A 72,089-nucleotide genomic window follows, 5' to 3' on the forward strand; every position below is an offset into this window, starting at 1 on the left:
CGCACAATTGCCGACCGCTATTAGTGACTCATGCATGCGCATATTGTTGCATATGCATGTGCAAACGTGCAATTATCGCCCATAGTGTGCGAACGCATCCTAGCAAACAGATCTGAATCAGGCCCCAGGTGCCTTCTCTGTAGGGAGTGATTGAATGACACTGAGAATCTCTTGTTCAGAACACAAGACATTAAGAGGGGTATTCAATATGAAAGGTTAACTTCCCTGGCGAAGTTAACGTTTCATATTGGAGTTTTTTTCTGCGTAAAGGTATGGTGCGCGCTCCCGCTTATCCCCGTATTCAATATCAAATTAACGAAAACGGGAAACTCCGAAGTTGGATTTGCGTAAAGTTACGAATTTTTCCTTAAAATAATTGTAAGACCCCCCTAAAGTTGTAAAAACATGGGGGATCACTATGGGTACCCCCGTTTTAGCCTTTAATTGAAAGTCGGGGATTTAAATAGCCGCAGCAGGTGTTTTTTTCCCGACATTGAAGAAGTGTTGCAGAAGAGCACTTAGGTTATTTTTTTTGTTTTTTTAAGTGGTCCCATCAAATTTGGGGTACATGAAAATGGGTACTAGCATATTTTGGTGTCCCTAAAGTAATTTTTTTAAAATTCTGCATTTGTGCACCTGCCGCTATAATTCTATTCTAGAAAACATCTGCCGCATACTTGCAGAATAGCCCTGAACCTATTTCCCTATTGTTTAACAATTTTTTACCATTTTTTTTTTTGCACCCCAATTTTTAAATTACTTTTTTGGGGTGTCCCTATTTTTTTAAAACTTTTTTTTGACAGTTCTTTTTTAAATGTCAATCTCAGGGGTGCAGGCTATTTTTTTTAAGCCTGCACCCCTAAACCCCAATTCTGCACTTTTTTTCGACACCTATTCAATGGTGAAAAGTTATCACCGTTTTTTATCAAAGACTTTTCAAAACTGCGATAAGTCTTTGAAATTGAATCCGGTGTAAAACTAAAACCAGTGATATTAACGCAAAAAACGATGTTATCGCACCCATATTGAATACCCCTATAAGGGTGGACAGAGCATCAGCCTCTAACTTATACCTCTTTTACAGCAGAGCTAAAACCTGGGTTATTGCAGGGTTAACCCAGGTTGCTTCTGGGTGTAAAAGGGGACAGGGTTGGATTCCCGGGTCGAGTGACCCAGCATTCCAACCCAGGAAACTTGCAGGGTTTAACACGGGAATGACCCGTGAAACCCTGCTGTCTCAACGGCACGGTGCTGCTTGCTTGCCGATTGACCAGCTTCAGTGGCGCATGGAGATGACGTCATCTCCACACGTCCACTTCAATGCTGGTAGGGCCGGGTTACTGCAGACCTGGCTCTGGTGTGAACGGCGCCGACAGAAATATGCTTTGTCGGCGCTGGGAAAGTTTCGGGTTTGATCCGGATTGGAACACTGGGCCCAATTCAGACCCGTTCACAAAGCTATGTTTTGCCGTGCGATCACGGTATGAAATTAGACGCCCACAAGCATGACACAAGACGCCCACTTGCCCTTAGCAACATACGTCATCTCCAGGAAGTGTATTAAACAATCTGTAAAATCGTCTGATATCGGTCCCATACGCAGCACTTGCGAACACTGCTGTGTTTTTTTCAGCCGTGTGACGTGTATGCTGATGCGTCTTAATTATGCACGCCCCTGAAATGGCGTTTTGACGCTCAGACAAGCCTGCGTTCACAGCACCAAAACCCGTTACCATCGACCACCCCGTCACCACCCAAAAACGGCACGACCTGTCACTCATGCTCATGAAGCATCTGTCTGCTGCTTCCCGATCGCACTGGCTGGTTCGCGCACTGAGTCTTAAACGCTGGCTATGTGCGAACACAGCCTTGCTAACGGGTCTGAATTAGGCCTCCTGTTCCAACCTCCGGGTCAGACCCGGAACTTAGGTATAAAAGAAGTATTAGGGAGCTGAAGGGCTTCTGGATACGAGGATATAGAACTATCCTTTAGCTGAGGGGTATTAGTGTCTTTGCAGAAATTAGAGAGTCTCTCATAATAAGGAGCAAATGCATCAGGAATGGCCGACAGGTTGTTCAATTTCATCCCGTCTGGTGTCATAATAAATTTAATTCTATTCCTGGTCTGACGCAACTAGCGAGCCAAGAAATTACCAGTATTAGGGCCGTATCGAATTAGCGGCAATAATATCGCCTGATTATCGCTTATTGTTTTGCGATATTATCGCACCCACAGTAATCGGATAGTGTGAAATTGGCGAAAAGTTTTCACCATCTCAGACCAGGTGAAAAAAAATGTGGGAATTTCCTACAGAACCCTTTGGACAGCAACCTTAATGATAAATGACCCAAAAAGTTGGGTTGCAATTTGCCCAAAAATGACCTGTCAATTGATATTATAGGCAAAAATATCTATACGGCCCTTACTGTCCAGATTGCAAAACTTCTGTTGAAGCATAGGCGTCTTTATAATGGGTGCAAGGTGTGCAGTGCACACGGGCCCCTGGGTCCAACGGGGCCCACACTGCACATCCTGCATCCATAGGTAGTTACACTTACCTCTCCGCCGATTCCCGAAGTGCTGCTCTGCAGCGCGGGATCGGTGCCGCAGAGCAGCAAACACTCACTGCGCATGGGCGCCATTTTCCCAGAGACCCACGCATTCGCTGTAGATTCTGGCATGAAGCCAGAATCTACAGCGCTCAGTGCCACTGAGCCGCCGACAGAGAAGAGAGGGCCCAAACGGAGGCTGCACACAGGCCTTCTCCTCACTTAAAACGCCCCTGTGTTGAAGATTTGTCAGGGCACTCTTAATGCGGGTAATATTCAGAATTATGGTATAACATACCTTTGATAATTCCTTTTCTTCGAGGTCCATGGGGTCCACAGGATCTACCATAGGATATGTAGTTGGATCGCATCCAATGCACCAAACAGCAAAGCTTTGGAGCTCCCAGAATGCACTGGTCCTCCTCACTATATACCCCGCCCCCAGTCACAGGCATTCAGTTTGTAACCAAGCCTTGCGGCAAGAGACGGAGAGTGAAGGAGGAAGATAAATTGCACGAGAAACGCTCAACATACGAAAAGGGAATATGTGACAAAAAGACTTAAAAGATCAGATCCCAACTGAGGCCAGGCGCGTCAGGGTGGGTGCCCTATGGACCTCGAAGAAAAGGAATTATCAAACATATGTTATACCATAATTCTGCATTTCTTCTTCAGGTTCCATAGGGTCCAAAGGATCTACCTTGGGGACGTCCTAAAGCAGTTCCCTTATGGGTGGGGACGCTCCTGCGCAGAGAGGAGAATCCACCGCCCAAAGGAAGCTTCCTGGGAGGCAAACGTATCAAATGAATAGAATTTGATAAACGTATTTACGGAAGACCATGTGGCTGCCTTGCAAAGAAGTTCAGCCGAGGCGCCATGTATTACCGCCCATGATGGTCAAACAGACCGTGTGGAATGTGCTGTCACCTTGTTAGGAACAGGGAGAGCAGCCTGTGTATAGATGTAGGAAGTTGGTTGGTTAGGATGCGCTTCGTGGTGGAGTGGGATAAGGGGATGTGTGGTTGGGAACATCCTGGGTGGGGGGTGGAAGGATGGGGGCTGGTTCTGCAACGTGCGAGTAGGGGTATCTGGTCCTACTGTAGGTTGGCTATATATGGAAAGGTTGACGTGCGCTCCTGGGTATTGTGTAGGTGGGGGGAGGAGGGGATGGGCAGAGAGAAAATGGTAGGGGGAGGGTTGGGCGGTCAGTGTGTATTGCGGTGGATGTTTTGTGGTGGGGTGCAAATGACAACAGAATACTGGGTGAGTGAGTCTAGTTGATATATTTATTCAATTTGTGTTTTATTGTGTAGACACAACTTCTTTCCTTTGTCTGGAGGCACAGTGCTCCTCGGGAATTCGTTGTCTCTGGATAGTTCGTGGGGGCGTGTGCTGCCCGATGGTGGTGATCTGGTGCAATCCACAGTATGGAGGGTGGGTGGATCCTTTCATGTACCCCTGCTGGACCTATGGTCTACAGTCTTGGGAACTGGGATGCTCTATTATTGGTGGTTGGGGGGGTGTCTCCAGTGGCGGTGTCCCGCACTGTTAAGGAGGGGTTGTTGGTACCTACCGATAGGTGCTCGACTTCTTTGGCAGGAAGCGGCTTCCTCAAAGTCCAGTTGGTAGACGGAGACCAGAAAGATATGACAGCGGCGCTAAGACAGTCTGTGAATACCGGAGATTGTATCAGGCTTGTGATCAGCTATTAGTTTTATACTTAAATGTACGTTTTTAGATGCTTTTAACAAAAGTTTCTTGGTAAAGATGAAGAGCCTGATTCTGTGGTGAGAGTAAAGAATATAAGCACCAGTAACTGTGCACCTTTCCAAAACCATGCTGCACTGCAGGTGGGGCAGCTTTATAATGTGCAGAGAGATTTATGAGTCCAAACTGAAATAGTGCGAAAATAAAGCTGTCCAGCTGGGCTACATGCAAAAGCTGCCTGTATTTACCCTATATACAAAACATTAAAAACATGCATTTGCCCCATTTCCATTGCAGCATGGTTTGTCCAGGTGCACAGTTACCTGCTCTTTGGTGCTTTATACCCAACTCAATATCAGGTCCTAAGTCAGAAATAAAGCAATCATACCCATTTTATATTTCCATATAGAGTAGGCACAGGTTGTGATGACAGAGACACATACCTGTGTTAGGCTGTGTGTTCCAACACCTGGAGCAGTCATCGGAGAGGGTTAGATAGGAACACTAGCCTGCAAGACATGAACAGTCTAATTATATAGGTTTCACTATATTACACGTAACTGGCACAGCCTGTGTTAGCGCCTACATATTACACAGCACTGTACAATGCTCCCAATATCCTTGGCATATGGGAGCAGCCAGAAGAAACGCATGCAAACACGGGGAACATACAAACTCCACACACTCATACGGTCCCAAGTGTCAAACCTACGGCCCCAGTACTGTGTGGTAGCAATGCTGACTGCAGTGTTCAATGCTGATCATGTTGGATAGTAACAGATGTAAAATATATTACAGGTTGGTCATCAGATTGGCACAAGCCCTAGGTCCATGACATCATGATGTCACGTATAGGGGATGGGGCCGCCAGCACCAGGAGGACGCTCCGATTGGCTGCACAGATGGCAGAGTGCATGCCCGGAGCGTCCAAAGGACTCTCTGGAAGGCACTGCCGAAGTAATACTGACTGCTGGTAACCGTTCCAGGCACCCTGCTAGCCATAAGCAAGGACCGTGGGGCAGCGACAGTGCCGCCCACAGAGCTCTAAAATGTCCAAATGACCATCTCTTCTTTGAAGTGGTGCGTCCTTTATATATCCAATATGCCGGCATATTGTTTCGGAGTCCCCGCCGGCATATTGGATACATTTCATTACCGCTTGAGGACGGAGATCAGAAAGACATAACAGCGGCACTAAGCGAGTCTGTGGATACCGGAGATTGTATCAGGCTTGTGATCAGCTATTAGTTTTATACTTAAATGTACGTTTTTAGATGCTTTTAACAAAAAAAAGTTATACATTTCCTTGTGCGCTCCTTATTTATATCTCCTTCAAAATATGTGTGTGATATATATATGTGTATATATATATATATATATATATATATATATACACACATATACAATATATTACTACCAGATCCACAAAGGTAAAACATTACAACCTTTCATTGGCTCCAACATGACAACACTACCCCCCCACGCACACATGTTTTATATATATATATATATATATATATATTTATATATATAAATATATATATATATATATATATATTACTGTATATACTGTGCACACCAGATTAATTCAATGTTTCCCAATAGCCCACCTCACCCCCCGGGAAAAAAAATATTAGTATACAAAACCCCCATAATACGTTACTACACTCCCCAACCCACCTCACCCCCTTCCTCCAGGTAATATAAGAATTATACCACCCACCCCCCATAGCATGAATACAGAACTATACTTAGGTACTGTAGTTACCTGTGTGTGCAGCATAGTATGAGGCTCTGTCAGTGTCAGTGTCTTCCCTCACATGCTGCCTGCAGGGCAGAGCCGGATTTAGACCTCATGGGGCCCTAGGCAAGGTACCGGTTTGGGGCCCCCTCCCTCAAACAATCCTGTGCATACATTACAGTAGGTGTCTCTGGACCCCACTTGGAATGTCACAGGCGAAAACGGGAAAGAAGGAAATGGGAGGAAAGGGTGAAAAATAGGGTGAGACAGGAAGAAAGCTCATCAGGGTCCCTACCTGCCTGGCCTTGTTGGGTGCAGCACTGCTGCTGCTGATGATTGCTACTGGTGGGCGGCGGCGGGGCTAGCCAGATGGATGATGGATCACCAGCAGGGAGGGACAGGGGCGGATCTAGACTCTTACTTTTGGGTGGGCGGTGTGTGTATATGCCGTGGTGGCAAGGATGTGCTTGCCACCACATCGGCGATCCATCCATCATCATAGATCCCAATGGGGGCCCAGGGAGTGAGGTACGTGTCGCCTGGGTCCTCAGACTCCTCATTAATCCGGTTTTATTCACCTGTAGGAGGGGGACCTTGTGTGTCATATCAGGGCCGCGCTAGACCAAGTAGAGCCCAGGACAAAAAAATCAAAACTGTACTGTATTTGTGTGTACTAAATAAAAACTCACCTTACCTATATGGTGGTTTCTCGGCAATGGGGAACCTCTAAAGAAATTGATCCTCCGTGGGCAGACAGTGTCCCCAATCAGTAGTCACTATTCACGTTGAAGATCACATGGTCTGGAAGATGCCTGTTTGTGTAGGAATATAACCAATGTCATCATCGTACAACAGAAGTTGAACCTGAAATGTGCCCCGTGTCCGCTCCAGCCTCCTGCCCCGTGTTCCCCCCAGCTTCCACCTATCTATGTCCCCTCCAGTCCCCTGGCATTCCAGCCTCCAGTCCTCTGTGTACCCTCCAGCCCCCCATCACTCCAGCCTCCAACCACCTGTCATTCCAGCCTTCAGCCCTGTTTCCCCTCCAGCCACCTGTCCTCTCCAGCCCCTCATCATTCCAGCCTTCAGCCCTCTGTGTCCCTTCCAGCCACCTGTCATTCCAGCCTCCTGTCCCCTCATCATTCCAGCCTTCAGTCCTCTGTGTCCCCTCCAGCCCCCTGTCATTCCAGCCTCCTGTCCCCTCATCATTCCAGCCTTCAGTCCTCTGTGTCCCCTCCAGCCCCCTGTCATTCAGCTTTCAGCCCTCTGTGTCCCCTCCAGCCCCTCATCCTTCCAGCCTTCAGCCCTCTGTGTCCCCTCCAGCCACCTGTCATTCCAGCCTCCTGTTCCCTCATCATTCCAGCCTTCAGTCCTCTGTGTCCCCTCAAGCCCCGTCATTCAGCTTTCAGCCCTCGGTTGATGCTAGATCCAGTAGCGGTTCTAGGTCCAGGCAAGCCGGGCCGTCACCCGGAGCGCCATGGTGTCCGGCGGGCGCTGGAAACGCCCACCCTCCCTCCCGGCGCTAAAGTGTTTATGAAGCTTCAGGGGGAGGGAGCGGAGGAGGGAAGGGGCGGCCACACAGGACGGCGCTGGGCGCAGCAAAGCCTAGCGCCGGCCTTGGCTAGATGTGGCTAAAGGACCTCTCTGACGTATCAACCACGTGACCACTGCAGGAGGCTGGACTGCTCCTGCGTTACCATCCAGGAGGGCACAGAGGGGGCATAAATATCTGTGGTGAGCGTAGCGAGCCACCGTGCCCGAAGCGTGGCGAGCGGACACTGTTGGTCCCCCGTTAGCATCCCTGCCCCTCCCCCTTTCATGCCGGGTCACGTGGGTGTGACGTCACAGGTCCCCTGCAGCCCTCTATTCTAGTCATAACCTTCAGCCCTCTGTCCCCTCCAGCCACCTGTCATTCCAGTCTCTAGCCCCGTGTCCCTTAAAGCCCCACAACATTCCGGCCTCCTGTCTCCCCTCCAGTCCCGTCATCCTGTCTCCCCTCGAAGACCCCTGTCACTCCAGCCTCCAGTCCCGAGTAACCTCAACAACCAACCAGCTCCCCGGCCAACCCTCCAACTTACCTTCATTTCGGCAGCTGGACTGCTCCTTTTTCTTTGAGTTTGGGGTCCTGCTGCTCCAACCACGGCAGCCAGTGTAGTAGTGTGTGCTGCTACTTGCTCCTCAGGCTCTGACTCTTCCTGACTGAGCACTGAGTTGTCTCTGCAGAGAGCCGTCTGGATCGAGGGGGCGTGGCCTAATCACGGGTCCGTGGCCACGCCCCCTTATGGAGAAAAAAACTTTGTTTTCCCCTTTTGTGTTACGGGGGCCCTGGATCCGCCACAGGAGGGACACAGCGGCGGGCCGTGGATCCGGTGAGTCACTGTGTGCCTTGTGCACACACGCAGACCCTTCCCTCTTGCGCAGGCAGGCTGCCTCGTGCACACAGTCTCTCTTTCCCAGAGAGCACCATGCAGACAGCCGTGCGGGACTCTCTGGGTGAGGAGGCAGGACCGCGTGACGTCATGGCGTCACGCGGTACTCGCGAAGTGCTCCTCTGGGAGTCCTGTGACAGGTGATTTCTAAGGGCAAATGGGCCCGTCCACGGGCCCCTTGGGTCCCGCCGGGCCCTAGGCGAGTGCCTAGGATGCCTAGCGGGAAATCCGGCCCTGCTGCAGGGTAGAGAGGCAGTCTGGGCAGTGCAGGAAGGGGCGGGGACTCAGGGAAGGGGCGGGGTCTCGGGATAGGGACTGAAAGGGTGCAGGGAGGCGGGGCTTCACACTCATCTTGCTGGGAGGACGGGCAAAGCAGGAAGGGGCGGGGACTCAGGGATTGGGTGGGGAGAGGGGATTTATCTGTCTCATGATCATCCCCTGCAGAGGAGAAGTATGGACACGTCATGCAGAGACACTATCAAGCTGGGATGATGTCGGCACGACATGTCACTTACGAACAAATCAGAATTAAATATTCGTACAAACAAAAAAACGCACTCCCATGGTCGCATGCGATATCGTCTGGTCGGCCATGCTACTCGGTCAACCAGATGATATTGTTTGCGGCGCCATTGCAGGTAATCAGGGGCATTTCTAGAGAGGAGGGGCCCCCTCCTCTCCGCCCGGCAGCGCACTGAGTTGTGCGTGGCCAGCGCCAGAGTGATAGACTCTGGGCACTAGAGTATGCCGAAGGTCCATAGTGTCTGAACAGGTCACCGGGAAAATGGCTGTGGTGGCCATTTTCCAGTTGTTTTACAGCGCCGGACCCACGCGCCGACGTGGGACTTCGGAGAGGTAAGTAAGATTATGGGTGCAGGGTGTGCAATGCGTGACCCCTGGACCCAGGGGCCCTTGTTCCCCGCACGCCCTGCACCCATTATAGATACGCCCCTGTAGGTAATGTACAACGGAGCAAGGGATCATTCTGTTGTTCATTACATTGCTCTAATGTGCACCCGCGGTACTATATCTCGACCTGTTTAGCCAACCTATTGTCCAGGTACACATCGTCCAGTGTGTAACCACCTTAAATTGTGCAGTCTTGCAGCCTCTGCTTTGCTCTCCTATGAGAAGGGGCACACATCTGCCGCTAGTCAGTAGTCACAGTGACTGACACTGATAGGGGGGCCCACAGCGTACCGCTGATCCTAGCTGCAAACTACTTTGTCCTCACAAGCAGACATGTGCCTGTGACTAATGCTAGGTACACACACTAGACGATATGTTCCCGCAGATCGGAGCTACATATCGGGTACATTGTCTAGTGTGTACCCATGATATGTGCGCTCCCGCAGGTTGTTAGCGACATCGCCCGTCGAGGATGTTGTTAGGTCCCATTGCACTAGGTATACATCGTCTAATTTGTACCCAGCATAACAAGCCGTTCACAGGCTGTATCATCTGCTCTCTGCGGGTCCCCCTCTGAGTCCGGGCCCAACACAGTAGTACCAGCAGTACCCCCCTGATGCTGGCCCTGGGACTAAATGTAATAATGAGTATAACAAGGAAAGCCAATATCGCCTCAATTCTTCAATTCCAGGATTCGGGATTGAAAAAAATCTCAATCCCGGTAATCCCGGGATTGAGTTTATCAATGACAATAGGCCGCCACCCCCACAGAAAAAAAAAATTATTTCATGGCCTCCAAGTCCCAGCCATCCCCATCATGGCCCCCATATACAGAACAGTCACAGGAAGCCAGCCAGCCCAGCCCTCACCCCACACTGAGAAGAAATTGTGAGTGTCTGTGTGTATGTTACTGCCACACATTGACTCACCCTCCTCAAGAAGAACAATTACAGGCACAGCATAGTACAGGACCAGGCAAGCAGGGTGTCACCGTGGTTCTTTCAGTCACTGCAGTCCTCAGGCTCAGACAGAGAGAGTCAACCTCCACTTGGAGGCGTACGTCTGCGCAGCGTGACCCCTATGACGTCACATAGCTTGCTGTAGGAGGCCCAGGGGCAGCGTCTGAGACCTCTGGACTGGCGCTGCCCAGTGTGAAAAAAGCCGCACAGCTTGCGCTGGAGTCTTCCGCAGTGGCCACTGAGTTAATCCCGAAAATCCTATGAGTCGAGGCACCAATCCCGGAATTTAAATCCCAGACTTTGTAACGTAAATCCCAGGGTTCCCGCTGATACCAGGATTGGCTTCTCTAAGTATAACTGATCTCTATGTGGGCTTGAAGGGCATAGACAATACCGGTGAAAATGGAGGCAATTTTATGGGCCTGATTCAGATATGTATGCGAACCTGATCGTTTGCGCACATCTCCAAAGGCAGGGAAACTGCGCATGTGCAGAATGGTCCCTGTGTCCTTGCACGCAGAGATTGACAGGCTGCAGCCATTTTGGGGGATGTGATGGTCACGATGCTGATCTGATCCTGCAGGTGTCGGATCTGAGATGTCGACAGGAGGAGTCTTTTCCTTCCTCCGGCAGACATTAGACTATTTTTGCACAGCAGCTGCGTCCAAAGTCGCAGCTACTGTACAAAATCGTCCATCTCTGAATCAGTCCCTATGATCCCTTTTTTAAATATGACCTGTGTGTAAAGCCCACATTTATTAACCTAGGATTTGTTATCTGCCTGCTGCTACCATAACCCAACCAAAGTCAAACCCACCAGTGTTGAAGAGGGTTGGCACCAGGGAGTGAAAGTTTGGGTACACACTAGGCGACCTGCCTACACGATGCCTGATCGTCCAATGGAACGATACATCTACGCGATCCGGTGAACGACTGTCCGATATATCATTAACCTGCACCATACACCTCCCTGGCGTCAGCAGCTGGGTCGCTCCATCAGTTGTGCATGCACGAATGATGGAACGACCCCGATGTCGGAGTGTGGGAGCACACCTAGGGCCTGATTCAGCAAGCATCGCACCTGCGATTATGCACCCAATGGGCTGATTGTTGCGTACTGCACATGCGTATGCATCACAATGCACGAACACTCCACTGCGATCGGGACTGCCATTGCAGTTGTCGAAGCCGGATGATTGGCTGAGACAGAGGGCCTGATTCAGACCCGCTCGCAAGCGCTATGCGCTAGCGAACAGGTCGATGTTTGGCCACTGCACATGCGCACGCCGGAGCTGGCTCCAACATGCGCAAGACCCGGCTAGCGACGGGTGCTCCGTCGCTCCGGGTCTCGCACCAAAGGGGGCGACCTGTTGATGGTGATTGACAGCTTGCCTCATTTGGGAGGCGGGCAGGGGGGGTGGCTGGCCAAATGGAGGCATTCCAGAAGGAACGCCTGCCGTTTGGGGGCGGCCCCACTGACATCACAAGTGATGTCAGTGGTGAGCTTCCGGCTCTATTTAGAGCCAGAAGCTCACTGGGGCTTGCGGGAACGAGACCCTACCGCAAGAGTCTCGTCGCAAGCCCCGATGGTTGGGATGGTCGAGACCATCTTGACCATCACCTGACCTCTCGCATTAGCTGTGGGTGGTCACCCACAGCTATGCGAGCGGCCAGGAGGCCACACGAAAATAAAAAAAACGCCCTGATTCAGAGTGAGCGCTCTATCAGAGCGTCCGGCTCTGAATCAGGCCCAGAATCTGTTAAAATTAAAGTCTGCCTGATGCCATTTTGCAAATAGATGCACAGCGCCATTTTGCGAATCCCACATAGTATCAGTAAATATACAGCGCTATGTTATTATTTAGCATCGTGCATTTCCTATGCAATAGAACACTGTTAAAAGTCCTCACTAAAACCATACACACATTTATTAATACACATAATATGAATGACCCCGCAAAACACGTACCACGGTGTACTCCACAAACACGTAAACGCACAACGCATATTAGCGTCTTTTACCTAATATCCACACACTTACATATTGCATACTTACACTGAAAGGTTCCCCAGCATTAAGGTTAATACTAAAGGTTTTATTCGTTACCAATTCTATTGTGAAATACATGTATTTGATATCTAAGGTTTAGTACCTGATAAGCAGACCATGTTTAGTGTCATTCTAAACCACTGTCTATTTGCAGATTTCCGATTCCATCGGCAAGGAGATCGCAACATGCGTCTGCAAGTTATGGATCATAGAGAGTTAGGCATTGAAATGTACTCTGTAATGTAATGTTTATTAGCCAGTTTAGACTTGTTCTTCGGCGGGAAAACGCACACAAAGAACTGTTGGAGGGCTGAATTACTGCTGTACAAACTGACCTATGAACTGTACTGTAACAGAAGAACCAAGAGGAAGAACCAATGAGATTATGCCAGCTCATGTCTATTGTATTGCCAATCTCTGTAAGGGAAAATATATGCAAGCTCTCTATTTCTGGTAGTTAGTCATCATTTTCTTTCTGTTGGCGGAGGCTTCATCTTTAATGCCAGGAATCTGGAGCCATAGCGCTTGCATATGTATCGACTGTACCTTATTGAATGTAATAATCCTTTGCGCTCATTGTCTAGATCAAAGCGCGTATTACCTTTTTTGTGAATAATATCTTTTTGTGCTTTGGAACCACACTCAAGGTCTGGAAAGTGATTATTTATTGTGCTACTGTTTACAACGCTAAATAGCGACATTAAGGTATAGAGGTTTATTAGGTATTCATAATATTCTAAATAAATATATTGGAGCTGGACAGAGGAAGTATTTGTGTGAGCGTCTGTGTCTACATATATACATATACACACATGTATATGTTCACACATACATATATATATATATATATATATAGTATACACATACATACACATATATACTGTATAGTTTACAAACATTACACTGACCTGTAGATCTATGTGACAGCTGCCATGTGTCCATATGTCCTTTTGCTTGGTATTTCCACCAGCAGCTCAGCCTATGTGGCTCCAATAATAATTTCAGTGCCCAGCTGCCAAGGTTCAGCGCAGTTGCCTGCCAAGGTAGAGGTGGACGGGGCTTCGGTGGCCATGGGGGTGGAGCTTTGGTTGCCACGGGTGGCCGGGCTTTGGTCAGCGAAGTTGAATAGATGAGGCTTGGGACTTCCGTGAGGTGAATGGACAGGGGATAAGCTAAGGACAGCCGGGGCTAGTGGGTTGAATGGCGTGGCTAAGGACTATTGGGGGAGAGAAGGAATGAGACTTTGCAATGTTGCTAAAGCCAATGGGACAGAAAAAAAAAAAACTGTCAGCACTGGCATTTTCGTTCATATGGGCCTATTTTCATAGCTCCACCCGCCCCATTATTAATCCGGCCCTGTATATAATATTTATAGAAAAACTTTCTATAGCTCCACCCCCATTTCCTGAACCTATTTTTCCATTTAAGCAGCCCTGTATATGTATATATCGATAGATATAGAATATGTTGTATCAGCGGTACTCTCCGTCAATACTCTAATGTCATGGTGACGTCCTATTGCTCCTACTGTACATAGTGACAGGACATAATAAAATCCTTAAAAAGGCGGTATATTGTAAGTATAAAACAAACATGAGGCAAATTAACCCACTTTACCCTGCCTCATGTTTCTTTATTTGTACAAGTGCCGTCTGTTTAAGGATTTCCAAATATAAAAATTTAATTGGGTGCCAGGATGCAGTAGTAAGTATATATTTGCAATATGCTGTAATAGACACTCAGGGCCTGAATCAATTAGCGGCAAAAACAAACGTTTCTTTCGCCATTGATGAAAACGGGCGTTTTTCGCAAAAAAAATGGCAACAGGCAAAAAAAAACTGGAGAAAAGTTTTCTCCATCCCAGACCAGGCAAATAAAAATGCAAAATCCCTATTTTTGCCTTAAAATGTGGGGATTTCTTTCAGAACCCTTTGGATACCCCCCTAATCATAAATTACCGTAAAAACAATTGTAAGTTGCTTACTTTGGCGAAAAAAGAAGCGCAAATTGCGGGCGAAAAAAAATTGTTGAAAATGGTTTTAACGTATTGGGTCTGATTTTTCGATGGGCGGTATGGATGCGTCAAGTGTTTTAATCATCGCACCCAGTCGCAGCAGGCGTTTTTTTAAGTTTTTAAAACTGTTTTTACAACACTAAAATATACTTGTACCCATTTTAACGTACCCCCAATTTACGTGGAACAGTCATTTCCCGGAAAAAAAATAGCTTTCACTCCTTTTTCAACGTTTTTTTTTTGCCCAAAATTTGCAATTTACGATTTTTTATTCTGGTAATTTATCATTGGGGGGGCGGGGGGGGGGGGTGATAACCTGGCAAAAAAAGAGCAGGTCTGTCTGCATTTTTTTCTGTCTAAATGAATTTACAAATACACAAATGAAGATCTAATCTGTCCTGCGGCTGGAATCATGACCCAATAGCTGTAATATATAATTGTACTAAAAAGGGGTTCATATGGATAGGAATTATGAGAGCTGCCCCATACTATTAATGGTAGTACCCCATGCTCCTTTTACACTATTACACTAGTGCTGCAGCAGCTGCGGCAGACCTGAGTGGGCAGGCGGGAGTCGGAACTCTCAGCACACGGGCGGCAGTTGGCAGCTGCATGCGCTGCTGTATAGGGAACCACCATCCTTCCAGAGGTCACCCGCAGGAGAAGGCTGTGTCAGAGGTGTGAGGGCAGGATTTGAGGTAGAGCCAGTGAGAGTGACAGGCTGTGGGCAAAGATATCTGGCAACTGAGGGGGCGGTGCTGGAAGTTACACTGGGCCCTATCAACGTTGATGAGTGGTCAGACAGAAGAAGACGGCTTCCGGCTGTGAGAGGCACCTCGGGTACAGTGCCCAAACTCAGTAACTTATCCTCATTGTATAAACCATATATTCATTTATTGGTATTGAGGTAAATTATTGTATAAGTGTTGTGAGGATGACGCAACAGTTAATTTTGCACTAAAGGTATTTTGTAACTTAAGAGTAATTTGTTGACATTGATTTTTATAATTGTATTGATATGTGCATTGCACTATATGTAATAATCTTTTACTTGATGTAAACCTAGTGACCAGTAGGGGAATTTCTTCTTGAAAGGCTGGGGTAATTTGGGAAGGAGTACCGCATATATGTATCGTATTGTGATACGATAGACAATTTTTAAACATTTATATATATATATATATATACTGTATATATATATAATATATATACACACAGTATATCGCATCATGCATGCAGCACAGTTCAGAATTCAAACGCCAACTGTCACTCCAACTGCTGCCAAACATCACTGGCAGTTGGTGTGGCTCCCCTACGTCAACAGTGAGGGAAGGGATTGTGTTACTACAGAGGTGAGTGAGGAAATGTCAAATGTGTACTACGGGGTGAAGGTAGGGAATGAGTTACAACATGGGTGGCGGTGGAGAATGTGTTACTAAAGGGGTGAGCAAGGGTAATGTGTTACTACAGAGGTGAGGGAGTGGAATGTGTTAGTACATAGGTGAGGGAGGGTAATGTCTTACTATGGCAATGATGCATAACTATTAGAGATGTGCGGGTTCGGATTTACTCGGTTCTTTTTGCCACATTACCGCAAGTTCGGATTAGTTTGGATTTATCTTATTGGCTATCCAAAACACGTGACAGCCAGATTTTAAAAACCGAGTAAAACCGAACCGCACATTTAGGATTAATGTGTTACTGGAGAGGTCTGTTTCCATCTTGGAAATGGAAACAGTAAATAGCTACCTGAGCAAAACTAGGTACATCTACTAGTGTCTTTCTGCTAAGTCCAGAACGAGGCAGAACATTATGTTCTGTGCAAAGATGTCCATGAAAGATGACATTTTGCCTCGTTTTGAGATCTGATTTTGGGGGGAAGATCCGATCCATAACCGAACCGCTCATCTCTAATATTTATCTGTGATATCCTGAGTATATCTTGTAATTGGACAGAATAAGAATTACAATTGTATTGCAGCTGTTACTATGTGTATCATAATTATCCTTCTGTATTTTCATCATTGTAATATGTGACCTCTTACAGGGAAACTAATTGTCTCAAACCCTTATTCGGGTCCCAGAACCAAGAGCTTGCACTCACATTCCTGACTGATTTGCCATTTCAGAGGGCGTTTAATAATATGTGAACTTTTGCATTACAATTTATAGTCTTAAAAAATGACTGTAAGACAGAATTTCTATCTGCTATAAATATTGCAAAATATAGTTAGTAGTTACTTATATTGTGCATAACATGTATGACATTTCCAAGCATCTGTTATTTCTCAGATTGTCTATCTATTCCACTTCCACTGGGGAATGCAGCCGGGAAATTCCTGCACATTTCATGTAACAGTCATACCATTGTACTTGAAGGACGACCATTCACAAATATTTAGGATACATATTAAAATAGCTTTAGATAGCCTTCTGCAGCTGTGATAATTAAGATAGATATACTTTACCTCTTTTTTTGTAGCACAAATAAAACATAACACCTCTTACTACATTACTAAACTATGATGACCAGGACCCTATCTGTGTGGAGTTTCTATATTCTCCCTGTGTTTATATAGGGGTTTCCTGTGGCTGTTCTGGTTTCTTCCCACATACCAAAAACATACTAGTATTTTACAAATGTACCCCATGGCACTGTTTCCCACCTCCATTCCTCAGTGGCCCCTGACAGTGCATGTTTTATGGATCTCCTAGATAGTGGACAGGTGTATCAATTACTGGCTCACACAAGTGGTGCAAATTATATCACTTGTGATACTGAAAATATCTGTAAAACATGCCCCGATGAGGTTCCTGTGTACTGGAGTTGGGAATCAATACGTTAGTGTGTATACTTTCATAGAAAGGGAATGTAGAGTGCAAGCTAAAATTAGGCAGGAACTGATGACAGTGATAAATAATCTATTTGTACAGTAAAACATTACTTTATACACTGTACTTATAAATAAAACTATAATAATCATGCAGAAAAGCAGAGGGGGGACCTGCTGAGAACCCCTAAGAGGCGGCCGGAGCGCCGACAAACATTGAAACAGCAGAGGGGTCCTGCTGAGAACCCCTAAGAGGCGGCCGGAGCGCCGACAAACATTGAAACAGCAGAGAGGGACCTGCTGAGAACCCCTAAGTGGCGGCCGATGCGCCGACAAACATTGAAACAGCAGAGGGGGACCTGCTGAGAACCCCTAATTGGCGGCCGATGCGCTGACAAACATTGAAACAGCAGAGGGGGAACTGCTGAGAACCCCTAAGAGGCGGCCGAAGCGCCGACAAATATTGAAACAGCAGAGGGGGACCTGCTGAGAACCCCTAAGAGGCGGCCGAAGCGCCGACAAACATTGAAACAGCAGAGGGGGACTTGCTGAGAACCCCTAAGAGGCAGCCGAAGTGCCGACCAGCATTGAAACAGCAGAGGGGGACCTGCTGAGAACCCCTAAGAGGCGGCCGAAGCACTGTCAAACATTGAAACAGCAGAGGGGGACCTGCTGTGAACCCCTAAGAGGCGGCCGAGGCGCCGACAAACATTGAAACAGAAGAGGGGGACCTGCTGAGAACCCCTAAGAGGCGGCCAGTGCGCCGATAAACATTGAAACAGCAGAAGGGAACCTGCTGTGAACACCTAAGAGGCGGCCGGAGCGCCGACAAACATTGAAACAGCAGAGGGGGACCTGCTGAGAACCCCTAAGAGGCGGCCGAAGCGCCGATAAACATTGAAACAGCAGAAGGGGACCTGCTGAGAACCCCTAAGAGACGTCCGAAGTGCCGACAACCATTGAAACAGCAGAGGGGGACCTGCTGAGAACCCCTAAGAGGCGGCCGGAGCGCCGACAACCATTGAAACAGCAGAGGGGGACCTGCTGAGAACCTCTAAGAGCCGGCCAGAGCGCCGACAAACATTGAAACAGCAGAGGGGGACCAGCTGAGAACCCCTAAGAGCTGGCCGGAGCGCCGACAAACATTGAAACAGCAGAGGGGGACCTGCTGAGAACCCCTAAGAGGCGGCCGGTGCGCCGACAAACATTGAAACAGCAGAGGGGGACCTGCTGAGAACCCCTATGAGGCGGCCGGAGCGCCGACAAACATTGAAACAGCAGAGGGGGACCTGCTGAGAACCCCTAAGAGGCGGCTGGAGCGCCGACAAACATTGAAACAGCAGAGGGGGACCTGCTGAGAACCCCTATGAGGCGGCTGGTGCGCCGACAAACATTGAAACAGCAGAGGGGGACCTGCTGAGAACCCCTAAGAGGCGGCCGGAGCGCCGACAAACATTGAAACAGCAGAGGGGGACCTGCTGAGAACCCCTAAGAGGCGGCCAGAGCGCCGACAAACATTGAAACAGCAGAAGGGGACCTGCTGAGAACACTGAAGAGGCGGCTGGAGCGCCGACAAACATTGAAACAGCAGAGGGGGACCTGCTGAGAACCCCTAAGAGGCGGCCGGAGCGCCGACAAACATTGAAACAGCAGAGGGGGACCTGCTGAGAACCTCTAAGAGGCGGCCAGAGCGCCGACAAACATTGAAACAGCAGAGGGGGACCAGCTGAGAACCCCTAAGAGCCGGCCGGAGCGCCGACAAACATTGAAACAGCAGAGGGGGACCTGCTGAGAACCCCTAAGAGGCGGCCGGAGCACCTACAAACATTGAAACAGCAGAGGGGGACCTGCTGAGAACCCCTAAGAGGCTGCCGAAGTCCCGAGAAACATTGAAACAGCAGAGGGGGGACTTGCAGAGAACCCCTAAGAGGCGGCCGGTGCGCCGACAAACATTGAAACAGCAGAGGGGGACCTGCTGAGAACCCCTATGAGGCGGCCGGAGCGCCGACAAACATTGAAACAGCAGAGGGGGACCTGCTGAGAACCCCTAAGAGGGCTGGAGCGCCGACAAACATTGAAACAGCAGAGGGGGACCTGCTGAGAACCACTAAGAGGCGGCTGGTGCGCCGACAAACATTGAAACAGCAGCGGGGGACCTGCTGAGAACCCCTAAGAGGCGGCCGGAGCACCGACAAACATTGAAACAGCAGAGGGGGACCTGCTGAGAACCCCTAAGAGGCGGCCGGAGCGCCGACAAACATTGAAACAGCAGAAGGGGACCTGCTGAGAACACCGAAGAGGCGGCCGGAGCGCCGACAAACATTGAAACAGCAGAGGGGGAACTGCTGAGAACCCCTAAGAGACAGCCGAAGCACCGACAAAACTTTGAAACAGCAGAGGGGGACTTGCTGAGAACCCCTAAGTGGCAGCCGAAGCGCCGACCAGCATTGAAACAGCAGAGGGGGACTTGCTGAGAACCCCTAAGAGGCGGCCGAAGCGCCGACCAGCATTGAAACAGCAGCGGGGGACCTGCTGAGAACCCCTAAGAGGCGGCCGGAGCGCCGACAAACATTGAAACAGCAGAGGGGGACCTGCTGAGATCACCTAAGAGGCGGCCTGAGCGCCTACAAACATTGAAACAGCAGAGGGGGACCTGCTGAGAACACCTAAGAGGCGGCCGCAGCGCCGACAAATATTGAAACAGCAGAGGGGGACCTGCTGAGAACCCCTAAGAGGCGGCTGGAGCGCCGACAAACATTGAAACAGCAGAGGGGGACCTGCTGAGAACCCCTAAGAGGCGGCTGGTGCGCCGACAAACATTGAAACAGCAGAGGGGGACCTGCTGAGAACCCCTAAGAGGCGGCAGGAGCGCCGACAAACATTGATATAGCAGAGGGGGACCTGCTGAGAACCCCTAAGAGGGGGCCAGAGCGCCGACAAACATTGAAACAGCAGAAGGGGACCTGCTGAGAACACCGAAGAGGCGGCCGGAGCGCCGACAAACATTGAAACAGCAGAGGGGGACCTGCTGAGAACCCCTAAGAGGCGGCCGGAGCGCCGACAACCATTGAAACAGCAGAGGGGGACCTGCTGAGAACCTCTAAGAGGCGGCCAGAGCGCCGACAAACATTGAAACAGCAGAGGGGGACCAGCTGAGAACCCCTAAGAGCCGGCCGGAGCGCCGACAAACATTGAAACAGCAGAGGGGGACCTGCTGAGAACCCCTAAGAGGCGGCCGGAGCGCCTACAAACATTGAAACAGCAGAAGGGGACCTGCTGAGAACCCCTAAGAGGCTGCCGAAGTCCCGAGAAACATTGAAACAGCAGAGGGGGGACTTGCTGAGAACCCCTAAGAGGCGGCCGGTGCGCCGACAAACATTGAAACAGCAGAGGGGGGACCTGCTGAGAACCCCTATGAGGCGGCCGGAGCGCCGACAAACATTGAAACAGCAGAGGGGGACCTGCTGAGAACCCCTAAGAGGCGGCTGGAGCGCCGACAAACATTGAAACAGCAGAGGGGGACCTGCTGAGAACCCCTAAGAGGCGGCCGTGTGCGCCGACAAACATTGAAACAGCAGAGGGGGACCTGCTGAGAACCCCTAAGAGGCGGCCGGAGCGCCGACAAACATTGAAACAGCAGAGGGGGACCTGCTGAGAACCCCTAAGAGGCGGCCGGAGCGCCGACAAACATTGAAACAGCAGAAGGGGACCTGCTGAGAACACCGAAGAGGCGGCCGGAGCGCCGACAAACATTGAAACAGCAGAGGGGGACCTGCTGAGAACCCCTAAGAGGCGGCCGGATCGCCGACAAACATTGAAACAGCAGCGGGGGACTTGCTGAGAACCCCTAAGAGGCGGCCGGAGTGCCGACAAACATTGAAACAGCAGAGGGGGACCTGCTGAGAACCCCTAAGAGGCGGCCGGAGCGCCGACAAACATTGAAACAGCAGAGGGGGACCTGCAGATAACCCCTAAGAGGCGGCCGGAGCACCGACAAACATTGAAACAGCAGAGGGGGACCTGCTGAGAACCCCCTAAGAGGCGGCTGGTGCGCCGACAAACATTGAAACAGCAGAGGGGGACCTGCTGAGGACCCCTAAGAGGCGGCCGGAGCGCCGACAAACATTGAAACAGCAGAGGGGGACCTCCTGAGAACCCCTAAGAGGCGGCCAGAGCGCCGACAAACATTGAAACAGCAGAAGGGGACCTGCTGAGAACACCGAAGAGGCGGCCGGAGCGCCGACAAACATTGAAACAGCAGAGGGGGACCTGCTGAGAACCCCTAAGAGGCGGCCGGAGCGCCGACAACCATTGAAACAGCAGAGGGGGGACCTGCTGAGAACCTCTAAGAGGCGGCCAGAGCACCGACAAACATTGAAACAGCAGAGGGGGACCAGCTGAGAACCCCTAAGAGCCGGCCGGAGCGCCGACAAACATTGAAACAGCAGAGGGGGACCTGCTGAGAACCCCTAAGAGGCGGCCGGAGCGCCTACAAAACATTGAAACAGCAGAGGGGGACCTGCTGAGAACCCCTAGAGGCTGCCGAAGTCCCGAGAAACATTGAAACAGCAGAGGGGGACTTGCTGAGAACCCCTAAGAGGCGGCCGGTGCGCCGACAAACATTGAAACAGCAGAGGGGGACCTGCTGAGAACCCCTATGAGGCGGCCGGAGCGCCAACAAACATTGAAACAGCAGAGGGGGACCTGCTGAGAACCCCTAAGAGGCGGCTGGAGTGCTGACAAACATTGAAACAGCAGAGGGGGACCTGCTGAGAACCCCTAAGGCGGCTGGTGCGCCGACAAACATTGAAACAGCAGAGGGGGACCTGCTGAGAACCCCTAAGAGGCGGCCGGGAAGCGCCGACAAACATTGAAACAGCAGAGGGGGACCTGCTGAGAACCCCTAAGAGGCGGCCGGAGCGCCGACAAACATTGAAACAGCAGAAGGGGACCTGCTGAGAACACCGAAGAGGCGGCCGGAGCGCCGACAAACATTGAAACAGCAGAGGGGGACCTGCTGAGAACCCCTAAGAGGCGGCTGGAGCGCCGACAAACATTGAAACAGCAGAGGGGGACTTGCTGAGAACCCCTAAGAGGCGGCCGGGAGTGCCGACAAACATTGAAACAGCAGAGGGGGACCAGCTGAGAACCCCTAAGAGCCGGCCGGAGCGCCGACAATCATTGAAACAGCAGAGGGGGACCTGCTGAGAACCCCTAAGAGGCGGCCGGAGCACCTACAAACATTGAAACAGCAGAGGGGGACCTGCTGAGAACCCCTAAGAGGCTGCCGAAGTCCCGAGAAACATTGAAACAGCAGAGGGGGACTTGCTGAGAACCCCTAAGAGGCGGCCGGTGCGCCGACAAACATTGAAACAGCAGAGGGGGACCTGCTGAGAACCCCTATGAGGCGGCCGGAGCGCCGACAAACATTGAAACAGCAGAGGGGGACCTGCTGAGAACCCCTAAGAGGCGGCTGGAGCGCCGACAAACATTGAAACAGCAGAGGGGGACCTGCTGAGAACCCCTAAGAGGCGGCTGGTGCGCCGACAAACATTGAAACAGCAGAGGGGGACCTGCTGAGAACCCCTAAGAGGCGGCCGGAGCGCCGACAAACATTGAAACAGCAGAGGGGGACCTGCTGAGAACCCCTAAGAGGCGGCCGGAGCGCCGACAAACATTGAAAACAGCAGAAGGGGACCTGCTGAGAACACCGAAGAGGCGGCCGAAGCGCCGACAAACATTGAAACAGCAGAGGGGGAACTGCTGAGAACGAGAACCCCTAAGAGACAGCCGAAGCACCGACAAAACTTTGAAACAGCAGAGGGGGACTTGCTGAGAACCCCTAAGTGGCAGCCGAAGCGCCGACCAGCATTGAAACAGCAGAGGGGGACTTGCTGAGAACCCCTAAGAGGCGGCCGAAGCGCCGACCAGCATTGAAACAGCAGCGGGGGGACCTGCTGAGAACCCCTAAGAGGCGGCCGGAGCGCCGACAAACATTGAAACAGCAGAGGGGGACCTGCTGAGATCACCTAAGAGGCGGCCTGAGCGCCGACAAACATTGAAACAGCAGAGGGGGACCTGCTGAGAACACCTAAGAGGCGGCCGCAGCGCCGACAAATATTGAAACAGCAGAGGGGAACCTGCTGAGAACCCCTAAGAGGCGGCTGGAGCGCCGACAAACATTGAAACAGCAGAGGGGGACCTGCTGAAAACCCCTAAGAGGCGGCTGGTGCGCCGACAAACATTGAAACAGCAGAGGGGGACCTGCTGAGAACCCCTAAGAGGCGGCCGGAGCGCCGACAAACATTGAAACAGCAGAGGGGGACCTGCTGAGAACCCCTAAGAGGCGGCCGGAGCGCCGACAAACATTGAAACAGCAGAGGGGGACCTGCTGAGAACACCGAAGAGGCGGCCGGAGCGCCGACAAACATTGAAACAGCAGAGGGGGACCTGCTGAGAACCCCTAAGAGGCGGCCGGAGCGCCGACAAACATTGAAACAGCAGACGGGGACCTGCTGAGAACCTCTAAGAGGCGGCCAGAGCGCCGACAAACATTGAAACAGCAGAGGGGGACCAGCTGAGAACCCCTAAGAGGCGGCCGGAGCGCCGACAAACATTGAAACAGCAGAGGGGGACCTGCTGAGAACCCCTAAGGCGGCCGGAGCGCCTGCAAACATTGAAACAGCAGAGGGGGACCTGCTGAGAACCCCTTAGAGGCTGCCGAAGTCCCGAGAAACATTGAAACAGCAGAGGGGGACCTGCTGAGAACCCCTAAGAGGCGGCTGGTGCGCCGACAAACATTGAAACAGCAGAGGGGGACCTGCTGAGAACCCTTAGAGGCGGCCGGAGCGCCGACAAACATTGAAACAGCAGAGGGGGACCTGCTGAGAACCCCTAAGAGGCGGCCAGAGCGCCGACAAACATTGAAACAGCAGAAGGGGACCTGCTGAGAACACCGAAGAGGCGGCCGGAGCGCCGACAAACATTGAAACAGCAGAGGGGGACCTGCTGAGAACCCCTAAGAGGCGGCCGGATCGCCGACAAACATTGAAACAGCAGAGGGGGACTTGCTGAGAACCCCTAAGAGGCGGCCGGAGTGCTGACAAACATTGAAACAGCAGAGGGGGACCTGCTGAGAACCCCTAAGAGGCGGCCGGAGCGCCGACAAACATTGAAACAGCAGAGGGGGGCCTGCAGATAACCCCTAAGAGGCGGCCGGAGCGCCGACAAACATTGAAACAGCAGAGGGGGACCTGCTGAGAACCCCTAAGAGGCGGCCGGAGCGCCGACAAACATTGAAACAGAAGAGGGGGACCTGCTGAGAACCCCTAAGAGGCGGCCGGAGCGCCTACAAACATTGAAACAGCAGAGGGGGACCTGCTGAGAACCCCTAAGAGGCGGCTGGAGCGCCGACAAACATTGAAACAGCAGAGGGGGACCTGCTGAGAACCCCTATGAGGCGGCCTAAGTGCCGACAAACATTGAAACAGCAGAGGGGGACCTGCTGAGAACCCCTAAGAGGCGGCTGGTGCGCCGACAAACATTGAAACAGCAGAGGGGGACCTGCTGAGAACCCCTAAGAGGCGGCCGGAGCGCCGACAAACATTGAAACAGCAGAGGTGGACCTGCTGAGAACCCCTAAGAGGCGGTCAGAGCGCCGACAAACATTGAAACAGCAGAAGGGGACCTGCTGAGAACACCGAAGAGGCGGCCGGAGCGCCGACAAACATTGAAACAGCAGAGGGGGACCTGCTGAGAACCCCTAAGAGGCGGCCGGAGCGCCGACAACCATTGAAACAGCAGAGGGGGACCTGCTGAGAACCTCTAAGAGGCGGCCAGAGCGCCGACAAACATTGAAACAGCAGAGGGGGACCAGCTGAGGACCCCTAAGAGCCGGCCGGAGCGCCGACAAACATTGAAACAGCAGAGGGGGACCTGCTGAGAACCCCTAAGAGGCGGCCGGAGCGCCTACAAACATTGAAACAGCAGAGGGGGACCTGCTGAGAACCCCTAGAGGCTGCCGAAGTCCCGAGAAACATTGAAACAGCAGAGGGGGACTTGCTGAGAACCCCTAAGAGGCGGCCGGTGCGCCGACAAACATTGAAACAGCAGAGGGGGACCTGCTGAGAACCCTTATGAGGGGGCTGGAGCGCCGACAAACATTGAAACAGCAGAGGGGGACCTGCTGAGAACCCCTAAGAGGCGGCTGGAGCGCTGACAAACATTGAAACAGCAGAGGGGGACCTGCTGAGAACCCCTAAGAGGCGGCCGGTGCGCCGACAAACATTGAAACAGCAGAGGGGGACCTGCTGAGAACCCCTAAGAGGCGGCCGGAGCGCCGACAAACATTGAATCAGCAGAGGGGGACCTGCTGAGAACCCCTAAGAGGCGGCCGGAGCGCCGACAAACATTGAAAAAGCAGAAGGGGACCTGCTGAGAACACCGAAGAGGCGGCCGGAGCACCGACAAACATTGAAACAGCAGAGGGGGACCTGCTGAGAACCCCTAAGAGGCGGCCGGAGCGCCGACAAACATTGAAACAGCAGAGGGGGACTTGCTGAGAACCCCTAAGAGGCGGCCGGAGTGCCGACAAACATTGAAACAGCAGAGGGGGACCTGCTGAGAAACCCTAAGAGGCTGCCGGAGCGCCGACAAACATTGAAACAGCAGAGGGGGACCTGCAGATAACCCCTAAGAGGCCGCCGGAGCACCGACAAACATTGAAACTGCAGAGGGGGACCTGCTGAGAACCCCTAAGAGGCGGCCGGAGCGCCGACAAACATTGAAACAAGAGGGGGACCTGCTGAGAACCCCTAAGAGGTGGCCGGAGCGCCTACAAACATTGAAACAGCAAAGGGGGACCTGCTGAGAACCCCTAAGATGCGGCCGAAGTGCCGACAAACATTGAAACAGCAGAGGGGGACTTGCTGAGAACCCCTAAGAGGCGGCCGAAGCACCGACCAGCATTGAAACAGCAGAGGGGGACCTGCTGAGAACCCCTAAGAGGCGGCCGGAGTGCCGACAAACATTGAAACAGCAGAGGGGGACCTGCTGATAACCCCTAAGAGGCGGCCGGAGCACCGACAAACATTGAAACAGCAGAGGGGGACCTGCTGAGAACCCCTCAGAGGCAGCCGAAGCGCCGACAAACATTGAAACAGCAGAGGGGGACCTGCTGAGAACCCCTTAGTGGCGGCCTATGCGCCGACAAACATTGAAACAGCAGAGGGGGAACTGCTGAGAACCCCTAAGAGACAGCCGAAGCACCGACAAAACTTTGAAACAGCAGAGGGGGACTTGCTGAGAACCCCTAAGTGGCAGCCGAAGCGCCGACCAGCATTGAAACAGGAGAGGTGGACTTGCTGAGAACCCCTAAGAGGCGGCCGAAGCGCCGAACAGCATTGAAACAGCAGCGGGGGACCTGCTGAGAACCCCTAAGAGGCGGCCGGAGCGCCGACAAACATTTAAACAGCAGAGGGGGACCTGCTGAGATCACCTAAGAGGCGGCCTGAGCGCCGACAAACATTGAAACAGCAGAGGGGGACCTGCTGAGAACACCTAAGAGGCGGCCGCAGCGCCGACAAATATTGAAACAGCAGAGGGGGACCTGCTGAGAACCCCTAAGAGGCGGCTGGAGCGCCGACAAACATTGAAACAGCAGAGGGGGACCTGCTGAGAACCCCTAAGAGGCGGCTGGTGCGCCGACAAACATTCAAACAGCAGAGGGGGACCTGCTGAGAACCCCTAAGAGGCAGCCGGAGCACCGTCAAACATTGAAACAGCAGAGGGGGACCTGCTGAGAACCCCTAAGAGGCGGCCAGAGCGCCGACAAACATTGAAACAGCAGAAGGGGACCTGCTGAGAACACCGAAGAGGCGGCCGAAGCGCCGACAAACATTGAAACAGCAGAGGGGGACCTGCTGAGAACCCCTAAGAGGCGGCCGGAGCGCCGACAACCATTGAAACAGCAGAGGGGGACCTGCTGAGAACCTCTAAGAGGCGGCCAGAGCGCCGACAAACATTGAAACAGCAGAGGGGGACCAGCTGAGAACCCCTAAGAGGCGGCCGGAGCGCCTACAAACATTGAAACAGCAGAGGGGGACCTGCTGAGAACCCCTAAGAGGCTGCCGAAGTCCCGAGAAACATTGAAACAGCAGAGGGGGACTTGCTGAGAACCCCTAAGAGGCGGCCGGAGCGCCGACAAACATTGAAACAGCAGAGGGGGACCTGCTGAGAACCCCTATGAGGCGGCCGGAGCGCCGACAAACATTGAAACAGCAGAGGGGGACCTGCTGAGAACCCCTAAGAGGCGGCTGGAGCGCCGACAAACATTGAAACAGCAGAGGGGGACCTGCTGAGAACCCCTAAGAGGCGGCTGGTGCGCCGACAAACATTGAAACAGCAGAGGGGGACCTGCTGAGAACCCCTAAGAGGCGGCCGGAGCGCCGACAAACATTGAAACAGCAGAGGGGGACCTGCTGAGAACCCCTAAGAGGCGGCCAGAGCGCCGACAAACATTGAAACAGCAGAAGGGGACCTACTGAGAACACCGAAGAGGCGGCCAAAGCGCCGACAAACATTGAAACAGCAGAGGGGGACCTGCTGAGAACCCCTAAGAGGCGGCCGGATCGCCGACAAACATTGAAACAGCAGAGGGGGACTTGCTGAGAATCCCTAAGAGGCGGCCGGAGTGCCGACAAACATTGAAACAGCAGAGGGGGACCTGCTGAGAACCCCTAAGAGGCGGCCGGAGCGCTGACAAACATTGAAACAGCAGAGGGGGACCTGCAGATAACCCCTAAGAGGCGGCCGGAGCACCGACAAACATTGAAACAGCAGAGGGGGACCTGCTGAGAACCCCTAAGAGGCGGCCGGAGCGCCGACAAACATTGAAACAGAAGAGGGGGACCTGCTGAGAACCCCTAAGAGGCGGCCGGAGCGCCTACAAACATTGAAACAGCAGAGGGGGACCTGCTGAGAACCCCTAAGATGCGGCCGAAATGCCGACAAACATTGAAACAGCAGAGGGGGACTTGCTGAGAACCCCTAAGAGGCGGCCGAAGCGCCGACCAGCATTGAAACAGCAGAGGGGGACCTGCTGAGAACCCCTAAGAGGCGGCCGGAGTGCCGACAAACATTGAAACAGCAGAGGGGGACCTGCTGAGAACCCCTAAGAGGCGGCCGGAGCACCGACAAACATTGAAACAGCAGAGGGGGACCTGCTGAGAACCCCTCAGAGGCGGCCGAAGCGCCGACAAACATTGAAACAGCAGAGGGGGACCTGCTGAGAACCCCTTAGTGGCGGCGTATGCGCCGACAAACATTGAAACAGCAGAGGGGGAACTGCTGAGAACCCCTAAGAGACTGCCGAAGCACCGACAAAACTTTGAAACAGCAGAGGGGGACTTGCTGAGAACCCCTAAGTGGCAGCCGAAGCGCCGACCAGCATTGAAACAGCAGAGGGGGACTTGCTGAGAACCCCTAAGAGGCGGCCGAAGCGCCGACCAGCATTGAAACAGCAGCGGGGGACCTGCTGAGAACCCCTAAGAGGCGGCCGGAGCGCCGACAAACATTGAAACAGCAGAGGGGGACCTGCTGAGATCACCTAAGAGGCGGCCTGAGCGCCGACAAACATTGAAACAGCAGAGGGGGACCTGCTGAGAACACCTAAGAGGCGGCCGCAGCGCCGACAAATATTGAAACAGCAGAGGGGGACCTGCTGAGAACCCCTAAGAGGCGGCGATAGCGCCGACAAACATTGAAGCAGCAGAGGGGGACCTGCTGAGAACCCCTAAGAGGCGGCCGGATCGCCGACAAACATTGAAACAGCAGAGGGGGACTTGCTGAGAACCCCTAAGAGGCGGCCGGAGTGCCGACAAACATTGAAACAGCAGAGGGGGACCTGCTGAGAACCCCTAAGAGGCGGCCGGAGCGCTGACAAACATTGAAACAGCAGAGGGGGACCTGCAGATAACCCTTAAGAGGCGGCCGGAGCACCGACAAACATTGAAACAGCAGAGGGGGACCTGCTGAGAACCCCTAAGAGGCGGCCGGAGCGCCGACAAACATTGAAACAGAAGAGGGGGACCTGCTGAGAACCCCTAAGAGGCGGCCGGAGCGCCTACAAACATTGAAACAGCAGAGGGGGACCTGCTGAGAACCCCTAAGATGCGGCCGAAGTGCCGACAAACATTGAAACAGCAGAGGGGGACTTGCTGAGAACCCCTAAGAGGCGGCCGAAGCGCCGACCAGCATTGAAACAGCAGAGGGGGACCTGCTGAGAACCCCTAAGAGGCGGCCGGAGTGCAGACAAACATTGAAACAGCAGAGGGGGACCTGCTGAGAACCCCTAAGAGGCGGCCGGAGCACCGACAAACATTGAAACAGCAGAGGGGGACCTGCTGAGAACCCCTCAGAGGCGGCCGAAGCGCCGACAAACATTGAAACAGCAGAGGGGGACCTGCTGAGAACCCCTTAGTGGCGGCCTATGCGCCGACAAACATTGAAACAGCAGAGGGGGAACTGCTGAGAACCCCTAAGAGACAGCCGAAGCACCGACAAAACTTTGAAACAGCAGAGGGGGACTTGCTGAGAACCCCTAAGTGGCAGCCGAAGCGCCGACCAGCATTGAAACAGCAGAGGGGGACCTGCTGAGAACCCCTAAGAGGCGGCCGGAGCGCCGACAAACATTGAAACAGCAGAGGGGGACCTGCTGAGATCACCTAAGAGGCGGCCTGAGCGCCGACAAACATTGAAACAGCAGAGGGGGACCTGCTGAGAACACCTAAGAGGCGGCCGCAGCGCCGACAAATATTGAAACAGCAGAGGGGGACCTGCTGAGAACCCCTAAGAGGCGGCGATAGCGCCGACAAACAATGAAGCAGCAGAGGGGGACCTGCTGAGAACCCCTTAGAGGTGGCCGTAGCGCCGACAAACATTGAAACAGCAGAGGGGGACCTGCTGAGAACACCGAAGAGGCGGCCGAAGCGCCGACAAACATTGAAACAGCAGAGGGGGACCTGCTGAGAACCCCTAAGAGGCGGCCGGAGCGCCGACAACCATTGAAACAGCAGAGGGGGACCTGCTGAGAACCTCTAAGAGGCAGCCAGAGCGCCGACAAACATTGAAACAGCAGAGGGGGACCAGCTGAGAACCCCTAAGAGCCGGCCGGAGCGCCGACAAACATTGAAACAGCAGAGGGGGACCTGCTGAGAACCCCTAAGAGGCGGCCGGAGCGCCTACAAACATTGAAACAGCAGAGGGGGACCTGCTGAGAACCCCTAAGAGGCTGCCGAAGTCCCGAGAAACATTGAAACAGCAGAGGGGGACTTGCTGAGAACCCCTAAGAGGCGGCCGGAGCGCCGACAAACATTGAAACAGCAGAGGGGGACCTGCTGAGAACCCCTATGAGGCGGCCGGAGCGCCGACAAACATTGAAACAGCAGAGGGGGACCTGCTGAGAACCCCTAAGAGGCGGCTGGAGCGCCGACAAACATTGAAACAGCAGAGGGGGACCTGCTGAGAACCCCTAAGAGGCGGCTGGTGCGCCGACAAACATTGAAACAGCAGAGGGGGACCTGCTGAGAACCCCTAAGAGGCGGCCGGAGCGCCGACAAACATTGAAACAGCAGAGGGGGACCTGCTGAGAACCCCTAAGAGGCGGCCAGAGCGCCGACAAACATTGAAACAGCAGAAGGGGACCTGCTGAGAACACCGAAGAGGCGGCCAAAGCGCCGACAAACATTGAAACAGCAGAGGGGGACCTGCTGAGAACCCCTAAGAGGCGGCCGGATCGCCGACAAACATTGAAACAGCAGAGGGGGACTTGCTGAGAATCCCTAAGAGGCGGCCGGAGTGCCGACAAACATTGAAACAGCAGAGGGGGACCTGCTGAGAACCCCTAAGAGGCGGCCGGAGCGCTGACAAACATTGAAACAGCAGAGGGGGACCTGCAGATAACCCCTAAGAGGCGGCCGGAGCACCGACAAACATTGAAACAGCAGAGGGGGACCTGCTGAGAACCCCTAAGAGGCGGCCGGAGCGCCGACAAACATTGAAACAGAAGAGGGGGACCTGCTGAGAACCCCTAAGAGGCGGCCGGAGCGCCTACAAACATTGAAACAGCAGAGGGGGACCTGCTGAGAACCCCTAAGATGCGGCCGAAGTGCCGACAAACATTGAAACAGCAGAGGGGGACTTGCTGAGAACCCCTAAGAGGCGGCCGAAGCGCCGACCAGCATTGAAACAGCAGAGGGGGACCTGCTGAGAACCCCTAAGAGGCGGCCGGAGTGCCGACAAACATTGAAACAGCAGAGGGGGACCTGCTGAGAACCCCTAAGAGGCGGCCGGAGCACCGACAAACATTGAAACAGCAGAGGGGGACCTGCTGAGAACCCCTCAGAGGCGGCCGAAGCGCCGACAAACATTGAAACAGCAGAGGGGGACCTGCTGAGAACCCCTTAGTGGCGGCCTATGCGCCGACAAACATTGAAACAGCAGAGGGGGAACTGCTGAGAACCCCTAAGAGACAGCCGAAGCACCGACAAAACTTTGAAACAGCAGAGGGGGACTTGCTGAGAACCCCTAAGTGGCAGCCGAAGCGCCGACCAGCATTGAAACAGCAGAGGGGGACTTGCTGAGAACCCCTAAGAGGCGGCCGAAGCGCCGACCAGCATTGAAACAGCAGCGGGGGACCTGCTGAGAACCCCTAAGAGGCGGCCGGAGCGCCGACAAACATTGAAACAGCAGAGGGGGACCTGCTGAGATCACCTAAGAGGCGGCCTGAGCGCCGACAAACATTGAAACAGCAGAGGGGGACCTGCTGAGAACACCTAAGAGGCGGCCGCAGCGCCGACAAATATTGAAACAGCAGAGGGGGACCTGCTGAGAACCCCTAAGAGGCGGCGATAGCGCCGACAAACATTGAAGCAGCAGAGGGGGACCTGCTGAGAACCCCTAAGAGGCGGCCGGATCGCCGACAAACATTGAAACAGCAGAGGGGGACTTGCTGAGAACCCCTAAGAGGCGGCCGGAGTGCCGACAAACATTGAAACAGCAGAGGGGGACCTGCTGAGAACCCCTAAGAGGCGGCCGGAGTGCTGACAAACATTGAAACAGCAGAGGGGGACCTGCAGATAACCCTTAAGAGGCGGCCGGAGCACCGACAAACATTGAAACAGCAGAGGGGGACCTGCTGAGAACCCCTAAGAGGCGGCCGGAGCGCCGACAAACATTGAAACAGAAGAGGGGGACCTGCTGAGAACCCCTAAGAGGCGGCCGGAGCGCCTACAAACATTGAAACAGCAGAGGGGGACCTGCTGAGAACCCCTAAGATGCGGCCGAAGTGCCGACAAACATTGAAACAGCAGAGGGGGACTTGCTGAGAACCCCTAAGAGGCGGCCGAAGCGCCGACCAGCATTGAAACAGCAGAGGGGGACCTGCTGAGAACCCCTAAGAGGCGGCCGGAGTGCAGACAAACATTGAAACAGCAGAGGGGGACCTGCTGAGAACCCCTAAGAGGCGGCCGGAGCACCGACAAACATTGAAACAGCAGAGGGGGACCTGCTGAGAACCCCTCAGAGGTGGCCGAAGCGCCGACAAACATTGAAACAGCAGAGGGGGACCTGCTGAGAACCCCTTAGTGGCGGCCTATGCGCCGACAAACATTGAAACAGCAGAGGGGGAACTGCTGAGAACCCCTAAGAGACAGCCGAAGCACCGACAAAACTTTGAAACAGCAGAGGGGGACTTGCTGAGAACCCCTAAGTGGCAGCCGAAGCGCCGACCAGCATTGAAACAGCAGAGGGGGACCTGCTGAGAACCCCTAAGAGGCGGCCGGAGCGCCGACAAACATTGAAACAGCAGAGGGGGACCTGCTGAGATCACCTAAGAGGCGGCCTGAGCGCCGACAAACATTGAAACAGCAGAGGGGGACCTGCTGAGAACACCTAAGAGGCGGCCGCAGCGCCGACAAATATTGAAACAGCAGAGGGGGACCTGCTGAGAACCCCTAAGAGGCGGCGATAGCGCCGACAAACAATGAAGCAGCAGAGGGGGACCTGCTGAGAACCCCTTAGAGGTGGCCGTAGCGCCGACAAACATTGAAACAGCAGAGGGGGACCTGCTGAGAACCCCTAAGAGGCGGCCGGAGTGCCGAGAAAAATTGAAACAGCAGAGGGGGACCTGCTGAGAACCCCTAAGAGGCGGCCGAAGCGCCGACAAACATTGAAACAGCAGAGCGGGACCTGCTGAGAACCCCTAAGAGGCGGCTGATGCGCCGACAAACAATGAAACAGCAGAGGGGGACCTGCTGAGAACCCCTAAGAGGCGGCCGAAGCGCCGACAAACATTGAAACAGCAGAGGGGGACCTGCTGAGAACCCCTAAGAGGCGGCCGGAGCGCCGTCAAACATTGAAACAGCAGAGGGGGACCTGCTGAGAACCCCTAAGAGGCGGCCGGAGCGCCGACAAACATTGAAACAGCAGAGGGGGACCTGCTGAGAACCCCTAAGAGGCGGCCAGAGCGCCGATAAACATTGAAACAGCAGAAGGGGACCTGCTGAGAACCCCTAAGAGGCGTCTGAAGTGCCGACAACCATTGAAACAGCAGAGGGGGACCTGCTGAGAACCCCTAAGAGGCGGCCGGAGCGCCGACAAACATTGAAACAGCAGAGGGGGACCTGCTGAGAACCCCTAAGAGGCGGCTGGAGGGCCGACAAATATTGAAACAGCAGAGGGGGACCTGCTGAGAACCTCTAAGAGGCGGCTGGTGCGCCGACAAACATTGAAACAGCAGAGGGGGACCTGCTGAGAACCCCTAAGAGGCGGCCGGAGCGCCGACAAACATTGAAACAGCAGAGGGGGACCTGCTGAGAACCCCTAAGAGGCGGCCAGAGCGCCGACAAACATTGAAACAGCAGAAGGGGACCTGCTGAGAACACCTAAGAGGCGGCCGGAGCGCCGACAAACATTGAAACAGCAGAGGGGAACCTGCTGAGAACCCCTAAGAGGCGTCCGGAGCGCCGACAAACATTGAAACAGCAGAGGGGGACTTGCTGAGAACCCCTAAGAGGCGGCCGGAGTGCCGACAAACATTGAAACAGCAGAGGGTGACCTGCAGATAACCCCTAAGAGGCTGCCGGAGCACCGACAAACATTGAAACAGCAGAGGGGGACCTGCTGAGAACCCCTAAGAGGTAGCCGGAGCGCCGACAAACATTGAAACAGAAGAGGGGGACCTGCTGAGAACCCCTAAGAGGCGGCCAGAGCGCCGATAAACATTGAAACAGCAGAGGGAACCTGCTGAGAACACCGAAGAGGCGGCCGGAGCGCCGACAAACATTGAAACAGCAGAGGGTGACTTGCTGAGAACCCCAAAGAGGCGGCCGAAGCGCCGACCAGCATTGAAACAGCAGAGGGGGACCTGCTGAGAACCCCTAAGAGGCGGCCGGAGTGCCGACACACATTGAAACAGCAGAGGGGGACCTGCTGAGAACCCCTCAGAGGCGGCCGAAGCGCCGACAAACATTGAAACAGCAGAGGGGGACCTGCTGAGAACCCCTAAGTGGCGGCCTATGCGCCGACAAACATTGAAACAGCAGAGGGGGAACTGCTGAGAACCCCTAAGAGACAGCCGAAGCACCGACAAAACTTTGAAACAGCAGAGGGGGACTTGCTGAGAACCCGAAAGTGGCAGCCGAAGCGCCGACCAGCATTGAAACAGCAGAGGGGGACTTGCTGAGAACCCCTAAGAGGCGGCCAAAGCGCCGACCAGCATTGAAACAGCAGCGGTGGACCTGCTGAGAACCCCTAAGAGGCGGCAGGAGCGCCGACAAATATTGAAACAGCAGAGGGGGACCTGCTGAGAACACCGAAGAGGCGGCCGGAGCGCCGACAAACATTGAAACAGCAGAGGGGGACCTGCTGAGAACCCCTAAGAGGCTGCCGGATCGCCGACAAACATTGAAACAGCAGAGGGGGACTTGCTGAGAACCCCTAAGAGGCGGCCGGAGTGCCGACAAACATTGAAACAGCAGAGGGGGACCTGCTGAGAACCCCTAAGAGGCGGCCGGAGCGCTGACAAACATTGAAACAGCAGAGGGGGACCTGCAGATAACCCCTAAGAGGCGGCCGGAGCACCGACAAACATTGAAACAGCAGAGGGGGACCTGCTGAGAACCCCTAAGAGGCGGCCGGAGCGCCGACAAACATTGAAACAGAAGAGGGGGACCTGCTGAGAACCCCTAAGAGGCGGCCGGAGCGCCTACAAACATTGAAACAGCAGAGGGGGACTTGCTGAGAACCCCTAAGATGCGGCCGAAGTGCCGACAAACATTGAAACAGCAGAGGGGGACTTGCTGAGAACCCCTAAGAGGCGGCCGAAGCGCCGACCAGCATTGAAACAGCAGAGGGGGACCTGCTGAGAACCCCTAAGAGGCGGCCGGAGTGCCGACAAACATTGAAACAGCAGAGGGGGACCTGCTGAGAACCCCTAAGAGGCGGCCGGAGCACCGACAAACATTGAAACAGCAGAGGGGGACCTGCTGAGAACCCCTCAGAGGCGGCTGAAGCGCCGACAAACATTGAAACAGCAGAGGGGGACCTGCTGAGAACCCCTTAGTGGCGGCCTATGCGCCGACAAACATTGAAACAGCATAGGGGGAACTGCTGAGAACCCCTAAGAGACAGCCGAAGCACCGACAAAAATTTGAAACAGCAGAGGGGGACTTGCTGAGAACCCCTAAGTGGCAGCCGAAGCGCCGACCAGCATTGAAACAGCAGAGGGGGACTTGCTGAGAACCCCTAAGAGGCGGCCGAAGCGCCGACCAGCATTGAAACAGCAGCGGGGGACCTGCTGAGAACCCCTAAGAGGCGGCCGGAGCGCCGACAAACATTGAAACAGCAGAGGGGGACCTGCTGAGATCACCTAAGAGGCGGCCTGAGCGCCGACAAACAATGAAACAGCAGAGGGGGACCTGCTGAGAACACCTAAGAGGCGGCCGCAGCGCCGACAAATATTGAAACAGCAGAGGGGGACCTGCTGAGAACCCCTAAGAGGCGGCGATAGCGCCGACAAACATTGAAGCAGCAGAGGGGGACCTGCTGAGAACCCCTTAGAGGTGGCCGTAGCGCCGACAAACATTGAAACAGCAGAGGAGGACCTGCTGAGAACCCCTAAGAGGCGGCCGGAGTGCCGAGAAACATTGAAACAGCAGAGGGGGACCTGCTGAGAACCCCTAAGAGGCAGCCGAAGCGCCGACAAACATTGAAACAGCAGAGCGGGACCTGCTGAGAACCCCTAAGAGGCGGCTGAAGCGCCGACAAACAATGAAACAGCAGAGGGGGACCTGCTGAGAACCCCTAAGAGGCGGCCGAAGCGCCGACAAACATTGAAACAGCAGAGGGGGACCTGCTGAGAACCCCTAAGAGGCGGCCGGAGCGCCGACAAACATTGAAACAGCAGAGGGGGACCTGAAGATAACCCCTAAGAGGCGGCCGGAGCGACGTCAAACATTGAAACAGCAGAGGGGGACCTGCTGAGAACCCCTAAGAGGCGGCCGGAGCGCCGACAAACATTGAAACAGCAGAGGGGGACCTGCTGAGAACCCCTAAGAGGCGGCCAGAGCGCCGATAAACATTGAAACAGCAGAAGGGGACCTGCTGAGAACCCCTAAGAGGCGTCTGAAGTGCCGACAACCATTGAAACAGCAGAGGGGGACCTGCTGAGAACCCCTAAGAGGCGGCCGGAGCGCCGACAAACATTGAAACAGCAGAGGGGGACCTGCTGAGAACCCCTAAGAGGCGGCTGGAGCGCCGACAAACATTGAAACAGCAGAGGGGGACCTGCTGAGAACCTCTAAGAGGCGGCCAGAGCGCCGATAAACATTGAAACAGCAGAAGGGGACCTGCTGAGAACCCCTAAGAGGCGTCTGAAGTGCCGAAAACCATTGAAACAGCAGAGGGGGACCTGCTGAGAACCCCTTAGAGGCGGCCGGAGCGCCGACAAACATTGAAACAGCAGAGGGGGACCTGCTGAGAACCCCTAAGAGGCGGCCGGAGTGCCGACAAACATTGAAACAGCAGAGGGGGACCTGCTGAGAACCCCTAAGAGGCGGCCGGAGCGCTGACAAACATTGAAACAGTAGAGGGGGACCTGCAGATAACCCCTAAGAGGCGGCCGGAGCACCGACAAACATTGAAACAGCAGAGGGGGACCTGCTGAGAACCCCTAAGAGGCGGCCGGAGCGCCGACAAACATTGAAACAGAAGAGGGGGACCTGCTGAGAACCCCTAAGATGCGGCCGAAGTGCCGACAAACATTGAAACAGCAGAGGGGGACTTGCTGAGAACCCCTAAGAGGCGGCCGAAGCACCGACCAGCATTGAAACAGCAGAGGGGGACCTGCTGAGAACCCCTAAGAGGCGGCCGGAGTGCCGACAAACATTGAAACAGCAGAGGGGGACCTGCTGAGAACCCCTAAGAGGCGGCCGGAGCACCGACAAACATTGAAACAGCAGAGGGGGACCTGCTGAGAACCCCTCAGAGGCGGCTGAAGCGCCGACAAACATTGAAACAGCAGAGGGGGACCTGCTGAGAACCCCTTAGTGGCGGCCTATGCGCCGACAAACATTGAAACAGCAGAGGGGGAACTGCTGAGAACCCCTAAGAGACAGCCGAAGCACCGACAAAAATTTGAAACAGCAGAGGGGGACTTGCTGAGAACCCCTAAGTGGCAGCTGAAGCGCCGACCAGCATTGAAACAGCAGCGGGGGACCTGCTGAGAACCCCTAAGAGGCGGCTGGTGCGCCGACAAACATTGAAACAGCAGAGGGGGACCTGCAGATAACCCCTAAGAGGCTGCCGGAGCACCGACAAACATTGAAACAGCAGAGGTGGACCTGCTGAGAACCCCTAAGAGGCAGCCGGAGCGCCGACAAACATTGAAACAGAAGAATTGGGGACCAGCTGAGAACCCCTAAGAGGCGGCCAGAGCGCCGATAAACATTGAAACAGCAGAGGGAACCTGCTGAGAACACCTAAGAGGCGGCCGGAGCGCCGACAAACTTTGAAACAGAAGAGGGGGACCTGCTGAGAACCCCTAAGCGGCGGCCGGAGCGCCTACAAACATTGAAACAGCAGAGGGGGACCTGCTGAGAACCCCTAAGAGGCGGCCAGAGCGCCGATAAACATTGAAACAGCAGAAGGGGACCTGCTGAGAACCCCTAAGAGGCGTCTGAAGTGCCGACAACCATTGAAACAGCAGAGGGGGACCTGCTGAGAACCCCTAAGAGGCGGCCGGAGCGCCGACAAACATTGAAACAGCAGAGGGGGACCTGCTGAGAACCCCTAAGAGGCGGCTGGAGCGCCGACAAACATTGAAACAGCAGAGGGGGACCTGCTGAGAACCTCTAAGAGGCGGCCAGAGCGCCGATAAACATTGAAACAGCAGAAGGGGACCTGCTGAGAACCCCTAAGAGGCGTCTGAAGTGCCGAAAACCATTGAAACAGCAGAGGGGGACCTGCTGAGAACCTCTTAGAGGCGGCCGGAGCGCCGACAAACATTGAAACAGCAGAGGGGGACCTGCTGAGAACCCCTAAGAGGCGGCTGGAGGGCCGACAAATATTGAAACAGCAGAGGGGGACCTGCTGAGAACCTCTAAGAGGCGGCTGGTGCGCCGACAAACATTGAAACAGCAGAGGGGGACCTGCTGAGAACCCCTAAGAGGCGGCCGGAGCGCCGACAAACATTGAAACAGCAGAGGGGGACCTGCTGAGAACCCCTAAGAGGCGGCCAGAGCGCCGACAAACATTGAAACAGCAGAAGGGGACCTGCTGAGAACACCTAAGAGGCGGCCGGAGCGCCGACAAACATTGAAACAGCAGAGGGGAACCTGCTGAGAACCCCTAAGAGGCGTCCGGAGCGCCGACAAACATTGAAACAGCAGAGGGGGACTTGCTGAGAACCCCTAAGAGGCGGCCGGAGTGCTGACAAACATTGAAACAGCAGAGGGGGACCTGCAGATAACCCCTAAGAGGCTGCCGGAGCACCGACAAACATTGAAACAGCAGAGGGGGACCTGCTGAGAACCCCTAAGAGGCAGCCGGAGCGCCGACAAACATTGAAACAGAAGAGGGGGACCTGCTGAGAACCCCTAAGAGGCGGCCAGAGCACCGATAAACATTGAAACAGCAGAGGGAACCTGCTGAGAACACCGAAGAGGCGGCCGGAGCGCCGACAAACATTGAAACAGAAGAGGGGGACCTGCTGAGAACCCCTAAGCGGCGGCCGGATCGCCTACAAACATTGAAACAGCAGAGGGGGACCTGCTGAGAACCCCTAAGAGGCGGCCGAAGTGCCGACAAACATTGAAACAGCAGAGGGTGACTTGCTGAGAACCCGAAAGAGGCGGCCGAAGCGCCGACCAGCATTGAAACAGCAGAGGGGGACCTGCTGAGAACCCCTAAGAGGCGGCCGGGGTGCCGACACACATTGAAACAGCAGAGGGGGACCTGCTGAGAACCCCTAAGAGGCGGCTGGAGCACCAACAAACATTGAAACAGCAGAGGGGGACCTGCTGAGAACCCCTCAGAGGCGGCCGAAGCGCCGACAAACATTGAAACAGCAGAGGGGGACCTGCTGAGAACCCCTAAGTGGCGGCCTATGCGCCGACAAACATTGAAACAGCAGAGGGGGAACTGCTGAGAACCCCTAAGAGACAGCCGAAGCACCGACAAAACTTTGAAACAGCAGAGGGGGACTTGCTGAGAACCCCAAAGTGGCAGCCGAAGCGCCGACCAGCATTGAAACAGCAGAGGGGGACTTGCTGAGAACCCCTAAGAGGCGGCCGAAGCGCCGACCAGCATTGAAACAGCAGCGGTGGACCTGCTGAGAACCCCTAAGAGGCGGCCGGAGCGCCGACAAATATTGAAACAGCAGAGGGGGACCTGCTGAGAACACCGAAGAGGCGGCCGGAGCGCCGACAAACATTGAAACAGCAGAGGGGGACCTGCTGAGAACCCCTAAGAGGCTGCCGGATCGCCGACAAACATTGAAACAGCAGAGGGGGACTTGCTGAGAACCCCTAAGAGGCGGCCGGAGTGCCGACAAACATTGAAACAGCAGAGGGGGACCTGCTGAGAACCCCTAAGAGGCGGCCGGAGCGCTGACAAACATTGAAACAGTAGAGGGGGACCTGCAGATAACCCCTAAGAGGCGGCCGGAGCACCGACAAACATTGAAACAGCAGAGGGGGACCTGCTGAGAACCCCTAAGAGGCGGCCGGAGCGCCGACAAACATTGAAACAGAAGAGGGGGACCTGCTGAGAACCCCTAAGATGCGGCCGAAGTGCCAACAAACATTGAAACAGCAGAGGGGGACTTGCTGAGAACCCCTAAGAGGCGGCCGAAGCACCGACCAGCATTGAAACAGCAGAGGGGGACCTGCTGAGAACCCCTTAGTGGCGGCCTATGCGCCGACAAACATTGAAACAGCAGAGGGGGAACTGCTGAGAACCCCTAAGAGACAGCCGAAGCACCGACAAAAATTTGAAACAGCAGAGGGGGACTTGCTGAGAACCCCTAAGTGGCAGCCGAAGCGCCGACCAGCATTGAAACAGCAGCGGGGGACCTGCTGAGAACCCCTAAGAGGCGGCTGGTGCGCCGACAAACATTGAAACAGCAGAGGGGGACCTGCAGATAACCCCTAAGAGGCTGCCGGAGCACCGACAAACATTGAAACAGCAGAGGTGGACCTGCTGAGAACCCCTAAGAGGCAGCCGGAGCGCCGACAAACATTGAAACAGAAGAATTGGGGACCAGCTGAGAACCCCTAAGAGGCGGCCAGAGCGCCGATAAACATTGAAACAGCAGAGGGAACCTGCTGAGAACACCTAAGAGGCGGCCGGAGCGCCGACAAACTTTGAAACAGAAGAGGGGGACCTGCTGAGAACCCCTAAGCGGCGGCCGGAGCGCCTACAAACATTGAAACAGCAGAGGGGGACCTGCTGAGAACCCCTAAGAGGCGGCCGAAGTGCCGACAAACATTGAAACAGCAGAGGGTGACTTGCTGAGAACCCCAAAGAGGCGGCCGAAGCGCCGACCAGCATTGAAACAGCAGAGGGGGACCTGCTGAGAACCCCTAAGAGGCGGCCGGAGTGCCGACACACATTGAAACAGCAGAGGGGGACCTGCTGAGAACCCCTAAGAGGCGGCTGGAGCACCGACAAACATTGAAACAGCAGAGGGGGACCTGCTGGGAACCCCTCAGAGGCGGCCGAAGCGCCGACAAACATTGAAACAGCAGAGGGGGACCTGCTGAGAACCCCTAAGTGGCGGCCTATGCGCCGACAAACATTGAAACAGCAGAGGGGGAACTGCTGAGAACCCCTAAGAGACAGCCGAAGCACCGACAAAACTTTGAAACAGCAGAGGGGGACTTGCTGAGAACCCCAAAGTGGCAGCCGAAGCGCCGACCAGCATTGAAACAGCAGAGGGGGACTTGCTGAGAACCCCTAAGAGGCGGCCGAAGCGCCGACCAGCATTGAAACAGCAGCGGTGGACCTGCTGAGAACCCCTAAGAGGCGGCCGGAGCGCCGACAAATATTGAAACAGCAGAGGGGGACCTGCTGAGAACCCCTAAGAGGCGGCCGGAGCACCGACAAACATTGAAACAGCAGAGGGGGACCTGCTGAGAACCCCTAAGAGGCGGCCGGAGTGCCGAGAAACATTGAAACAGCAGAGGGGGACCTGCTGAGAACCCCTAAGAGGCGGCCAAAGCGCCGACAAACAATGAAACAGCAGAGGGGGACCTGCTGAGAACCCCTAAGAGGCGGCCGAAGCGCCGACCAACATTGAAACATCAGAGGGGGACCTGCTGAGAACCCCTAAGAGGCGGACGGAGCGCCGACAAACATTGAAACAGCAGAGGGGGACCTGCAGATAAATCCTAAGAGGAGGCCAGAGCGCCGTCAAACATTGAAACAGCAGAGGGGGACCTGCTGAGAACCCCTAAGAGGCGGCCAGAGTGCCGATAAACATTGAAACAGCAGAAGGGAATCTGCTGAGAACACCTAAGAGGCGGCCGGAGCGCCGACAAACATTGTAACAGCAGAGGGGGACCTGCTGAGAACCCCTAAGAGGCGGCCAGAGCGCCGATAAACATTGAAACAGCAGAAGGGGACCTGCTGAGAACCCCAAAGAGGCGTCCGAAGTGCCGACAACCATAGAAACAGCAGAGGGGGACCTGCTGAGAACCCCTAAGAGGCGGCCGGAGCGCCGACAACCATTGAAACAGCAAAGGGGGACCTGCTGAGAACCTCTAAGAGGCGGCCAGAGCGACGACAAACATTGAAACAGCAGAGGGGGACCAGCTGAGAACACCGAAGAGGCGGCCGGAGCACCGACAAACATTGAAACAGCAGAGGGGGAACTGCTGAGAACCCCTAAGAGAAAGCCGAAGCACCGACAAAACTTTGAAACAGCAGAGGGGGACTTGCTGAGAACCCCTAAGTGGCAGCCGAAGCGCCGACCAGCATTGAAACAGCAGAGGGGGACTTGCTGAGAACCCCTAAGAGGCGGCCGAAGCGCCGACCAGCATTGAAACAGCAGCGGGGGACCTGCTGAGAACCCCTAAGAGGCGGCCGGAGCGCCGACAAACATTGAAACAGCAGAGGGGGACCTGCTGAGATCACCTAAGAGGCGGCCTGAGCGCCGACAAACATTGAAACAGCAGAGGGGGACCTGCTGAGAACACCTAAGAGGCGGCCGCAGCGCCGACAAATATTGAAACAGCAGAGAGGGACCTGCTGAGTACCCCTAAGAGGCGGCTGGAGCGCCGACAAACATTGAAACAGCAGAGGGGGACCTGCTGAGAACCCCTAAGAGGCGGCTGGAGCGCCGACAAACATTGAAACAGCAGAGGGGGACCTGCTGAGAACCCCTAAGAGGCGGCTGGTGCGCCGACAAACAGTGAAACAGCAGAGGGGGACCTGCTGAGAACCCCTAAGAGGCGGCCGGAGCGCCGACAAACATTGAAACAGCAGAGGGGGACCTGCTGAGAACCCCTAAGAGGCGGCCAGAGCACTGACAAACATTGAAACAGCAGAGGGGGACCTGCTGAGAACCCCTAAGAGGCGGCCGGAGCGCCGACAACCATTGAATCAGCAGAGGGGGACCTGCTGAGAACCTCTAAGAGGCGGCCAGAGCGCCGACAAACATTGAAACAGCAGAGGGGGACTTGCTGAGAACCCCTAAGAGGCGGCCGGTGCGCCGACAAACATTGAAACAGCAGAGGGGGACCTGCTGAGAACCCCTATGAGGCGGCCGGAGCGCCGACAAACATTGAAACAGCAGAGGGGGACCTGCTGAGAACCCCTAAGAGGCGGCTGGAGCGCCGACAAACATTGAAACAGCAGAGGGGGACCTGCTGAGAACCCCTAAGAGGCGGCTGGTGCGCCGACAAACATTGAAACAGCAGAGGGGGACCTGCTGAGAACCCCTAAGAGGCAGCCGGAGCGCCGACAAACATTGAAACAGCAGAGGGGGACCTGCTGAGAACCCCTAAGAGGCGGCCAGAGCGCCGACAAACATTGAAACAGCAGAAGGGGACCTGCTGAGAACACCGAAGAGGCGGCCGGAGCGCCGACAAACATTGAAACAGCAGAGGGGGACCTGCTGAGAACCCCTAAGAGGCGGCCGGATCGCCGACAAACATTGAAACAGCAGAGGGGGACTTGCTGAGAACCCCTAAGAGGCGGCCGGAGTGCCGACAAACATTGAAACAGCAGAGGGGGACCTGCTGAGAACCCCTAAGAGGCGGCCGGAGCGCCGACAAACATTGAAACAGCAGAGGGGGACCTGCAGATAACCCCTAAGATGTGGCCGGAGCACCGACAAACATTGAAACAGCAGAGGGGGACCTGCTGAGAACCCCTAAGAGGCGGCCGGAGCACCGACAAACATTGAAACAGAAGAGGGGGACCTGCTGAGAACCCCTAAGAGGCAGCCGGAGCGCCTACAAACATTGAAACAGCAGAGGGGGACCTGCTGAGATCCCCTAAGATGCGGCCGAAGTGCCGACAAACATTGAAACAGCAGAGGGGGACCTGCTGAGAACCCCTAAGAGGCGGCCGGAGCGCCGACAAATATTGAAACAGCAGAGGGGGACCTGCTGAGAACACCGAAGAGGCGGCCGGAGCGCCGACAAACATTGAAACAGCAGAGGGGGACCTGCTGAGAACCCCTAAGAGGCTGCCGGATCGCCGACAAACATTGAAACAGCAGAGGGGGACTTGCTGAGAACCCCTAAGAGGTGGCCGGAGTGCCGACAAACATTGAAACAGCAGAGGGGGACCTGCTGAGAACCCCTAAGAGGCGGCCGGAGCGCTGACAAACATTGAAACAGCAGAGGGGGACCTGCAGATAACCCCTAAGAGGCGGCCGGAGCACCGACAAACATTGAAACAGCAGAGGGGGACCTGCTGAGAACCCCTAAGAGGCGGCCGGAGCGCCGACAAACATTGAAACAGAAGAGGGGGACCTGCTGAGAACCCCTAAGATGCGGCCGAAGTGCCGACAAACATTGAAACAGCAGAGGGGGACTTGCTGAGAACCCCTAAGAGGCGGCCGAAGCGCCGACCAGCATTGAAACAGCAGAGGGGGACCTGCTGAGAACCCCTAAGAGGCGGCCGGAGTGCCGACAAACATTGAAACAGCAGAGGGGGACCTGCTGAGAACCCCTAAGAGGCGGCCGGAGCACCGACAAACATTGAAACAGCAGAGGGGGACCTGCTGAGAACCCCTCAGAGGCGGCTGAAGTGCCGACAAACATTGAAACAGCAGAGGGGGACCTGCTGAGAACCCCTTAGTGGCGGCCTATGCGCCGACAAACATTGAAACAGCAGAGGTGGAACTGCTGAGAACCCCTAAGAGACAGCCGAAGCACCGACAAAAATTTGAAACAGCAGAGGGGGACTTGCTGAGAACCCCTAAGTGGCAGCCGAAGCGCCGACCAGCATTGAAACAGCAGAGGGGGACTTGCTGAGAACCCCTAAGAGGCGGCCAAAGCGCCGACCAGCATTGAAACAGCAGCGGGGGACCTGCTGAGAACCCCTAAGAGGCGGCCGGAGCGCCGACAAACATTGAAACAGCAGAGGGGGACCTGCTGAGATCACCTAAGAGGCGGCCTGAGCGCCGACAAACATTGAAACAGCAGAGGGGGACCTGCTGAGAACACCTAAGAGGCGGCCGCAGCGCCGACAAATATTGAAACAGCAGAGGGGGACCTGCTGAGAACCCCTAAGAGGCGGCGATAGCGCCGACAAACATTGAAGCAGCAGAGGGGGACCTGCTGAGAACCCCTTAGAGGTGGCCGTAGCGCCGACAAACATTGAAACAGCAGAGGAGGACCTGCTGAGAACCCCTAAGAGGCGGCCGGAGTGCCGAGAAACATTGAAACAGCAGAGGGGGACCTGCTGAGAACCCCTAAGAGGCGGCCGAAGCGCCGACAAACATTGAAATAGCAGAGCGGGACCTGCTGAGAACCCCTAAGAGGCGGCTGAAGCGCCGACAAACAATGAAACAGCAGAGGGGGACCTGCTGAGAACCCCTAAGAGGCGGCCGAAGCGCCGACAAACATTGAAACAGCAGAGGGGGACCTGCTGAGAACCCCTAAGAGGCGGCCGGAGCGCCGACAAACATTGAAACAGCAGAGGGGGACCTGAAGATAACCCCTAAGAGGCGGCCGGAGCGACGTCAAACATTGAAACAGCAGAGGGGGACCTGCTGAGAACCCCTAAGAGGCGGCCGGAGCGCCGACAAACATTGAAACAGCAGAGGGGGACCTGCTGAGAACCCCTAAGAGGCGGCCAGAGCACCGATAAACATTGAAACAGCAGAAGGGGACCTGCTGAGAACCCCTAAGAGGCGTCTGAAGTGCCGACAACCATTGAAACAGCAGAGGGGGACCTGCTGAGAACCCCTAAGAGGCGGCCGGAGCGCCGACAAACATTGAAACAGCAGAGGGGGACCTGCTGAGAACCCCTAAGAGGCGGCTGGAGCGCCGACAAACATTGAAACAGCAGAGGGGGACATGCTGAGAACCTCTAAGAGGCGGCTGGTGCGCCGACAAACATTGAAACAGCAGAGGGGGACCTGCTGAGAACCCCTAAGAGGCGGCCGGAGCGCCGACAAACATTGAAACAGCAGAGGGGGACCTGCTGAGAACCCCTAAGAGGCGGCCACAGCGCCGACAAACATTGAAACAGCAGAAGGGGACCTGCTGAGAACACCTAAGAGGCGGCCGGAGCGCCGACAAACATTGAAACAGCAGAGGGGAACCTGCTGAGAACCCCTAAGAGGCGGCCGGAGCGCCGACAAACATTGAAACAGCAGAGGGGGACTTGCTGAGAACCCCTAAGAGGCGGCCGGAGTGCCGACAAACATTGAAACAGCAGAGGGGGACCTGCAGATAACCCCTAAGAGGCTGCCGGAGCACCGACAAACATTGAAACAGCAGAGGGGGACCTGCTGAGAACCCCTAAGAGGCAGCCGGAGCGCCGACAAACATTGAAACAGAAGAGGGGGACCAGCTGAGAACCCCTAAGAGGCGGCCAGAGCGCCGATAAACATTGAAACAGCAGAGGGAACCTGCTGAGAACACCTAAGAGGCGGCCGGAGCGCCGACAAACTTTGAAACAGAAGAGGGGGACCTGCTGAGAACCCCTAAGCGGCGGCCGGAGCGCCTACAAACATTGAAACAGCAGAGGGGGACCTGCTGAGAACCCCTAAAAGGCGGCCGAAGTGCCGACAAACATTGAAACAGCAGAGGGTGACTTGCTGAGAACCCCTAAGAGGCGGCCGAAGCGCCGACCAGCATTGAAACAGCAGAGGGGGACCTGCTGAGAACCCCTAAGAGGCGGCCGGAGTGCTGACACACATTCAAACAGCAGAGGGGGACCTGCTGAGAACCCCTAAGAGGCGGCTGGAGCACCGACAAACATTGAAACAGCAGAGGGGGACCTGCTGGGAACCCCTCAGAGGCGGCCGAAGCGCCGACAAACATTGAAACAGCAGAGGGGGACCTGCTGAGAACCCCTAAGAGGTGGCCGGAGCGCCTACAAACATTGAAACAGCAGAGGGGGACCTGCTGAGAACCCCTAAGATGCGGCCGAAGTGCCGACAAACATTGAAACAGCAGAGGGGGACTTGCTGTGAATCCCTAAGAGGCGGCCGAAGCGCCGACCAGCATTGAAACAGCAGAGGGGGACCTGCTGAGAACCCCTAAGAGGCGGCCGGAGTGCCGACAAACATTGAAACAGCAGAGGGGGACCTGCTGAGAACCCCTAAGAGGCGGCCGGAGCACCGACAAACATTGAAACAGCAGAGGGGGACCTGCTGAGAACCCCTCAGAGGCGGCCGAAGCGCTGACAAACATTGAAACAGCAGAGGGGGACCTGCTGAGAACCCCTTAGTGGCGGCCTATGCGCCGACAAACATTGAAACAGCAGAGGGGGAACTGCTGAGAACCCCTAAGAGACAGCCGAAGCACCGACAAAACTTTGAAACAGCAGAGGGGGACTTGCTGAGAACCCCAAAGTGGCAGCCGAAGCGCCGACCAGCATTGAAACAGCAGAGGGGGACTTGCTGAGAACCCCTAAGAGGCGGCCGAAGCGCCGACCAGCATTGAAACAGCAGCGGTGGACCTGCTGAGAACCCCTAAGAGGCGGCCGGAGCGCCGACAAATATTGAAACAGCAGAGGGGGACCTGCTGAGAACACCTAAGAGGCGGCCTGAGCGCCGACAAACATTGAAACAGCAGAGGGGGACCAGCTGAGAACACCTAAGAGGCGGCCGGAGCGCCGACAAATATTGAAACAGCAGAGGGGGACCTGCTGAGAACCCCTAAGAGGCGGCGATAGCGCCGACAAACATTGAAGCAGCAGAGGGGGACCTGCTGAGAACCCCTAAGAGGCGGCCGGAGCACCGACAAACCTTGAAACAGCAGAGGGGGACCTGCAGAGAACCCCTAAGAGGCGGCCGGAGTGCCGAGAAACATTGAAACAGCAGAGGGGGACCTGCTGAGAACCCCTAAGAGGCGGCCGAAGCGCCGACAAACAATGAAACAGCAGAGGGGGACCTGCTGAGAACCCCTAAGAGGCGGCCGAAGCGCCGACCAACATTGAAACATCAGAGGGGGACCTGCTGAGAACCCCTAAGAGGCGGACGGAGCGCCGACAAACATTGAAACAGCAGAGGGGGACCTGCAGATAAATCCTAAGAGGAGGCCGGAGCGCCGTCAAACATTGAAACAGCCAGAGGGGGACCTGCTGAGAACCCCTAAGAGGCGGCCGGAGCGCCGACAAACATTGAAACAGAAGAGGGGGACATGCTGAGAACCCCTAAGAGGCGGCCAGAGCGCCGATAAACATTGAAACAGCAGAAGGGAATCTGCTGAGAACACCTAAGAGGCGGCCGGAGCGCCGACAAACATTGTAACAGCAGAGGGGGGACCTGCTGAGAACCCCTAAGAGGCGGCCAGAGCGCCGATAAACATTGAAACAGCAGAAGGGGACCTGCTGAGAACCCCAAAGAGGCGTCCGAAGTGCCGACAACCATAGAAACAGCAGAGGGGGACCTGCTGAGAACCCCTAAGAGGCGGCCGGAGCGCCGACAACCATTGAAACAGCAGAGGGGGACCTGCTGAGAACCTCTAAGAGGCGGCCAGAGCACCGACAAACATTGAAACAGCAGAGGGGGACCAGCTGAGAACACCGAAGAGGCGGCCGGAGCGCCGACAAACATTGAAACAGCAGAGGGGGAACTGCTGAGAACCCCTAAGAGACAGCCGAAGCACCGACAAAACTTTGAAACAGCAGAGGGGGACTTGCTGAGAACCCCTAAGTGGCAGCCGAAGCGCCGACCAGCATTGAAACAGCAGAGGGGGACTTGCTGAGAACCCCTAAGAGGCGGCCGAAGCGCCGACCAGCATTGAAACAGCAGCGGGGGACCTGCTGAGAACCCCTAAGAGGCGGCCGGAGCGCCGACAAACATTGAAACAGCAGAGGGGGACCTGCTGAGATCACCTAAGAGGCGGCCTGAGCGCCGACAAACATTGAAACAGCAGAGGGGGACCTGCTGAGAACACCTAAGAGGCGGCCGCAGCGCCAACAAATATTGAATCAGCAGAGGGGGACCTGCTGAGTACCCCTAAGAGGCGGCTGGAGCGCCGACAAACATTGAAACAGCAGAGGGGGACCTGCTGAGAACCCCTAAGAGGCGGCTGGAGCGCCGACAAACATTGAAACAGCAGAGGGGGACCTGCTGAGAACCCCTAAGAGGCGGCTGGTGCGCCGACAAACAGTGAAACAGCAGAGGGGGACCTGCTGAGAACCCCTAAGAGGCGGCCGTAGCGCCGACAAACATTGAAACAGCAGAGGGGGACCTGCTGAGAACCCCTAAGAGGCGGCCAGAGCACCGACAAACATTGAAACAGCAGAAGGGGACCTGCTGAGAACACCGAAGAGGCGGCCGGAGCGCCGACAAACATTGAAACAGCAGAGGGGGACCTGCTGAGAACCCCTAAGAGGCGGCCGGAGCGCCGACAACCATTGAAACAGCAGAGGGGGACCTGCTGAGAACCTCTAAGAGGCGGACAGAGCGCCGACAAACATTGAAACAGCAGAGGGGGACTTGCTGAGAACCCCTAAGAGCCGGCCGGAGCGCCGACAAACATTGAAACAGCAGAAGGGGACCTGCTGAGAACCCGTAAGAGGCGGCCGGAGCGCCTACAAACATTGAAACAGCAGAGGGGGACCTGCTGAGAACCCCTAAGAGGCTGCCGAAGTCCCGAGAAACATTGAAACAGCAGAGGGGGACTTGCTGAGAACCCCTAAGAGGCGGCCGGTGCGCCGACAAACATTGAAACAGCAGAGGGGGACCTGCTGAGAACCCCTATGAGGCGGCCGGAGCGCCGACAAACATTGAAACAGCAGAGGGGGACCTGCTGAGAACCCCTAAGAGGCGGCTGGAGCGCCGACAAACATTGAAACAGCAGAGGGGGACCTGCTGAGAACCCCTAAGAGGCGGCTGGTGCACCGACAAACATTGAAACAGCAGAGGGGGACCTGCTGAGAACCCCTAAGAGGCAGCCGGAGCGCCGACAAACATTGAAACAGCAGAGGGGGACCTGCTGAGAACCCCTAAGAGGCGGCCAGAGCGCCGACAAACATTGAAACAGCAGAAGGGGACCTGCTGAGAACACCGAAGAGGCGGCCGGAGCGCCGACAAACATTGAAACAGCAGAGGGGGACCTGCTGAGAACCCCTAAGAGGCGGCCGGATCGCCGACAAACATTGAAACAGCAGAGGGGGACTTGCTGAGAACCCCTAAGAGGCGGCCGGAGTGCCGACAAACATTGAAACAGCAGAGGGGGACCTGCTGAGAACCCCTAAGAGGCGGCCGGAGCACCGACAAACATTGAAACAGCAGAGGGGGACCTGCAGATAACCCCTAAGATGCGGCCGGAGCACCGACAAACATTGAAACAGCAGAGGGGGACCTGCTGAGAACCCCTAAGAGGCGGCCGGAGCGCCGACAAACATTGAAACAGAAGAGGGGGACCTGCTGAGAACCCCTAAGAGGCGGCCGGAGCGCCTACAAACATTGAAACAGCAGAGGGGGACCTGCTGAGATCCCCTAAGATGCGGCCGAAGTGCCGACAAACATTGAAACAGCAGAGGGGGACCTGCTGAGAACCCCTAAGAGGCGGCTGGTGCGCCGACAAACATTGAAAGAGCAGAGGAGGACCTGCTGAGAACCCCTAAGAGGCGGCCGGAGCGCCGACAAACATTGAAACAGCAGAGGGGGACCTGCTGAGAACCCCTAAGAGGCGGCCAGAGCGCCGACAAACATTGAAACAGCAGAAGGGGACCTGCTGAGAACCCCTAAGAGGCGGCCGGAGCGCCTACAAACATTGAAACAGCAGAGGGGGACCTGCTGAGAACCCCTAAGAGGCTGCCGAAGTCCCGAGAAACATTGAAACAGCAGAGGGGGACTTGCTGAGAACCCCTAAGAGGCGGCCGGTGCGCCGACAAACATTGAAACAGCAGAGGGGGACCTGCTGAGAACCCCTATGAGGCGGCCGGAGCGCCGACAAACATTGAAACAGCAGAGGGGGACCTGCTGAGAACCCCTAAGAGGCGGCTGGAGCGCTGACAAACATTGAAACAGCAGAGGGGGACTTGCTGAGAACCCCTAAGAGGCGGCTGGTGCGCCGACAAACATTGAAACAGCAGAGGGGGACCTGCTGAGAACCCCTAAGAGGCGGCCGGAGCGCCGACAAACATTGAAACAGCAGAGGGGGACCTGCTGAGAACCCCTATGAGGCGGCCGGAGCGCCTACAAACATTGAAACAGCAGAGGGGGACCTGCTGAGAACCCCTATGAGGCGGCCGGAGCGCCTACAAACATTGAAACAGCAGAGGGGGACCTGCTGAGAACCCCTAAGATGCGGCCGAAGTGCCGACAAACATTGAAACAGCAGAGGGGGACTTGCTGAGAACCCCTAAGAGGCGGCCGAAGCGCCGACCAGCATTGAAACAGCAGAGGGGGACCTGCTGAGAAACCCTAAGAGGCGGCCGGAGTGCCGACAAACATTGAAACAGCAGAGGGGGACCTGCTGAGAACCCCTAAGAGGCGGCCGGAGCACCAACAAACATTGAAACAGCAGAGGGGGACCTGCTGAGAACCCCTCAGAGGCGGCCGAAGCGCCGACAAACATTGAAACAGCAGAGGGGGACCTGCTGAGAACCCCTTAGTGGCGGCCTATGCGCCGACAAACATTGAAACAGCAGAGGGGGAACTGCTGAGAACCCCTAAGAGACAGCCGAAGCACCGACAAAACTTTGAAACAGCAGAGGGGGACTTGCTGAGAACCCCTAAGAGGCGGCCGAAGCGCCGACCAGCATTGAAACAGCAGAGGGGTACCTGCTGAGAACCCCTAAGAGGTGGCTGGAGCGCCGACAAACATTGAAACAGCAGAGGGGGACCTGCTGAGAACCCCTAAGAGGCGGCTGGTGCGCCGACAAACATTGAAACAGCAGAGGGGGACCTGCTGAGAACCCCTAAGAGGCGGCCGGAGCGCCGACAAACATTGAAACAGCAGAGGGGGACCTGCTGAGAACCCTTAAGTTGCGGCCAGAGCGCCGACAAACATTGAAAGAGCAGAAGGGGACCTGCTGAGAACACCGAAGAGGCGGCCGGAGCGCCGACAAACATTGAAACAGCAGAGGGGGACCTGCTGAGAACCCCTAAGAGGCGGCCGGAGCGCCGACAACCATTGAAACAGCAGAGGGGGACCTGCTGAGAACCTCTAAGAGGCGGCCAGAGCGCCGACAAACATTGAAACAGCAGAGGGGGACCAGCTGAGAACCCCTAAGAGCCGGCCGGAGCGCCGACAAACATTGAAACAGCAGAGGGGGACCTGCTGAGAACCCCTAAGAGGCGGCCGGAGCGCCTACAAACATTGAAACAGCAGAGGGGGACCTGCTGTGAACCCCTAAGAGGCTGCCGAAGTCTCGAGAAACATTGAAACAGCAGAGGGGGACTTGCTGAGAACCCCTAAGAGGCGGACGGTGCGCCGACAAACATTGAAACAGCAGAGGGGGACCTGCTGAGAACCCCTATGAGGCGGCCGGAGCGCCGACAAACATTGAAACAGCAGAGGGGGACCTGCTGAGAACCCCTAAGAGGCGGCTGGAGCGCCGACAAACATTGAAACAGCAGAGGGGGACCTGCTGAGAACCCCTAAGAGGCGGCCGGAGCGCCGACAACCATTGAAACAGCAGAGGGGGACCTGCTGAGAACCTCTAAGAGGCGGCCAGAGCGCCGACAAACATTGAAACAGCAGAGGGGGACCAGCTGAGAACCCCTAAGAGCCGGCCGGAGCGCCGACAAACATTGAAACAGCAGAGGGGGACCTGCTGAGAACCCCTAAGAGGCGGCCGGAGCGCCTACAAACATTGAAACAGCAGAGGGGGACCTGCTGAGAACCCCTAAGAGGCGGCCGGAGCGCCTACAAACATTGAAACAGCAGAGGGGGACCTGCTGAGAACCCCTAAGAGGCGGCCGGAGCGCCTACAAACATTGAAACAGCAGAGGGGGACCTGCTGAGAACCCCTAAGAGGCTGCCGAAGTCCCCAGAAACAGTGAAACAGCAGAGGGGGACTTGCTGAGAACCCCTAAGAGGCGGCCGGTGCGCCGACAAACATTGAAACAGCAGAGGGGGACCTGCTGAGAACCCCTATGAGGCGGCCGGAGCGCCGACAAACATTGAAACAGCAGAGGGGGACCTGCTGAGAACCCCTAAGAGGCGGCTGGAGCGCTGACAAACATTGAAACAGCAGAGGGGACTTGCTGAGAACCCCTAAGAGGCGGTTGGTGCGCCGACAAACATTGAAACAGCAGAGGGGGACCTGCTGAGAACCCCTAAGAGGCGGCCGGAGCGCCGACAAACATTGAAACAGCAGAGGGGGACCTGCTGAGAACCCCTATGAGGCGGCCGGAGCGCCTACAAACATTGAAACAGCAGAGGGGGACCTGCTGAGAACCCCTAAGATGCGGCCGAAGTGCCGACAAACATTGAAACAGCAGAGGGGGACTTGCTGAGAACCCCTAAGAGGCGGCCGAAGCGACGACCAGCATTGAAACAGCAGAGGGGGACCTGCTGAGAACCCCTAAGAGGCGGCCGGAGTGCCGACAAACATTGAAACAGCAGAGGGGGACCTGCTGAGAACCCCTAAGAGGCGGCCGGAGCACCGACAAACATTGAAACAGCAGAGGGGGACCTGCTGAGAACCCCTCAGAGGCGGCCGAAGCGCCGACAAACATTGAAACAGCAGAGGGGGACCTGCTGAGAACCCCTTAGTGGCGGCCTATGCGCCAACAAACATTGAAACAGCAGAGGGGGAACTGCTGAGAACCCCTAAGAGACAGCCGAAGCACCGACAAAACTTTGAAACAGCAGAGGGGGACTTGCTGAGAACCCCTAAGAGGCGGCCGAAGCGCCGACCAGCATTGAAACAGCAGAGGGGTACCTGCTGAGAACCCCTAAGAGGTGGCTGGAGCGCCGACAAACATTGAAACAGCAGAGGGGGACCTGCTGAGAACCCCTAAGAGGCGGCTGGTGCGCCGACAAACATTGAAACAGCAGAGGGGGACCTGCTGAGAACCCCTAAGAGGCGGCCGGAGCGCCGACAAACATTGAAACAGCAGAGGGGGACCTGCTGAGAACCCCTAAGTTGCGGCCAGAGCGCCGACAAACATTGAAAGAGCAGAAGGGGACCTGCTGAGAACACCGAAGAGGCGGCCGGAGCGCCGACAAACATTGAAACAGCAGAGGGGGACCTGCTGAGAACCCCTAAGAGGCGGCCGGAGCGCCGACAACCATTGAAACAGCAGAGGGGGACCTGCTGAGAACCTCTAAGAGGCGGCCAGAGCGCCGACAAACATTGAAACAGCAGAGGGGGACCAGCTGAGAACCCCTAAGAGCCGGCCGGAGCGCCAACAAACATTGAAACAGCAGAGGGGGACCTGCTGAGAACCCCTAAGAGGCGGCCGGAGCGCCTACAAACATTGAAACAGCAGAGGGGGACCTGCTGTGAACCCCTAAGAGGCTGCCGAAGTCCCGAGAAACATTGAAACAGCAGAGGGGGACTTGCTGAGAACCCCTAAGAGGCGGACGGTGCGCCGACAAACATTGAAACAGCAGAGGGGGACCTGCTGAGAACCCCTATGAGGCGGCCGGAGCGCCGACAAACATTGAAACAGCAGAGGGGGACCTGCTGAGAACCCCTAAGAGGCGGCTGGAGCGCCGACAAACATTGAAACAGCAGAGGGGGACCTGCTGAGAACCCCTAAGAGGCGGCTGGTGCGCCGACAAACATTGAAACAGCAGAGGGGGACCTGCTGAGAACCCCTAAGAGGCGGCCGGAGCGCCGACAAACATTGAAACAGCAGAGGGGGACCTGCTGAGAACCCCTAAGAGGCGGCCAGAGCGCCGACAAACATTGAAATAGCAGAAGGGGACCTGCTGAGAACACCGAAGTGGCGGCCGGAGCGCCGACAAACATTGAAACAGCAGAGGGGGACCTGCTGAGAACCCCTAAGAGGCGGCCGGATCGCCAACAAACATTGAAACAGCAGAGGGGGACTTGCTGAGAACCCCTAAGAGGCGGCCGGAGTGCCGACAAACATTGAAACAGCAGAGGGGGACCTGCTGAGAGCCCCTAAGAGGCGGCCAGAGCGCCGACAAACATTGAAACAGCAGAGGGGGACCTGCAGATAACCCCTAAGAGGCGGCCGGAGCACCGACAAACATTGAAACAGCATAGGGGGACCTGCTGAGAACCCCTAAGAGGCGGCCGGAGCGCCGACAAACATTGAAACAGAAGAGGGGGACCTGCTGAGAACCCCTAAGAGGCGGCCGGAGCACCTACAAACATTGAAACAGCAGAGGGGGACCTGCTGAGAACCCCTAAGATGCGGCCGAAGTGCCGACAAACATTGAAACAGCAGAGGGGGACTTGCTGAGACCCCTAAGAGGCGGCCGAAGCTCCGACCAGCATTGAAACAGCAGAGGGGGACCTGCTGAGAACCCCTAAGAGGCGGCCGGAGCGCCGACAAACATTGAAACAGCAGAGGGGGACCTGCTGAGAACCCCTAAGAGGCGGCCGGAGCACCGACAAACATTGAAACAGCAGAGGGGGACCTGCTGAGAACCCCTCAGAGGCGGCCGAATCGCCGACAAACATTGAAACAGCAGAGGGGGACCTGCTGAGAACCCCTTAGTGGCGGCCTATGCGCCGACAAACATTGAAACAGCAGAGGGGGAACTGCTGAGAACCCCTAAGAGACAGCCGAAGCACCGACAAAACTTTGAAACAGCAGAGGGGGACTTGCTGAGAATCCCTAAGTGGCAGCCGAAGCGCCGACCAGCATTGAAACAGCAGAGGGGGACTTGCTGAGAACCCCTAAGAGGCGGCCGAAGCGCCGACCAGCATTGAAACAGCAGCGGGGGACCTGCTGAGAACCCCTAAGAGGCGGCCGGAGCGCCGACAAACATTGAAACAGCAGAGGGGGACCTACTGAGATCACCTAAGAGGCGGCCTGAGCGCCGACAAACATTGAAACAGCAGAGGGGGACCTGCTGAGAACACCTAAGAGGCGGCCGCAGCGCCGACAAATATGGAAACAGCAGAGGGGGACCTGCTGAGAACCCCTAAGAGGCGGCGATAGCGCCGACAAACATTGAAGCAGCAGAGGGGGACCTGCTGAGAACCCCTTAGAGGTGGCCTGAGCGCCGACAAACATTGACACAGCAGAGGGGGACCTGCTGAGAACCCCTAAGAGGCGGCCGGAGTGCCGAGAAACATTGAAACAGCAGAGGGGGACCTGCTGAGAACCCCTAAGAGGCGGCCGAAGCGCCGACAAACATTGAAACAGCAGAGCGGGACCTGCTGAGAACACCTAAGAGGCGGCTGAAGCGCCGACAAACAATGAAACAGCAGAGGTGGACCTGCTGAGAACCCCTAAGAGGCGGCCGGAGCGCCGACAAACATTGAAACAGCAGAGGGGGACCTGAAGATAACCCCTAAGAGGCGGCCGGAGCGCCGTCAACCATTGAAACAGCAGAGGGGGACCTGCTGAGAACCCCTAAGAGGCGGCCGGAGCGCCGACAAACATTGAAACAGCAGAGGGGGACCTGCTGAGAACCCCTAAGAGGCGGCCAGAGCGCCGATAAACATTGAAACAGCAGAAGGGGACCTGCTGAGAACCCCTAAGAGGCGTCTGAAGTGCCAACAACCATTGAAACAGCAGAGGGGGACCTGCTGAGAACCCCTAAGAGGCGGCCGGACCGCCGACAAACATTGAAACAGCAGAGGGGGACCTGCTGAGAACCCCTAAGAGGCGGCCGGACCGCCGACAAACATTGAAACAGCAGAGGGGGACCTGCTGAGAACCCCTAAGAGGCGGCTGGAGCGCCGACAAACATTGAAACAGCAGAGGGGGACCTGCTGAGAACCTCTAAGAGGCAGCTGGTGCGCCGACAAACATTGAAACAGCAGAGGGGGACCTGCTGAGAACCCCTAAGAGGCGGCCGGAGCGCCGACAAACATTGAAACAGCAGAGGGGGACCTGCTGAGAACCCCTAAGAGGCGGCCAGAGCGCCGACAAACATTGAAACAGCAGAAGGGGACCTGCTGAGAACACCTAAGAGGCGGCCGGAGCGCCGACAAACATTGAAACAGCAGAGGGGAACCTGCTGAGAACCCCTAAGAGGCGGCCGGAGCGCCGACAAACATTGAAACAGCAGAGGGGGACTTGCTGAGAACCCCTAAGAGGCGGCCGGAGTGCCGACAAACATTGAAACAGCAGAGGGGGACCTGCAGATAACCCCTAAGAGGCTGCCGGAGCACCGACAAACATTGAAACAGCAGAGGGGGACCTGCTGAGAACCCCTAAGAGGCAGCCGGAGCGCCGACAAACATTGAAACAGAGGAGGGGGACCTGCTGAGAACCCCTAAGAGGCGGCCAGAGCGCCGATAAACATTGAAACAGCAGAGGGAACCTGCTGAGAACACCTAAGAGGCGGCCGGAGCGCCGACAAACATTGAAACAGAAGAGGGGGACCTGCTGAGAACCCCTAAGCGGCGGCCGGAGCACCTACAATCATTGAAACAGCAGAGGGGGACCTGCTGAGAACCCCTAAGAGGCGGCCGAAGTGCCGACAAACATTGAAACAGCAGAGGGGGACTTGCTGAGAACCCCAAAGAGGCGGCCGAAGCGCCGACCAGCATTGAAACAGCAGAGGGGGACCTGCTGAGAACCCCTAAGAGGCGGCCGGAGTGCCGACACACATTGAAACAGCAGAGGGGGACCTGCTGAGAACCCCTAAGAGGCGGCTTGTGCACCGACAAACATTGAAACAGCAGAGGGGGACCTGCTGAGAACCCCTCAGAGGCGGCCGAAGCGCCGACAAACATTGAAACAGCAGAGGGGGACTGCTGAGAACCCCTAAGTGGCGGCATATGCGCCGACAAACATTGAAACAGCAGAGGGGGAACTGCTGAGAACCCCTAAGAGACAGCCGAAGCACCGACAAAACTTTGAAACAGCAGAGGGGGACTTGCTGAGAACCCCTAAGTGGCAGCCGAAGCGCCGACCAGCATTGAAACAGCAGAGGGGGACTTGCTGAGAACCCCTAAGAGGCGGCCGGAGCGCCGACAAATATTGAAACAGCAGAGGGGGACCTGCTGAGATCACCTAAGAGGCGGCCTGAGCGCCGACAAACATTGAAACAGCAGAGGGGGACCAGCTGAGAACACCTAAGAGGCGGCCGGAGCGCCGACAAATATTGAAACAGCAGAGGGGGACCTGCTGAGAACCCCTAAGAGGCGGCGATAGCGCCGACAAACATTGAAGCAGCAGAGGGGGACCTGCTGAGAACAACTAAGAGGCGGCCGGAGCACCGACAAACCTTGAAACAGCAGAGGGGGACCTGCTGAGAACCCCTAAGAGGCGGCCGGAGTGCCGAGAAACATTGAAACAGCAGAGGGGGACCTGCTGAGAACCCCTAAGAGGCGGCCGAAGCGCCGACAAACAATGAAACAGCAGAGGGGGACCTGCTGAGAATCCCTAAGAGGCGGCCGAAGCGCCGACCAACATTGAAACATCAGAGGGGGACCTGCTGAGAACCCCTAAGAGGCGGCCGGAGCGCCGACAAACATTGAAACAGCAGAGGGGGACCTGCAGATAAATCCTAAGAGGAGGCCGGAGCGCCGTCAAACATTGAAACAGCAGAGGGGGACCTGCTGAGAACCCCTAAGAGGCAGCCGGAGCGCCGACAAACATTGAAACAGAAGAGGGGGACATGCTGAGAACCCCTAAGAGGCGGCCAGAGTGCCGATAAACATTTAAACAGCAGAAGGGAATCTGCTGAGAACACCTAAGAGGCGGCCGGAGCGCCGACAAACATTGTAACAGCAGAGGGGGACCTGCTGAGAACCCCTAAGAGGCGGCCAGAGCGCCGATAAACATTGAAACAGCAGAAGGGGACCTGCTGAGAACCCCTAAGAGGCGTCCGAAGTGCCGACAACCATAGAAACAGCAGAGGGGGACCTGCTGAGAACCCCTAAGAGGCGGCCGGAGCGCCGACAACCATTGAAACAGCAGAGGGGGACCTGCTGAGAACCTCTAAGAGGCGGCCAGAGCGCCGACAAACATTGAAACAGCAGAGGGGGACCAGCTGAGAACACCGAAGAGGCGGCCGGAGCGCCGACAAACATTGAAACAGCAGAGGGGGAACTGCTGAGAACCCCTAAGAGACAGCCGAAGCACCGACAAAACTTTGAAACAGCAGAGGGGGACTTGCTGAGAACCCCTAAGTGGCAGCGATGCGCCGACCAGCATTGAAACAGCAGAGGGGGACTTGCTGAGAACCCCTAAGAGGCGGCCGGAGCGCCGACCAGCATTGAAGCAGCAGCGGGGGACCTGCTGAGAACCCCTAAGAGGCGGCCGGAGCGCCGACAAACATTGAAACAGCAGAGGGGGACCTGCTGAGATCACCTAAGAGGCGGCCTGAGCGCCGACAAACATTGAAACAGCAGAGGGGGACCTGCTGAGAACACCTAAGAGGCGGCCGCAGCGCCGACAAATATTGAAACAGCAGAGGGGGACCTGCTGAGAACCCCTAAGAGGCGGCTGGAGCGCCGACAAACATTGAAACAGCAGAGGGGGACCTGCTGAGAACCCCTAAGAGGCGGCTTGGTGCGCCGACAAACATTGAAACAGCAGAGGGGGACCTGCTGAGAACCCCTAAGAGGCGGCCGGAGCGCCGACAAACATTGAAACAGCAGAGGGGGACCTGCTGAGAACCCCTAAGAGGCGGCCGGAGCGCCGACAAACATTGAAACAGCAGAAGGGGACCTGCTGAGAACACCGAAGAGGCGGCCGGAGCGCCGACAAACAATGAAACAGCAGAGGGGGACCTGCTGAGAACCCCTAAGAGGCGGCCGGAGCGCCGACAACCATTGAAACAGCAGAGGGGGACCTGCTGAGAACCTCTAAGAGGCGGCCAGAGCGCCGACAAACATTGAAACAGCAGAGGGGGACCAGCTGAGAACCCCTAAGAGCCGGCCGGAGCGCCGACAAACATTGAAACAGCAGAGTGGGACCTGCTGAGAACCCCTAAGAGGCGGCCGGAGCGCCGACAACCATTGAAACAGCAGAGGGGGACCTGCTGAGAACCCCTAAGAGGCGGCCGGAGCGCCGACAAACATTGAAACAGCAGAAGGGGACCTGCTGAGAACACCGAAGAGGCGGCCGGAGCGCCGACAAACAATGAAACAGCAGAGGGGGACCTGCTGAGAACCCCTAAGAGGCGGCCGGAGCGCCGACAACCATTGAAACAACAGAGGGGGACCTGCTGAGAACCTCTAAGAGGCGGCCAGAGCGCCGACAAACATTGAAACAGCAGAGGGGGACCAGCTGAGAACCCCTAAGAGCCGGCCGGAGCGCCGACAAACATTGAAACAGCAGAGGGGGACCTGCTGAGAACCCCTAAGAGGCGGCCGGAGCGCCTACAAACATTGAAACAGCAGAGGGGGACCTGCTGTGAACCCCTAAGAGGCTGCCGAAGTCCCGAGAAACATTGAAACAGCAGAGGGGGACTTGCTGAGAACCCCTAAGAGGCGGACGGTGCGCCGACAAACATTGAAACAGCAGAGGGGGACCTGCTGAGAACCCCTATGAGGCGGCCGGAGCGCCGACAAACATTGAAACAGCAGAGGGGGACCTGCTGAGAACCCCTAAGAGGCGGCTGGAGCGCCGACAAACATTGAAACAGCAGAGGGGGACCTGCTGAGAACCCCTAAGAGGCGGCCAGAGTGCCGATAAACATTTAAACAGCAGAAGGGAATCTGCTGAGAACACCTAAGAGGCGGCCGGAGCGCCGACAAACATTGTAACAGCAGAGGGGGACCTGCTGAGAACCCCTAAGAGGCGGCCAGAGCGCCGATAAACATTGAAACAGCAGAAGGGGACCTGCTGAGAACCCCTAAGAGGCGTCCGAAGTGCCGACAACCATAGAAACAGCAGAGGGGGACCTGCTGAGAACCCCTAAGAGGCGGCCGGAGCGCCGACAACCATTGAAACAGCAGAGGGGGACCTGCTGAGAACCTCTAAGAGGCGGCCAGAGCGCCGACAAACATTGAAACAGAAGAGGGGGACATGCTGAGAACCCCTAAGAGGCGGCCAGAGTGCCGATAAACATTTAAACAGCAGAAGGGAATCTGCTGAGAACACCTAAGAGGCGGCCGGAGCGCCGACAAACATTGTAACAGCAGAGGGGGACCTGCTGAGAACCCCTAAGAGGCGGCCGGAGCGCCGACAAACATTGAAACAGCAGAGGGGGACCTGCAGATAAATCCTAAGAGGAGGCCGGAGCGCCATCAAACATTGAAACAGCAGAGGGGGACCTGCTGAGAACCCCTAAGAGGCGGCCGGAGCGCCGACAAACATTGAAACAGAAGAGGGGGACATGCTGAGAACCCCTAAGAGGCGGCCAGAGTGCCGATAAACATTTAAACAGCAGAAGGGAATCTGCTGAGAACACCTAAGAGGCGGCCGGAGCGCCGACAAACATTGTAACAGCAGAGGGGGACCTGCTGAGAACCCCTAAGAGGCGGCCAGAGCGCCGATAAACATTGAAACAGCAGAAGGGGACCTGCTGAGAACCCCTAAGAGGCGTCCGAAGTGCCGACAACCATAGAAACAGCAGAGGGGGACCTGCTGAGAACCCCTAAGAGGCGGCCGGAGCGCCGACAACCATTGAAACAGCAGAGGGGGACCTGCTGAGAACCTCTAAGAGGCGGCCAGAGCGCCGACAAACATTGAAACAGCAGAGGGGGACCAGCTGAGAACACCGAAGAGGCGGCCGGAGCGCCGACAAACATTGAAACAGCAGAGGGGGAACTGCTGAGAACCCCTAAGAGACAGCCGAAGCACCGACAAAACTTTGAAACAGCAGAGGGGGACTTGCTGAGAACCCCTAAGTGGCAGCGATGCGCCGACCAGCATTGAAACAGCAGAGGGGGACTTGCTGAGAACCCCTAAGAGGCGGCCGGAGCGCCGACCAGCATTGAAACAGCAGCGGGGGACCTGCTGAGAACCCCTAAGAGGCGGCCGGAGCGCCGACAAACATTGAAACAGCAGAGGGGGACCTGCTGAGATCACCTAAGAGGCGGCCTGAGCGCCGACAAACATTGAAACAGCAGAGGGGAACCTGCTGAGAACACCTAAGAGGCGGCCGCAGCGCCGACAAATATTGAAACAGCAGAGGGGGACCTGCTGAGAACCCCTAAGAGGCGGCTGGAGCGCCGACAAACATTGAAACAGCAGAGGGGGACCTGCTGAGAACCCCTAAGAGGCGGCTGGTGCGCCGACAAACATTGAAACAGCAGAGGGGGACCTGCTGAGAACCCCTAAGAGGCGGCCGGAGCGCCGACAAACATTGAAACAGCAGAGGGGGACCTGCTGAGAACCCCTAAGAGGCGGCCGGAGCGCCGACAAACATTGAAACAGCAGAAGGGGACCTGCTGAGAACACCGAAGAGGCGGCCGGAGCGCCGACAAACAATGAAACAGCAGAGGGGGACCTGCTGAGAACCCCTAAGAGGCGGCCGGAGCGCCGACAACCATTGAAACAGCAGAGGGGGACCTGCTGAGAACCTCTAAGAGGCGGCCAGAGCGCCGACAAACATTGAAACAGCAGAGGGGGACCAGCTGAGAACCCCTAAGAGCCGGCCGGAGCGCCGACAAACATTGAAACAGCAGAGTGGGACCTGCTGAGAACCCCTAAGAGGCGGCCGGAGCGCCGACAACCATTGAAACAGCAGAGGGGGACCTGCTGAGAACCCCTAAGAGGCGGCCGGAGCGCCGACAAACATTGAAACAGCAGAAGGGGACCTGCTGAGAACACCGAAGAGGCGGCCGGAGCGCCGACAAACAATGAAACAGCAGAGGGGGACCTGCTGAGAACCCCTAAGAGGCGGCCGGAGCGCCGACAACCATTGAAACAGCAGAGGGGGACCTGCTGAGAACCTCTAAGAGGCGGCCAGAGCGCCGACAAACATTGAAACAGCAGAGGGGGACCAGCTGAGAACCCCTAAGAGCCGGCCGGAGCGCCGACAAACATTGAAACAGCAGAGGGGGACCTGCTGAGAACCCCTAAGAGGCGGCTGGAGCGCCTACAAACATTGAAACAGCAGAGGGGGACCTGCTGTGAACCCCTAAGAGGCTGCCGAAGTCCCGAGAAACATTGAAACAGCAGAGGGGGACTTGCTGAGAACCCCTAAGAGGCGGACGGTGCGCCGACAAACATTGAAACAGCAGAGGGGGACCTGCTGAGAACCCCTATGAGGCGGCCGGAGCGCCGACAAACATTGAAACAGCAGAGGGGGACCTGCTGAGAACCCCTAAGAGGCGGCTGGAGCGCCGACAAACATTGAAACAGCAGAGGGGGACCTGCTGAGAACCCCTAAGAGGCGGCTGGTGCGCCGACAAACATTGAAACAGCAGAGGGGGACCTGCTGAGAACCCCTAAGAGGCGGCCGGAGCGCCGACAAACATTGAAACAGCAGAGGGGGACCTGCTGAGAACCCCTAAGAGGCGGCCAGAGCGCCGACAAACATTGAAACAGCAGAAGGGGACCTGCTGAGAACACCGAAGTGGCGGCCGGAGCGCCGACAAACATTGAAACAGCAGAGGGGGACCTGCTGAGAACCCCTAAGAGGCGGCCGGATCGCCAACAAACATTGAAACAGCAGAGGGTGACTTGCTGAGAACCCCTAAGAGGCGGCCGGAGTGCCGACAAACATTGAAACAGCAGAGGGGGACCTGCTGAGAGCCCCTAAGAGGCGGCCGGAGCGCCGACAAACATTGAAACAGCAGAGGGGGACCTGCAGATAACCCCTAAGAGGCGGCCGGAGCACCGACAAACATTGAAACAGCATAGGGGGACCTGCTGAGAACCCCTAAGAGGCGGCCGGAGCGCCGACAAACATTGAAACAGAAGAGGGGGACCTGCTGAGAACCCCTAAGAGGCGGCCGGAGCGCCTACAAACATTGAAACAGCAGAGGGGGACCTGCTGAGAACCCCTAAGATGCGGCCGAAGTGCCGACAAACATTGAAACAGCAGAGGGGGACTTGCTGAGACCCCTAAGAGGCGGCCGAAGCTCCGACCAGCATTGAAACAGCAGAGGGGGACCTGCTGAGAACCCCTAAGAGGCGGCCGGAGCGCCGACAAACATTGAAACAGCAGAGGGGGACCTGCTGAGAACCCCTAAGAGGCGGCCGGAGCACCGACAAACATTGAAACAGCAGAGGGGGACCTGCTGAGAACCCCTCAGAGGCGGCCGAATCGCCGACAAACATTGAAACAGCAGAGGGGGACCTGCTGAGAACCCCTTAGTGGCGGCCTATGCGCCGACAAACATTGAAACAGCAGAGGGGGAACTGCTGAGAACCCCTAAGAGACAGCCGAAGCACCGACAAAACTTTGAAACAGCAGAGGGGGACTTGCTGAGAACCCCTAAGTGGCAGCCGAAGCGCCGACCAGCATTGAAACAGCAGAGGGGGACTTGCTGAGAACCCCTAAGAGGCGGCCGAAGCGCCGACCAGCATTGAAACAGCAGCGGGGGACCTGCTGAGAACCCCTAAGAGGCGGCCGGAGCGCCGACAAACATTGAAACAGCAGAGGGGGACCTACTGAGATCACCTAAGAGGCGGCCTGAGCGCCGACAAACATTGAAACAGCAGAGGGGGACCTGCTGAGAACACCTAAGAGGCGGCCGCAGCGCCGACAAATATGGAAACAGCAGAGGGGGACCTGCTGAGAACCCCTAAGAGGCGGCGATAGCGCCGACAAACATTGAAGCAGCAGAGGGGGACCTGCTGAGAACCCCTTAGAGGTGGCCGGAGTGCCGACAAACATTGAAACAGCAGAGGGGGACCTGCTGAGAACCCCTAAGAGGCGGCCGGAGTGCCGAGAAACATTGAAACAGCAGAGGGGGACCTGCTGAGAACCCCTAAGAGGCGGCCGAAGCGCCGACAAACATTGAAACAGCAGAGCGGGACCTGCTGAGAACACCTAAGAGGCGGCTGAAGCGCCGACAAACAATGAAACAGCAGAGGTGGACCTGCTGAGAACCCCTAAGAGGCGGCCGGAGCGCCGACAAACATTGAAACAGCAGAGGGGGACCTGAAGATAACCCCTAAGAGGCGGCCGGAGCGCCGTCAAACATTGAAACAGCAGAGGGGGACCTGCTGAGAACCCCTAAGAGGCGGCCGGAGCGCCGACAAACATTGAAACAGCAGAGGGGGACCTGCTGAGAACCCCTAAGAGGCGGCCAGAGCGCCGATAAACATTGAAACAGCAGAAGGGGACCTGCTGAGAACCCCTAAGAGGCGTCTGAAGTGCCGACAACCATTGAAACAGCAGAGGGGGACCTGCTGAGAACCCCTAAGAGGCGGCCGGACCGCCGACAAACATTGAAACAGCAGAGGGGGACCTGCTGAGAACCCCTAAGAGGCGGCCGGACCGCCGACAAACATTGAAACAGCAGAGGGGGACCTGCTGAGAACCCCTAAGAGGCGGCTGGAGCGCCGACAAACATTGAAACAGCAGAGGGGGACCTGCTGAGAACCTCTAAGAGGCAGCTGGTGCGCCGACAAACATTGAAACAGCAGAGGGGGACCTTCTGAGAACCCCTAAGAGGCGGCCGGAGCGCCGACAAACATTGAAACAGCAGAGGGGGACCTGCTGAGAACCCCTAAGAGGCGGCCAGAGCGCCGACAAACATTGAAACAGCAGAAGGGGACCTGCTGAGAACACCTAAGAGGCGGCCGGAGCGCCGACAAACATTGAAACAGCAGAGGGGAACCTGCTGAGAACCCCTAAGAGGCGGCCGGAGCGCCGACAAACATTGAAACAGCAGAGGGGGACTTGCTGAGAACCCCTAAGAGGCGGCCGGAGTGCCGACAAACATTGAAAAAGCAGAGGGGGACCTGCAGATAACCCCTAAGAGGCTGCCGGAGCACCGACAAACATTGAAACAGCAGAGGGGGACCTGCTGAGAACCCCTAAGAGGCAGCCGGAGCGCCGACAAACATTGAAACAGAGGAGGGGGACCTGCTGAGAACCCCTAAGAGGCGGCCAGAGCGCCGATAAACATTGAAACAGCAGAGGGAACCTGCTGAGAACACCTAAGAGGCGGCCGGAGCGCCGACAAACATTGAAACAGAAGAGGGGGACCTGCTGAGAACCCCTAAGCGGCGGCCGGAGCACCTACAATCATTGAAACAGCAGAGGGGGACCTGCTGAGAACCCCTAAGAGGCGGCCGAAGTGCCGACAAACATTGAAACAGCAGAGGGGGACTTGCTGAGAACCCCAAAGAGGCGGCCGAAGCGCCGACCAGCATTGAAACAGCAGAGGGGGACCTGCTGAGAACCCCTAAGAGGCGGCCGGAGTGCCGACACACATTGAAACAGCAGAGGGGGACCTGCTGAGAACCCCTAAGAGGCGGCTTGTGCACCGACAAACATTGAAACAGCAGAGGGGGACCTGCTGAGAACCCCTCAGAGGCGGCCGAAGCGCCGACAAACATTGAAACAGCAGAGGGGGACTGCTGAGAACCCCTAAGTGGCGGCCTATGCGCCGACAAACATTGAAACAGCAGAGGGGGAACTGCTGAGAACCCCTAAGAGACAGCCGAAGCACCGACAAAACTTTGAAACAGCAGAGGGGGACTTGCTGAGAACCCCTAAGTGGCAGCCGAAGCGCCGACCAGCATTGAAACAGCAGAGGGGGACTTGCTGAGAACCCCTAAGAGGCGGCCGGAGCGCCGACAAATATTGAAACAGCAGAGGGGGACCTGCTGAGATCACCTAAGAGGCGGCCTGAGCGCCGACAAACATTGAAACAGCAGAGGGGGACCAGCTGAGAACACCTAAGAGGCGGCCGGAGCGCCGACAAATATTGAAACAGCAGAGGGGGACCTGCTGAGAACCCCTAAGAGGCAGCGATAGCGCCGACAAACATTGAAGCAGCAGAGGGGGACCTGCTGAGAACAACTAAGAGGCGGCCGGAGCACCGACAAACCTTGAAACAGCAGAGGGGGACCTGCTGAGAACCCCTAAGAGGCGGCCGGAGTGCCGAGAAACATTGAAACAGCAGAGGGGGACCTGCTGAGAAGCCCTAAGAGGCGGCCGAAGCGCCGACAAACAATGAAACAGCAGAGGGGGACCTGCTGAGAATCCCTAAGAGGCGGCCAAAGCGCCGACCAACATTGAAACATCAGAGGGGGACCTGCTGAGAACCCCTAAGAGGCGGCCGGAGCGCCGACAAACATTGAAACAGCAGAGGGGGACCTGCAGATAAATCCTAAGAGGAGGCCGGAGCGCCGTCAAACATTGAAACAGCAGAGGGGAACCTGCTGAGAACCCCTAAGAGGCGGCCGGAGCGCCGACAAACATTGAAACAGAAGAGGGGGACATGCTGAGAACCCCTAAGAGGCGGCCAGAGTGCCGACTAACATTTAAACAGCAGAAGGGAATCTGCTGAGAACACCTAAGAGGCGGCCGGAGCGCCGACAAACATTGTAACAGCAGAGGGGGACCTGCTGAGAACCCCTAAGAGGCGGCCAGAGCGCCGATAAACATTGAAACAGCAGAAGGGGACCTGCTGAGAACCCCTAAGAGGCGTCCGAAGTGCCGACAACCATAGAAACAGCAGAGGGGGACCTGCTGAGAACCCCTAAGAGGCGGCCGGAGCGCCGACAACCATTGAAACAGCAGAGGGGGACCTGCTGAGAACCTCTAAGAGGCAGCCAGAGCGCCGACAAACATTGAAACAGCAGAGGGGGACCAGCTGAGAACACCGAAGAGGCGGCCGGAGCGCCGACAAACATTGAAACAGCAGAGGGGGAACTGCTGAGAACCCCTAAGAGACAGCCGAAGCACCGACAAAACTTTGAAACAGCAGAGGGGGACTTGCTGAGAACCCCTAAGTGGCAGCGATGCGCCGACCAGCATTGAAACAGCAGAGGGGGACTTGCTGAGAACCCCTAAGAGGCGGCCGGAGCGCCGACCAGCATTGAAACAGCAGCGGGGGACCTGCTGAGAACCCCTAAGAGGCGGCCGGAGCGCCGACAAACATTGAAACAGCAGAGGGGGACCTGCTGAGATCACCTAAGAGGCGGCCTGAGCGCCGACAAACATTGAAACAGCAGAGGGGGACCTGCTGAGAACACCTAAGAGGCGGCCGCAGCGCCGACAAATATTGAAACAGCAGAGGGGGACCTGCTGAGAACCCCTAAGAGGCGGCTGGAGCGCCGACAAACATTGAAACAGCAGAGGGGGACCTGCTGAGAACCCCTAAGAGGCGGCTGGTGCGCTGACAAACATTGAAACAGCAGAGGGGGACCTGCTGAGAACCCCTAAGAGGCGGCCGGAGCGCCGACAAACATTGAAACAGCAGAGGGGGACCTGCTGAGAACCCCTAAGAGGCGGCCGGAGCGCCGACAAACATTGAAACAGCAGAAGGGGACCTGCTGAGAACACCGAAGAGGCGGCCGGAGCGCCGACAAACAATGAAACAGCAGAGGGGGACCTGCTGAGAACCCCTAAGAGGCGGCCGGAGCACCGACAACCATTGAAACAGCAGAGGGGGACCTGCTGAGAACCTCTAAGAGGCGGCCAGAGCGCCGACAAACATTGAAACAGCAGAGGGGGACCAGCTGAGAACCCCTAAGAGCCGGCCGGAGCGCCGACAAACATTGAAACAGCAGAGTGGGACCTGCTGAGAACCCCTAAGAGGCGGCCGGAGCGCCTACAAACATTGAAACAGCAGAGGGGGACCTGCTGAGAACCCCTAAGAGGCTGCCGAAGTCCCGAGAAACATTGAAACAGCAGAGGGGGACTTGCTGAGAATCCCTAAGAGGCGGCCGGTGCGCCGACAAACATTGAAACAGCAGAGGGGGACCTGCTGAGAACCCCTATGAGGCGGCCAGAGTGCCGACAAACATTGAAACAGCAGAGGGGGACCTGCTGAGAACCCCTAAGAGTCGGCTGGAGCGCCGACAAACATTGAAACAGCAGAGGGGGACCTGCTGAGAACCCCTAAGAGGCGGCTGGTGCGCCGACAAACATTGAAACAGCAGAGGGGGACCTGCTGAGAACCCCTAAGCGGCGGCCGGAGCGCCGACAAACATTGAAACAGCAGAGGGGGACCTGCTGAGAACCCCTAAGAGGCAGCCGAAGTGCCGACAAACATTGAAACAGCAGAGGGGGACTTGCTGAGAACCCCAAAGAGGCGGCCGAAGCGCCGACCAGTATTGAAACAGCAGAGGGGGACCTGCTGAGAACCCCTAAGAGGCGGCCGGAGTGCCGACACACATTGAAACAGCAGAGGGGGACCTGCTGAGAACCCCTAAGAGGCGGCTTGTGCACCGACAAACATTGAAACAGCAGAGGGGGACCTGCTGAGAACCCCTCAGAGGCGGCCGAAGCGCCGACAAACATTGAAACAGCAGAGGGGGACCTGCTGAGAACCCCTAAGTGGCGGCCTATGCGCCGACAAACATTGAAACAGCAGAGGGGGAACTGCTGAGAACCCCTAAGAGACAGCCGAAGCACCGACAAAACTTTGAAACAGCAGAGGGGGACTTGCTGAGAACCCCTAAGTGGCAGCCGAAGCGCCGACCAGCATTGAAACAGCAGAGGGGGACTTGCTGAGAACCCCTAAGAGGCGGCCGAAGCGCCGACCAGCATTGAAACAGCAGCGGGGGACCTGCTGAGAACCCCTAAGAGGCGGCCGGAGCGCCGACAAATATTGAAACAGCAGAGGGGGACCTGCTGAGATCACCTAAGAGGCGGCCTGAGCGCCGACAAACATTGAAACAGCAGAGGGGGACCAGCTGAGAACACCTAAGAGGCGGCCGGAGCACCGACAAATATTGAAACAGCAGAGGGGGACCTGCTGAGAACCCCTAAGAGGCGGCGATAGCGCCGACAAACATTGAAGCAGCAGAGGGGGACCCGCTGAGAACAACTAAGAGGCGGCCGGAGCACCGACAAACCTTGAAACAGCAGAGGGGGACCTGCTGAGAACCCCTAAGAGGCGGCCGGAGTGCCGAGAAACATTGAAACAGCAGAGGGGGACCTGCTGAGAACCCCTAAGAGGCGGCCAAAGCGCCGACAAACAATGAAACAGCAGAGGGGGACCTGCTGAGAATCTCTAAGAGGCGGCCGAAGCGCCGACCAACATTGAAACATCAGAGGGGGACCTGCTGAGAACCCCTAAGAGGCGGCCGGAGCGCCGACAAACATTGAAACATCAGAGGGGGACCTGCAGATAAATCCTAAGAGGAGGCCGGAGCGCCGTCAAACATTGAAACAGCAGAGGGGGACCTGCTGAGAACCCCTAAGAGGCGACCGGAGCACCGGCAAACATTGAAACAGAAGAGGGGGACATGCTGAGAACCCCTAAGAGGCGGCCAGAGTGCCGATAAACATTTAAACAGCAGAAGGGAATCTGCTGAGAACACCTAAGAGGCGGCCGGAGCGCCGACAAACATTGTAACAGCAGAGGGGGACCTGCTGAGAACCCCTAAGAGGCGGCCAGAGCGCCGATAAACATTGAAACAGCAGAAGGGGACCTGCTGAGAACCCCTAAGAGGCGTCCGAAGTGCCGACAACCATAGAAACAGCAGAGGGGGACCTGCTGAGAACCCCTAAGAGGCGGCCGGAGCGCCGACAACCATTGAAACAGCAGAGGGGGACCTGCTGAGAACCTCTAAGAGGCGGCCAGAGCGCCGACAAACATTGAAACAGCAGAGGGGGACCAGCTGAGAACACCGAAGAGGCGGCCGGAGCGCCGACAAACATTGAAACAGCAGAGGGGGAACTGCTGAGAACCCCTAAGAGACAGCCGAAGCACCGACAAAACTTTGAAACAGCAGAGGGGGACTTGCTGAGAACCCCTAAGTGGCAGCCGATGCGCCGACCAGCATTGAAACAGCAGAGGGGGACTTGCTGAGAACCCCTAAGAGGCGGCCGGAGCGCCGACCAGCATTGAAACAGCAGCGGGGGACCTGCTGAGAACCCCTAAGAGGCGGCCGGAGCGCCGACAAACATTGAAACAGCAGAGGGGGACCTGCTGAGATCACCTAAGAGGCGGCCTGAGCGCCGACAAACATTGAAACAGCAGAGGGGGACCTGCTGAGAACACCTAAGAGGCGGCCGCAGCGCCGACAAATATTGAAACAGCAGAGGGGGACCTGCTGAGAACCCCTAAGAGGCGGCTGGAGCGCCAACAAACATTGAAACAGCAGAGGGGGACCTGCTGAGAACCCCTAAGAGGCGGCAGGTGCGCCGACAAACATTGAAACAGCAGAGGGGGACCTGCTGAGAACCCCTAAGAGGCGGCCGGAGCGCCGACAAACATTGAAACAGCAGAGGGGGACCTGCTGAGAACCCCTAAGAGGCGGCCGGAGCGCCAACAAACATTGAAACAGCAGAAGGGGACCTGCTGAGAACACCGAAGAGGCGGCCGGAGCGCCGACAAACAATGAAACAGCAGAGGGGGACCTGCTGAGAACCCCTAAGAGGCGGCCGGAGCGCCGACAACCATTGAAACAGCAGAGGGGGACCTGCTGAGAACCTCTAAGAGGCGGCCAGAGCGCCGACAAACATTGAAACAGCAGAGGGGGACCAGCTGAGAACCCCTAAGAGCCGGCCGGAGCGCCGACAAACATTGAAACAGCAGAGTGGGACCTGCTGAGAACCCCTAAG

The sequence above is a fragment of the Taudactylus pleione genome, unplaced genomic scaffold (genome assembly GCF_031769625.1).
Source record: "Taudactylus pleione unplaced genomic scaffold, aTauple2 ptg000017l, whole genome shotgun sequence".
In the NCBI taxonomy this organism is placed as follows: Eukaryota; Metazoa; Chordata; class Amphibia; order Anura; family Myobatrachidae; genus Taudactylus; species Taudactylus pleione.